At 39.4% G+C, this 72089-nt stretch overlaps 1 protein-coding gene across 1 annotated transcript; it reads left to right on the top strand.

Annotated features, from left to right (window-relative positions):
• The first annotated feature begins 18090 nt into the window (after positions 1 to 18090).
• On the top strand, positions 18091 to 33939 carry C2H12orf42 (chromosome 2 C12orf42 homolog). The gene is given in 6 exon segments (XM_059680876.1): positions 18091 to 18110; positions 23430 to 23497; positions 23852 to 23917; positions 24163 to 24190; positions 33634 to 33718; positions 33721 to 33939. Coding segments are annotated over 6 exon segments (486 nt in total).
• The last annotated feature ends 38150 nt before the right edge of the window (positions 33940 to 72089 follow it).

Consider the following 72089-nt stretch of genomic DNA (forward strand, 5'->3'; position numbering starts at 1 on the left):
CCCAGGGCTTAGTTCTTGGGAAATTCAGGAAGCGTCTTGCGGAGGCTGAGGGAGAAAGATCTTTGTCAATGTGCCCATGCTGCTGGTCCTCATATAAATGCTCTTTCTCTTTTGTTCCTACCAGACTCTGAAAAATACAACTCTGGCAAAAGCAAAGGAGGCGCTGGCAAATGAATGCAGCAGTGTTTTCTAATCCACGTGCATCAAAACCATGCAAGTTCCCCTTCTGTAAAGAATTTTCCTTAGCATGCTGGATTAATCACATGTATTAATAAAACACAGTCGCCTTCACTCACTGGTGCCTCCTAGCTTTTGTACTTGCCTCCCTCCCCCTTCTTAAATTCTATGGAACTCTCAGGGAACAAAAGGAGTGGCATATTCTATGAGTACCACAGCCATTGGTCCATTGGTCCAGCCCCTCCAGAAGGTAGGCTCCCTGACTTTCTCAGTGGTAAAACTTATTTCTGCCTATATGGTAATCTCTGTGCCTTGGGGGGAAACTCAGGGTGTCTTTTGGACCCTACATTCTGTATAGTTTGCTACTGAGTGGAAAGTAGCTCATTACAGTTTTTTTTTTTTAACATGTAAACAACCTCGAAGACTAAATTAAGGCAATTAGTACATATTGAAAGATACTATAATGATGAGGGTCATGGTTATATACATGTATCTTGACCTCAAATCTTTTTTGCCTGTTTAACTCTCACGAACTCACGCCTTCCTATTTTCTAGGATAAAAACCAATCGGCCTAGGTCTGATTTAACAGTAATAATAACAACAGCACCTCCTAATGTTCTTTGAACTTGATGATGTGCCAGGCATTGTTTTAACACTTTACCTGTAGTATCCATTTAATCCTCAGAAACCCACGAGGCTTTCCTATTATTGTTTCTATTTTCTGACAAGTAACTGGGACCAGGGATGTTTGGTATCTGACTGGTTCATAATACTGGTTCCATTATTCACTTGGAAGCTGAGATGAACAAGAATTCATTTTTGTTGTAGAGTGAGACAACTCAGATCCAGCACCCTCCGAAGTCTGTGATCCTAACCTTACCTATTCTTCTTCCTTGCCCACACTGGTTCCCTTAAGCCTTGTTTAATTGTGCCTTTAACAATTAGATATATATTTTCTAGCCTATGTTTGAGGTTTCTTTTTTTAAAAAATATATTTTATTGATTTTTTACAGAGAGGAAGGGAGAGAGATAGAGAGTTAGAAACATTGATGAGAGAGAAACACCGATCAGCTGCCTCCTGCACACTCCCTACTGGGGATGTGCCTGCAACCAAGGTATATGCCCTTGACCGGAATCAAACCTGGGACCCTTGAGTCCGCAGGCCGACGCTCTATCCACTGAGCCAAACCAGTTAGGGCTATGTTTGAGGTTTCTTAATGAAACATTCCTTCTTCAAAATGATAAAAATTAGAATGGCAGACAATTTCCTATTTTGGCCCAGCTCATAGTTGTTATCACTCATAAGTTGGAAAGCCCTACTTCTCTTCAGTGAGACTGTGTCTTCTGATATCTAGTAAGGAAAGCAAACTCTGACTTGTAAACTTCCCGAAATGACTAGCTGCAGGAGGTTTTCCTGAGCTTTCAGGATGATATGTTTTCTCCCCTATTTTGCTATTTATAACTACATATCCATTCATATACAGCATTAAATAAACTCACGTTTTTCATCTTTGCGTGAGCAAGTCTCTCTGGTCCTTGATGCCTTCTAGAAGACATGTGGGGTAGGTGTCATTTACCTCTGTTCATTATTCACTTGGAAGCTGAGATGAACAAGAATTCATTTTTCCATGTTATGTAGTTTGGAACTTGCCTCCATTTGTACTAGTAAATACCTCATAAACTAATCTTTGCTTCAGCCTGAAGTTCTATCAAGATGATACCTGACTGTATAACAGAATTCACAGGACCAGTGTTGCCCAACAATCTGGATATAGAAGATGTACTATAGTGAAACCATGTCAACCAACGGCTGAGGGATTCTGTACAGGATGGTCAAACTTTTGAAAATGGATGCCTTTGTGTGGACAAAAGGGAACCTTCATTCACTGCTGGTGGAAATGTAGACTGGTCCAACCACTGTGGAAAGCAGTCTGATGATTCCTCAAAAAATTAAGAATAGAGCTACCATATGACCCAGCAATCCCACTCCGGGGTATATACCCGAAAAACTCAAAATCATGTATTCACAAAGATTTTGCACCCTATGTTCATTGCAGCCTTATTCACAGTGGCCAAGACATGGAAACAACCAAAGTGTCCAACAATAGAGAACTGGAAAAAGGAGATGTGGTACATATACACAGTGGAATACTACTCAGCCATAAGAAAGGATGAAGTAGCACAATTTACAACAACATGGATGGACCTTGAGAACACTATGCTAAGTGAAATAAGTCAGACAGAAAAAGCTAAGAACCATATGATTTCACTCATATGTGGGATATAAAACTGAAACTTATGAACAAACAGCAGTGTGCTAGAGGGAAGGGATGGGGGGAAAAAGGGGCCTTAATATATGGTGACAGGAGAAGATTTGACTTTGGGTGGTAGGCACACAGTACAATATACAGATCTTGTAACAGAGAAACCCACACATGAAACCTATATGTTCATTCTGACCAATGTCACCCCAATCAATTTAATAAAAAATAAATGTGCCCTTATTCTTTATGTCCACTAGTTTTCCCAGCCAATCAATTTAGTCTGTGAGTCTGCATTTCAGATTTCTGAGAATTGAGAGTCTTATTTGTCTAATTTGGCCCAGGGTTTATCCAATTATGGTGTGTGTGTGTGTGTGTGTGTGTGTGTGTGTGTGTGTGTGTGTTCGCGCGAGCGCGCGCGCGCACGCGATGGTACAAGGCTGTGGGTGAGTCCGTTTCTTTAAGAAAGGTTTATGGATAGCAAAACAGGGATTGACACATTTATTACTGATTGGAATCAGTTTGGCAAAACCAGGGCTTTTCAAGTACAGGAAAGGGGCTGTGTGGTTCTTGCCATCTACTGACGCCTTTGCTGGTCAGCCTTTGCAGAGTTTTCAGGTGTAATTCTGCATGGAGGGAGGTTTCACGTCCATTGGCTAACCCTCTGACATCATCACGGCCATTTCAGCAGCTGCCCTCTTTGTCCATGAGAACAGCTTTGGAAAGTTGAAATTGGATTAATTTTCATCTTTGTGGATAAAGTCAAAAGGACTTCTTTATTTTGATCCAAGATCCAGCTGCCCTGCCCTCCCTCTTTATTGTAGAACAAAAACAAAAATGGCTGAAAACGACTTAATTTTACATGAACACAGGAGGGGAGAGCCTTCAGATGCACGAACATCTCCCCATTTGGGTCACATCAGCTGACATCTGGTAACATGCCTGAGCTTGACTGCGGCTTCTTGGCTGGATTCAAAGATGACAAAGATAAAAATCTTCCCTTCTGATGTGTCCGTTCAGGGCGCATGGATACACTAATTGGTAGTGCTCATTATGGGGCTGATTCAATGAATTTGTACCATTAAAACTAGCGGCCCTGGAGAAAAACTTTGGCCTTTCTCCTCGTGCTTCAATTCGAGCATTACTGACAATTCTGAAATGCCATTAAAATGCATGTCAGGAAGGATTCCTCGGCTGACTGTATTACTTCTTTTAAGATCATTCAACTACATAATGACTTTTATAAATATTCTTTTTGAAGTGGAGAACTTTGTCCACAGTTTAAATTAAGAAAAAAAGTTTGATTTCAGCATATTCCCCCCTTTAAAATAATGTTTTAATTTTGCTGCACTGAATTATTTTTATCAGGGTAAAAAAAAAAAGGCAAACTGAATTGAGTGTATGGTTTGAATGCCTAAATAGAAACAAATGGGCGAGGGAGGGGGGGAGAGGAAGATATTTGAGGAAATTATTTTGTGTGTGCTTGGGTATAGGAGAGTTTTATTTTTATCTGTGAACATTAGAATTTTTTGGTTAAATCACATTGGCAACAAACACTGATATTTTGAAAAGGAATCATTCCTTTGGATTTGTACTAAAGTTCTGATACTCACACATTTTCTTTCAACTTTAAAACATCTCTAACAGATTCTTAAAACTGTGTGCCCTGGATGCAGAGTTTGAGTTGAAAACGGGGAGAGGGTGAAGGGTTCTCGAGCAGCACCCTTGAATCTGCCCCAGCACTCATCTGGTTCTTTTCTTTCAGACATCTGGAAGGGCGGCAGAGACCTGGTGACAAGACAATGAGGTTTTCCTATCAATGCTGACCCTTGGAAACTGACGTCATCTTTCTAATTGAATGCAGTCCAGCCGTCTCTGCATTTTGTAGCTTCTATCATGGGTCTTTAAGAGTAGGTTTATGTTTATAGAAAGACAGGAAAAAGTGCATGTCATCTTTGAATCTGAGTTCCCATTTTCTTGAAACTTATAACAGCTAGGATGTTTTCTAATTTAAAAGCTTTCTGATTAATTTTGCGTAAGCTTCTTAAGGAATCTGCATTATGGGCTAATGATATTGCACTTGGGCATATCTGACCGGTAGAAATTCTGTATATAGAACACCTGTCACCGTGTCTCACACTCAGTAGGTGCTCAATGCACATTCATTTTTCTCCACCACCTCTCTTCCCTTGAGCACTGGTTATAATGGGATCCAATAAGGCGCCACCCCCTGTTTGGACCTATGGGTAGAATAACATATCCCAGACTAAACGGAATGAGAGATGAAGTCTTCACAACCTTTTTAGTCTTAAAAAAATTGGTTCTTTTGTTAAAAGGAAAAGATTGAGGAGGGCCATCAAGTGTTTTGAGTTTATGCTGAGTCTTTGAGATTCACCATGTGCCAGAGGTATCCACCCAGTACCCCTCTACCTGGAAGACCCATAAAAATGCTCACTTGCTTGCAAATTGGTCAACTTGGTGTGGGTATTTCTTCATCCATCCATCCATCCATCCATCCATCCATCCATCCATCCATCCATCCGTATCTATCTATCTCATCATAATCATCTACTTATTTATTTGAAATATTGTTTGTACATTCCCAACAAATACATGGCAGGTAGGTAATATTATAAGATAGGAAGAAACTGAAATGTTGTTGTACCTATAGCACCAAAGTGCTTTCCTTCTGCTCTAAGGAATTTTTTTCTTCCTTTCTTTTTTTTTAATGCAAAACAAACAAACCAGGTCATTTTTTTTTATTGAGGCATAGTTGGCATAAAATAAACTGCACATATTTAAGGTGCACAAATATACATTTCTGACATATGTGTACACATATGAAACCTTCACCGCACTCACGGCAGTGGACATATCCATCACTCCCCAAAGTTTCCTTATTTGCCTTTGTCATTCCTCCTTCTTGTCTAGGTTCACTGTCTTTTCAGATTTACATATTAATTATTTTTCTAGCAGCTCTTGTCTTTTTCACTTTCTGAGAAACACTGTTCAGTGGATTTTATGATATGGCAATAGTTTATTTTATTATAATTTTGAGTAAATTATTTGAGTGCAGGTGATCTTCTGAATATTACTTGAAGTTCCAAAATACCATGACCTAGCTAGAATACCATTAGCATATAAATTAAACATAAATTTAAATGTATATTTTAATTTACCCAATAATATATGCATCTTAATATGTCATCTTGCCTTAGAAATCCAAAATGCAAGTAATATTTATGTCTTGAATGTTTTTATTTTGAAGTTTTAAAAAAAGAAGCCTCTGACTCTAATCTATTTGAAGTTTAAAAATCAATAAAATGATGAAACATGAGCAAATATTGTTTATTATGAATGAATATTCAAGATGGTTTTTATAAAATATGCTTTTATTTTTTAAAAAAATACATTTTTATTGATTTCAGAGAGGAAGGGAGAAGGGGAGAGAGAAACATCAATGATGAGAGAGAATCATTGATCAGCTGCCTCCTGCATGCCCCCTACTGGGGACCAAGCTGCAACCCTGGGCATGTGCCCTTGACTGGAATGAAACCTGGGTCCTTTCTGTCCTCAGGCTGATGCTCTATCCATTGAGCCAAACCAGGTAGGGCCTTTTCTTTACTTTAAAAATATATTTTTTTAAATGCTCACCCAAGGGTATGTTTTTAGAGAGAGAGGGATGGAGAGAGAGAAACATCAATGTGAGAGAGAAACATCAATTGGTTGCCTCCTGTATGTGCCCTGAATGGGGATCAAATCTGCACCTAGGTATGTGCCCTGATCAGGAATCAACCCCCCAACCTTTTGATGTGCAGGATGATGCTCCAACCAACTGAACCACCTGGTCAGGGTTAAACAGTGCTTTTCTATGTATCTTTGTTACAAGAGAGAAATAGGTTTGTGCCTTTGAGGCTAGCTGGCTGATTCTTTTTTAAAAAAATATATTTTTATTGATTTCAGAGAGGAAGGGAGAGGAAGAGAGATAGAAACATCAATGATGAGAGAGAATCATTGACCAGTTGTCCCCTGCACATCCCCCACTAGGGATTAAGCCCACAAGTCAGGCATGTGCCCTGATTGGATTTAAACTGTGACCTCCTGGTTCATAGGCCAACACTCAACCACTGAGCCACACTAGCCAGGTCCTCTTTTCCCCCCACTTATATACATTTTTTTAAAAAATTAAATTCTTTATTATTTAAAGTATTGCTTAAGTCTCCTTTCTCCCTCATTGACCTCTCCCTAGCCACTCCCACCCCCAGCACATGCCCTCATCCCCCTACTGTTTTTGTCCATTGATTATGCTCATATGCTTGCATATAAGTCCTTTGGTTGATCTCTTACCCCTAACTGGCTGATTCTTAAAAGAATTGGATTCAGCTAATGATTTGGTAAAAGTGCTGACATCAGTCAAAGTGGCTCCTGTCTCCCTCCTCTTCTCCTGTTCCCACTCTTGTTGCACTACTTCCCACTCCAAACCCTTTCAGCAAATGCTCACATCAGCAGCCTCTGTGAACTGAGAATCAGCCAGAGAATCCCCAGAGCATCTCTTATTTGACGGGTGCTAAGGACCTAAGGATTGCCATCTACAGGATGAAGCTATGGTCTGATAACCAAAGAGGTGAAAATGTTGGGAAAACATACTAACACTTTAGGGAGCTCTTACCATGAGGAGGGATTTATGAAGAAATATAATATGGGAGGGGAGAATTGTAAAGAATAGATGCAACAGAAAGATTACCAGTGACCGGGAAACACTTGCTCTCAGAGCGCTTGCTGTACAGGAGCCAGGTGCTGCTGTGAGCCTTTTCAGGATGACATCAATTTCAAGTGCTTAAGTACAGCGGTAAAACACAGGATCTGAAATGTTGAATTCCAGGTGTTGGCTAGAGAGCTGGTGTAGATTTTTGAAAAGAACCTGGGTTTGTTTCTTAGTCTTCTTAGAGAGCTTTGGATATTCTCTGCATAGAAGAGAGAACAAGGTATGGGAGAGGCTGAGGTCCCTGAACAAGAATGCACAAAAGTTGGGGGATATCTGTAATAGTGTCAACAATAAAAAAAATGAATTGAAAATATAATATTGTAAAAAAAAAAAGAGAGAGACAGAATTCTGTGTCTGCACTACTTACTATACTAGCCACTGGTCACATGTAGCAATTAAAATATAAATTAATTAAAGTAAAATAACATTGAACATTTAGCTCTTTAGGTACATTAGTCAAATTGCAAACATTTTATTAGCCACATCTGATTGATAGCTACAGTATTGGATAGCACAGACATAGAACATGTCCCTATTGGCAGAAAGACTTTATGTGATGCTGCTTTAAGGAATGTTTAAGTTTCAGAGACCTGGATGATTGGACAGATATGGAAGGAGAAACAGTGGGCAGAAAATGAGAAAATCAGAAATATGGTAGAGAAATAGGGCAATATCTAAAGAGACAAAAAGAGTTACAAAAGTAACAAAATTGGGAAATACTGCCTAGTGGACAAGAAGGAAGAGGACATAGGAGTGGTCCCTGGATTCCATGATCAGGGTTCAGTGATGACCATCTGGAGAGCAGCTGCAGTAGGTGGAGGCTGAATTCCAATAGGAGGATTAAGGAATAAGTTAGGGGTGAGAAAATGGAGGCCATTGGAGTAGACTACAACCCCTCTTTTTAAAAGTTTGGTTGTGAAGGGAAAGAAAAAATAAGATAGTAATATTAGAGCTAAAAGATCTCAGCTATTAATAGGGATAGAATAATGATGGTGAACCTTTTGAGCTCGGCGTGTCAGCATTTTGAAAAGCTCTAACTTAACTCTGGTGCCATGTTACATATAGAAATTTTTTGATATTTGCAACCATAGTAAAACAAAGATTTATATTTTTCATATTTATTTTGTACATTTAAATGCCATTTAACAAAGAAAAATCAACCCCAAAAATGAGATCTGACACGCGTGTCATAGGTTCGCCATCACTGGTATAGAAGAAGAGCTCAAAATTTCCTTTAAGAGCCATTTCATTCATTGGTGAAGCCCTTCCCTTCTTCCTTAATTGCTCTACTTAGAACCAGGTTCGATGCCCACCAGCCAGGTGAAGGTCGGATGCCAGAGACTTGAGAATTCTTTGCTTGATCAAGTTAATTCCTCCAGGAGGAGAAGCAAAAGGAAACTAGTTTCTAATGTATTGTTTGACCATGATGAGAGCCACATCAAGCTGTGTATTTTTCCCAGTGATGCATTTTTGGTGTTTTGTGAGTTATGTATGGGGATACAAAAGGCTGTGTTTAAAATCAGAGGGTAGACCCATAATCAACTCCTCTCATGTTCCATGTTAGTGTTTATTAATGGTTCCTTCAATTCTGAAGTCCCAGGATTAAGTAGATTTGATGCTTTGATTGATTGTAACTCAAAAATAGCTGCATTTTATAGATGATCTACTATGTGTTCAGCATTATACGAGGCTTTTTGCACAACTTACTTTTTAATACACAAAATGCTGCAAAGGGAGATACTGTTTTCTCCCTTTCCTGCCTCCTTTTATAAACAGATGAGGAAACTGAGGAATTAAAAGAGAGCTGGTCAATGGTGATGTGTGGAGCAAGGCCAGGAGGTATGACTTTCAAATTTTGCTATTGCCCCTAGATGTTCTGGCCAAAAGTATATGAAAAACACCAGATCAGCTGCTTTTTGACCCAAAATGGAACATTGAAAACTACTAGAATTTTAGAGCAGAAACACATAAAGGCCATAATTGCAGGTCCATGGTAGTCAGAGGGACAGTGCTAATGAGGTGAAACTGAAAATGCCACTAGTTGCTGTGTTCAATATTAACTTATGATGCCTACTTGCAGAGCTTTTCAAATTGTGATCTCCAAAATGCTCATGGGTCTTTGACTGGTCATATGTAATATTCAAAATTATTTAAAATATCACTCGACAATCGCTTGTTGAAAATGTATACCTTATAGTCCTGACCACGCAGCTGGTACCAAGCTTTAGATACTGAGATACAATGATGAGCTCACAGAAGCAGTCCACATCTTCAATAAGTGTATAGCCTACACAGTGATGCAGGTATTATTCCAATCAATTACAAATATAAAAAGAAAGTGACAGTCATCACTGTGTCTAGTACTAATTTACGTTTTGCTTGTGAGGGCTCTAGACTGTCTCATTAAATCAGCACCCCTCTGCTGATTTATTCCTGCCAGGCATTTCCCTTTTTTAGCTGCAAATAGAAGGGAGGATCTTTAGGGACTTCGGCCATGGTAGGATGGTCTGCAAACTAAAGCTATTTGAGAACCACTGACCTATAGCAATTCTCTGAGAATTGCATTAGAGAACATTTCAATTCCCCATCTCTTTTTTCTCAGGGTTCGCATGTTTGTATGCAGAGAATGTGAAGGCCAAGGTCAGAAAGCAGTTAGATGCAAAACTTCTCAGGAACAAATCAGTGTTGCCTTGCCCTAGACAATGCAAAAATCTATGCACACTTAGGTATTTTTTATTTTGCACCATATATGTTGAAGAGATGTTTATTTTCTGACTGCACGTAGTTCTTTTTCCCTGGAGAGAGTTGATCTGCTTATCAAGGCTCCCACTCTTGGGAGAGTGAACTTGACATCTTAACTGGGTTCTTAAATCTTCAGGTTAAGATATCAAGTGTATTTTCTGTTGGAGTGAGGAGGAGGTAAGTGTTTCTTGAAAGAGGCCAAAAAGTGCACCCTACACGAGACAGCACTAATGACATTGATTATAAATTTATGTTCACTTACACGCATCAAGGGCAGAAAGCCTTTAGGTACTCAGCTTTGACATCCCAATCTTCATAAGGACCAAATGCATCATTTTGAGAAAATGAAGACTAAAGCCATTTTATTAAAAGAAAGACATTTGATTGTGAAAACTGGGCATCTCTCATTGGCTTGCAGCCTCTCATCTTAAAAAAAAAAAAAAAGAGTACATTTTGCCCCTCAATGTTATGGACTCTGACCATCACCTCCTTGAAAGGAGGCAAAGCAAAAGGGACAGAGCTTGAAGTGAGAAAAGAAAGACAAACCCCAACTTTTGTTAATGTATAGGCATTCAGCTCCCACTGTTCATTAACACACATATTGCTAAGGCTTGGCAATGAAGCGGACATTTTTCTTGAGTGGGGTCGAAAAACTAATTATTCGCCATATGGTGGTTGGCTCAGCAACAATGACCAAAGCCGTGGAAGCAAAGGGAAGTTGGCCGCGGGATTTCTTTGGGCGGTTTGCACAGCTCTGACTCTCTTGACATATGCCATTCATGTGGCCTCTGGAGAACAGATGGGCCAGGGCTGGGAACGGAGGGGAAATCGTGGCTGGGATCTGGTGGCAGCCCCTGTCTCTTTATCCTTCAGAATGACTTGGAGTCACATGGCATGTGAAAATAACAAGTAGGGGATTGTCCTCAGAGGATTTCCCTGCCTTCTTTTATAAAGCCACAGCGTAATTTTGACTGCCTTTTCGTATTTTGTTTATTAAAGGGATCAGGGTTTCAGATGAAAGAGATTCCTCGGTTGTGGGTAGGGACTATGCCAATGACACTTGCTCATTGTCAGCAGGAAAAATGCTGGCAGTTTGATAAGGGATAAGAAAATAGAGGGCTTTTTAAATTAAAATTTAAATTACTCCTTATTTGTTCTCTTCCCGTTTGTAAATCTCACATAGGAAAGTTAAGATAAGAGCTGGCTTAGATTCAGTAGACTCAACCTTTCTGCAACCAGACAGTGTGGGTTCGATTTTTCCCCTCTTCACGCAGCAAAGCTGAGGCCTATGGGCATGGAACAGGCACAATTTGGGGGCTTTCTGGATTTTACATTGTCCAAAAGAAGCAAGATAGAAGGAAAAGGAGAAAGTTACCCATTAGAGATTAGCTGGGCATTTGCATGCATGAAAACAGATTACGCTAAAGTAGTTCACTCAGCAACTTAAATTTTAATTAAGAAGCTCTTGCAGTTAGGGCTGGGAAGGCCCTGAGATGGCCATTCCTTCTTTTCGATTATAGCCACGGCACTCACTCTAAACGTGAGGCATTGTTCTTGGTCCTAATTCTGGCCACTGACTGCCGAAGTGGACACCTCACAGAGAGACACATCCTGAAAGCCAACTACACTGCATCACATTTTGTGAGCTTTTAAAAGCAAAGTCGCTTGGTGGTTGGATTTGAAACTGAAGAACCATAGGCCTTTTTTTCTTTTTACATCTGAAAATTCTGTCTTTGAAAGTTTGGTCTTCGTGCAACAAAGTAATATTGAAGGAAGACCCTGGGAGATTTTCAACTCATCTTGGGTGAGATGCTCTAAAATTTTAGAGCCAGGGCACAATTTACTGGCTGGAGCTGAAAAAAAATTTTTTTTCATTCTTCTTTATATTTCTTCCCTATTTCTAAAATTTAGTGTTAACTTTTAAGTTAGGCAAAAGCACAGCACTCTGTTCTTAAATTTGTGTAGATTTTCTCAATGCCCCTATGAGACAGGCACAGTCAGCATTTTATACTTTCATTCCTGACCACCTGAAATTCCCCACGTGTAATAAGTCTCCGGCCTCTGTGTTTAGCATTTGGAGTGGCTTTCTAAATATTTGTTTGAGTCTCAAAGCAGAGAGGCAGCTCTGTTAATCCTAGATCGGCCAACTTTTTCTGTAAAAGGCGAGATGGTAAATATTTTAAGTTTTGCAGGATGTAGGTGGGCTGGATTTGGTCGGTGGGCTGTAGATTGCTGACTTATAGAACATTGCGGGTGATTAATATGCCATTGTACATACATACCACATTTTCATTATTCATTCATTCATTGATGAACACATACGTTGTTTCCATACCTTGGCTATTGTAAACAATGCTGCAGTGAACATGAGAATACAGATAGCTCTTAACGATAGTGATTTTGTCTACTTTTAATATATAACCAGAAGTGGGATCACTGGATGATATGGTAGTTCTATTTTTAATTTTTTGAGGAACCTCTATTTTTTTTCCACAATGACTGTACCAATTTATATCCCCACCTACAGTGAACAAAGATACCCCTTTCTCTACTCTCTTGCCGACGCTTATTATCTTTTGACTTTTTGATAATAGCCATCCTAATAGGTATGAGGTGATATCTCACTGTGGCTTTGATTTGCATTTCCCTGATGATTAATGATGTTGAGCACCCTTTCATATACCTTCTGGCCATCTGTAGGTCCTGTGCCCAGTTTTTAATCAGTTTTTTTGTTGTTATTGAGTTATATGCATTTCTTATATATTTTAGATATTAGCCCTTTATCAGATATGTGGTTTTCAAATATTTTCTACCATTCCATAGGTTATCTTTTTATTTTGTTGATGCAGAACCTTTGCTATGCGGAACATTTTTAGTTTGATGTAGCCCCTCTTGTTTCTGCTTTCGTTGCCTGCGCTTGTGACGTCATATCCAAAAAATAATCACCAAGGCCAATGTCAAGGAGCTTTTCCTACATTTTCTTCTAGGAGTTTTACTGCTCTAGAACTCAACATTTAAGTCTTTAATCCCTACTGAGCAATGTGTTCTGTGATTTACAAGAGACTTTCTTACCTTGTCACTTGAATATCATGCCAAGCTCCTGAGTTAGATGGAGATAGTTATCCTTATTTTGCAGGTAATATTACTAAGATTCAGAGAGTTTTATTTCAGGTTACCTATCATGAATGAGCTAGTTTTCATCTCCAGGTCTTATCTCTGCATTTAGTTACACCTCTTCACTCATGAATAGAGATAGTGGGCTATTATTCAAACATTTACTGCCCTGAATTGTGGGGAGATTACACTTCTCTGCCTCACTGACATCAGGGTTGACCATATGGCTTGTTTTGGCCAGCAATGTGTGTACAGATATGTGTCGCTTCTGAGCAGAAGAGAGCCATGTCCTCTTTTCCCTCTGCTATGACATAAGCAATGTCCTACCTAGGGACTACTCTTTCTACACGAGACCCAGAGTGTAAATGATGTGGAGCAGAGCTGCAGCCAACTTGCTGATGAACATGAATTTTGAATGAGAATAATTCATTGTTTCTGTTAACCATTGTGATTTGGGGATTTTTTTTGTTATTGCAGCATAACCTAGTCTTAAATTGACTGATAAGTATAGTTTGAAATCAGGTGCCAATGATTTCTGATCAACAATGAAATCTAAAAGTGTGGCTCAGGGAATTATAATATCTATATGAGCTGTAGCAATCTGGAATAAACTAAGATAATAATGGATGACTTCCTTAATCATCTTAGCTTCCTCTGCCTTCTAGGAGAAATGACGTCCTATAATTCTGCAGAAGTGCCATACTGTAGTGGAAATGCAATGGACCAGGACCATCTTTGGTTCTGTCTAACTATCTTGTGCCAATTAATCTTGGGAAGCTTAGTGTTTCCGAGCCTCAGTTATCTCATCTGTAAAATGGGAATATTAATGCCTGCTGACTCCATATCCCAGGACTACTGTGAGATGTTCCCCTGCTCCCATCCCATCAGTGCAGACTTCCATGACAGATTTGGTCAGACTACATGGTGATTGTCTTTTTACTTGCTCCCTCTAGGCTGGAACTTCTGGAAGGCAGAGATTAGGCTTCGTTTATTCATTGATGTAAGACCAATGTTTAGCACAATGCTTTGCTCCTAGTAAATAGTAACAGATGAATTGTTAGGTGAACTTTGTGAGTCCTCTTTGAGGATGAATAATGCATGGAGTGAATAATAATTATAAGGCAGGTGGTGGGTATTTCTGGTACAGGAAGCTGACTACAGTCTCACCGAAGCATACCCAGTCAGGTATGCCTTTGTGTGTGCCCTCGGAATGGAAGCACTAGAGGTTTAGAGGAGGACAGTCATTAATTCCTCCCCATCCAATTGAGAGTAGACACAAGGAGCCTGAATAGGATCCAAGTCTCAGTTTTACCAAATAATGGTAAGCTGGGTGGGAGGAAGTGTCAGTTGTGCCTGGTGTGCCTACAGCATGGACATTGGACACTTCGGTGGGCCTGCCTTGCATGAGAGCAGGCATATAAGAAAACAGAAGTGCTATGAACTACACAAATCCTATGTTCCAGCTTTGGGGTACAATGATCTCTGTAACTGATAATCTTGCCAGTCCCATACTGGGGAGAGGAGTAAGCTTGGGGTAGGAGGCAGACTGGTGAGAACTTGATATTGAGTACCTCTAATATTTAAGTGTAGACACATGAAAGCAAACTAGATGAGGAAGGCAGGTAATCCTTGCAAACAAAGGAATTAGGTAAGAATACATATGACTATAATTCAAGGTGATAGAGGTAGTGAGGAATAAAGCCCTATGGGGAGTAAGAGCATGAAAAATAATACAACTGGAAAGCAAAAGATGAGAATTTAGGAACAGTTGTGATAGCAAATAGCCCTCATTTCTCCCCATGGAATCATGCTTGTTCTGGTTTGCTATCTGAAATAAATTCAGTGCCATATAGTGCCTTTACGTTGTGGGCCTGTGCAGCCAAGCACTTCAGTTTAAAGTTAATGGTTACAGATTATCCAGACTTCAACACAAGGGATTTATTGAGGCTAATGGGTCTAATCCTATTAGAACTCGCTGTACACTCCTGGGAGCAATTTCTTTACCTCCAATGGCACTACCTCCTCATTCTTGAATTTACAAAGTAAGATAAGGCAATCTGAAAATCATTAGTGGTGTTTAACAGAGATGCATGTCTGTAAAGATAATAGCCACATCTTCTATATTATAGAGGTCCATCCAGAATAGGATTGACTCCTTAAATTCTTTTAAACCTAGTATTAAAAGTAACTGATATTCACCTCAACCCAACACTATAAAAAAAAACAAAATGTTTTGATGTTCGTCTGAATGTAAAGGAAGATATTATAAAATCACATGATAGTTATTTATTAATTCTATTTCATAATTGCTTCTGTAATAGGAAAGACAAGTGACCAAAGGAAGCCCAATAACATTTTTCTATTCCTTAAAGCTTATGTTACTTTAATTTTCTTAAATTTTTGGAATTGTCTGTCTGTTTTGAAATTTGATAGTTTTGCCTGCCAAAATGAGTCATTTCACTTGACAAGTTCTTTTTGTTGCCTGTCAAAAATAGTGGTCAATAAAACAGTGATAGTATTGTACAGCAATATTATAGAATTCTAAGAAAGTCTTCAAAAATAGTTATTGGCATGGGAAATATCTAATGATGGAAAGTTACGTTAAAAATAGAATAATAGAATACAAAATCATCTATATTACTAAAGGTGTGATATAGAGAGATCTTAATGGATAACATGTGTATTTATATATATTATGTTAACATATATATTTATATATATTATGTAAATATATATTATAATGCTTTATTTGTATATTTATAGAGGAAGGAGAAGGACCAATGAAAATGTTAATAGCATTTATGCATTTTTTCCTTTTCCCACATCTTTTCTTTATTTGCCAAATTTTGTACCTTGAATACGTAATAATCTTATTATTAAGCAACCAAACAAGTATGTGTGCTTTGTAAAGAGCAATAGCATTTTGTTTGGCCCTTCTCTGCTTGCTCTATAGAGAATAGTCTGAGGAAAATGAGAATGCACATGGGACCCTGGTTGTGATGTTACTGCAAAAGTCTTGATTCCTGCCAGTGACATTCTGTTCCTGTCTTGATCTTATTCCAGTTTTTTTCAAGAGCACCATAGCATAACGGTGAAAGAATATGGGTTCTGGGGCCAACTAGATTTGGATTTGAGTCCCATTTCTGCCAATTACTGTCTCTGGGATATTGGCCAAGATTCTTAATTACCCTGAGCCATGTTTTCTTTCCCAAAGATTTATTTATGTATTTATTTATTTTAACCCTCACTCTGGGACATTTTTCCATTGATTTTTATAGAGAGTGGAAGAGAGAGGCAAAGACAGAGAGAAACATTGATGTGCGAGAAACACTTCGAATGGTTGCCTCCTACATGCGTCCTGACTAGGGCCTTGGCCGGGGAGGAGTCTGCAACCAAGACACATGCCCTTGACTGAAATCAAACCCAGAACCCTTCAGTCCACAGGCTGGCGCTCTATCCATTGAGCTTAACTGGGTAGGGCTGAGCCATATTTTCTTAATTTGAAAAAAGAAAATAAAGGTGTGATATAGAGAGGGATCTCTATATCATTATACTTATCTCATTAGGGTGTTATGGGGAATTAAATTAGTTAATACAAGTAAAATACTTTGAAAACTACCCAGTAAATATTAGATCCTATTACTATTGAGCATAACGTGCTCTTTCTTGCCTTAGGACATGATTTTCCACTTACCCCTACTCCTCATACTTTCTAATTTCTGCTCATACTTCATGTTGTCATAGGAAGCCCTCCCCATCCCTTTCACCACATTCTATTAGGCAAAATGAGTCACAAGGCCAGCCCAGATTAAGAGGTAAGGAAACACACTCTATCTCAGATGGGGCAAAGTCACATTGCAAAGGAAGGGTACAGAATTGAGGCCATATTTGCAATCTACCAGCATAGACTCCAAGAGAACTACTGCCAGTGCTGCTAAAACACACCCACTTTGAGTCATTAAAATACCCAAGGGGCCCTTTTCCAAGATGGCTTCAGCATCATCTCGTGACCTTCAACCTTGGTATTACAAAACCCAGCTTTCCTATCATCCAGAATGCTGGTGGTTCTCTTGGCTGTATTCACTGCCTTGTAAATGGAAAGGTTGCAAGAAGCAGTGTCAGTAGATGAGCATGTGATGAGGGATGTGAGAGAGGACGTGTGCCTGAGCAGACACATACACTGAGCCACATTATGATTTCTCAGTGGAGACAACTCCAGTTGGTTGGCAGATCTAAGCAGCTTGGGGCCATAGGGCTTGAGGCCTGTAAGCATTGGACGCTTCTCATGCTGCCATTCTTGCTTTGCACAAGAGTGCTGCTCCAAAAGGGAGTCCCTCCCTCTGCCCATGAATAAGGCCTGCCTGCCAACACCAGTTCCAGCTGTGAACATGCAATCAGCTCTTCTATGGCCCCAAAAGGGGAGTCCCAGAGGCCTAAATTTAATTTTCATGCATATTTGTCTTCTCCCTCTACTTTTATGCAAATACTATTTTTTTTTCACCAACACAAGCGCCAACTGTTTTGTTTGGATAATTGCTTGAAGTCAACCCCAAACTACGGGGAGCTGCCTTTCTCAGAAAGTGCCTTTTGGTTAATTTTCAGTTAACCAAATTATATCTTCCTTCAGCACTTCCTCCAGGGTTTCTGGGATGATTTCTGTAAACAGTAGATTCAGTTTGAAGCAGTTCCACACCGATGTCAGGTTTATTACCGTCTGCACTGGGTCGGCTGGAATGAGCAAAGGAAACACAAGGCTTGCAGCCCCGCGTATCATCTGTGGCTGCGGTTTTTTCCCAAGCAATTCTCTATTCATCTGGCCACCATCAGCTGGTCCTAGAGTGGCTCTAACATCCCAAGTAGAGGTTTGTGGCCATAATAGGGAAAAGGGGAGAGAGCAAAATGAACTCTTGTAAAACAAAGATCTTATTTTTATGGAAATGAATAGGAACTCTGAAGTAAGGATGAGACACGGAAAAGCATCAAATACGAACAGAACGTTTTAAAATAGCAGCTCCTCAGAAATGCTCCATATGGCCCAGCAGCACGTAAGGTAACAGAAAACAGTCTATGTTGCAGCTGCAAGTGTTCATTCCTGGGCTTCAGGACTCAGTTCACAAAACTGTACTTTGCAATTTGTCTTGGAGAATGCTTCCTTTGTTCAGCTCCTGGGGCTGATTCTTTCAGGGTGAGGGGGAGAGTTAAATTAATACATTATTAATTAAGATATGCAATTTTAATTAGTTGTGTTTTGTTCTTAATGAAGTGATAAATTACTTTTAAGTTATCATCATCTCTTCTACCCTACTTAAGAGTTATAAAATAGTTATAAGTCAGTGCAGTTTTAGAGCCTATTTAGAGTACGTATGCCTATTTACAGCATGGTAATATTGCAGTGCTTAGCACTGAAACATCAATCTAAAAATGATACAGGACATCAAAATGACACCCTTAAAACACATGTAGTTCATTAATGCTAGTCAACAACAACTATCTAAAAGTCAACCAAAAAGTTACACATTTTACAGAGGATTTACCTTCTAATTTTTGCCATAATATTAAAAATGACTTGGGAAAACCAGTGTGGGCATCAAATGAATTTTGTTATTTATAAAATGAAGTTATTTAATTCATCATCTAAAACTAAGTTGTGTTGCATGATTGCATCATAATATGTCATATGCCAGACTTATCCAAGGATAGCACCTCTTTTTAATATCCTGGGCTGAGGCAGAATTCAGATCTTTGGATAGTGTTCTTTGTGTGTGTGTGTGTTTTTATTTCTGTCTTGTATTTGAATTCTTAACATGAAATAGAAATAACAGAGGAAAGAGAGGCAGCCTTGTAAACTCTGCCAGGACTTTTACCAGGGTATTGTATTCATGTTTTTATTTTATTTTGTCTGTACAACCCCAATCAACTAACTTCATTTTTCCTGTTGCTAAACTGTATTTTTTTGTTTTGGCTGAATTGACTGGATGTTTGGCTTTGTGTAGACACAGGCTCACTGTAAGTTGGCCCCCTAATTCAATAATTCACCATGAAGACTGGTTTTCATCCTCAGTGTGTTGAACAGGCATCTAATCAACCATTAATTTCCTTTTTGTTGGATGAATATAATAACTATTTCTGTCTTTCTTTCTGATGGGAAACAGAGGCAGGGAGGATTGGGGGCTACCCTAAGTCAGAAAGGGAGGTTATAGAATTCGGCTTCAGGAATCCTTATAGTATTCAGGAGTGATGTGATAGGAAAATGCCAGAATTTTGGGGGAAAAGAGATGGAGGTGATCTAGTGGCTATGTGTACCTGTGAAGTTCTAGACCTTGTAGTAGGCACTTAAGTCAAGCCTACAAGATTGCTTCTTCCAATGAAGAGCTGGGAAAACTTGGATAAGTCTCTCAACTTCTCTAAGCTATTTCTTCATTATCTGTAGAGTGAAACTGATAAAGCGGAACTAAGCAATATTTTCTAATATTTCCAGTGGGAAATATGCAATTATTCATTATTGTTACCTAGAGCCTTGTTGCTATGACTCTTGTCTTTTTAATTCATTAAAATATGGTAATAAATTTTACCATATTTGTGAGTATAAAAAAAATCTTCATAAGTTACTATTCTTTTTTTTATGAGCATTCCATTTATTTAAGAGAAATAGCAGATGAGCCTAATATCATCCTATGAATTTAGACATTTATGGCAGAGAGACCAGTTTTAACATGTAAAGAAGTGCAGTTTCAGTTAATGTAATACAATAGTGGATAGTTTTATTAAAGCTGTCTTAAGCAGACATCATGGAGACATTTTGAATTACTTTGGTCAAAAAGAGAGGTGTCTTATATATCTAAAGTAAATGGAAAATGGAGCCAAGCTTCAGGGAGATCTGAACCAGGGATTATGAGAACCCTGAGGACCCTGCATCTTGTGGGTCTCATTCTTCCTTCATGTCATCTTTATTTTCTCAGAGTAGGTTCTTCAGCGGAGACTGAAAATGTGGCATCCAGTAACTCACCACTCCCATTTCCCAGCATCTCCCTCCAGAAAGGAATTGAGATATGGTCTCTTAGGTCCTGAAAACAAAAATCCATTGAAAGAGTCCAAGCTTAGGTCAGTTGCACAAACCTGGACCCATCAACTATGGACAGGGAGTACGGTGCTATTTTGGATTATATTCCCATTGTAGTGGAAGAAGGGAAGAATCTACCCTAATAAAAGGGAAACATGCAAATTGGTGTCACTCTGCTACGCCCATCAGCCAATGAGGATGATTATGCAAATTAACCCAACAAAAATGGCGGTTAATTTGCATATGCAGGTGTGAGCAAAGACTGAAGATGACTGAAGACTGAAGAGGCCTGGCTTCTCTGCTGTAGCCAGAGCAGAGAAGCCAAGCCTCACTGCTGTGGCCCAAGTGGAGATGCCAAGCCTCGAGGCCAGACCAAAGGCCTGGGTCCTGGGTGCCGGAGGAAAACCGGTACCGGCAACCAGGGGAAGGAAGGCCTATTGCGTGAATCTTCGTGCAATGGGCCTCTAGTCTAATAGAATAAGGAAGCTCTCACTTAAACCACTTAGAATCCAGTAAGAAAGCTTGATATCTGTTCTTAGGTTTAGTATTAAATTCATATGAGACTTTTAGTTCCATTTAATTCTTCCATCATGCTTGACTTTGTATAACCCTTAACCAAGACACAGGGCTGTCAATAAACAGAGTTATTTTATGCCAATTGTATTAGTCTAACTCTTATGGATGGAATTTTCATGGACTTGTTTTTCCACTCACTAAGAAGGTCATTCAAGACTCTGAGATGTTAAAATATGTGATTTCTCTTTTCACTGCAAAAAATTATGTCTGTTAGAGGGAGATGGCATTTGGCCTAATGATTACATGTTACAAAATTAATATTTTAATTGGGTTGCTTGGTTATTCTAACCCACTGTGGCCTCAAAGTATATTCCTTAAGCATGACCTCTCACCATAATGCCTGCTGCTGCTTCAAAGGAGTGAAAAGATGTTTGTTAAAAGAGGAGATCATCACTCAAGATCATTTGCCTTGTTGGTGTCAGCTGTCAGCCTAATACATTTATTTGGACAACAGTAGGTTCTGACAGAACTTATAAAGTTCTCCTTCTCAGTTGTGAAATATGATGGATGTGCCATCCCGGTGACCTTTACACAAGGCCACATGTTAATATTCAGGACCTCCCTTTTGTTGGCCTTGAACAATGGCTGTCATTAAGAAAGCTTGGTTTGCCAATATGCCCTCAGTTAGGATGCTGGACCACTCCTGATTGGTCACCAGGAAGTATCATGTGCCTTTGATGGAAATGACATGGAAGATGTATGGTCAAAGTGCTGTGCTCAGCACCACTGCTGTGCAGGGGAGAAAACCACTATGACCCAAATAGCCCTGCACTCAAACAATGTCGCACCAACCAAAGACAACATATTGGGAAGAAAAATGCTTGTAAACTGCATGTGTTAGAAGATGTATTGGCCAGACGGCCATAGGGCAATCTTTGAACTATTGAAATCTTTAGAAATATTGTTTGGTTCTGAAACAATACTTACAAACCTAATTAATCAAGCATAGATGGTTTATTTTCAGGCTTTCCCCAGTGTGTAGCTTAAAGAATAGGGTCTGTGTGGCTCTCTTTGCTGTTTCACAGAGGCACGCAAAAACTCAGCGTGGGCATTTATGTTCATACAAGTTGAAGCTCTAAATTTCAAAATAATATCTACATAGATCTCTGGTGATCCCTTCAACAAAGGCCGGGGTTGGGGGTAGCCTGGATTCCCTTTTCAATTGTTCCTGACTCTGTATGACTCCCCCCTCCCATTCTCCTTCATTTCATTCATCAGGATCATTTATTCACAGAATCATTTAAGAAAGATATCATTCCTCTTGTGTTCTCTGGCTTGAGGGGAAAACAGTCTCACTTTTTTCTTACAGAATAAATACAATGAAGGGTTGTTTTCCTGAATATATGTGATTGAATGATGTGATTTAAGATGTTTTCCAATCTCAGTATCACATGTAAAAAGGGTCATTGAGAAACTGCACATCCTTAAGGGGGAAAGGTGACGAACATAAAACCATGTCATGTAAGAAGGCTAAGGTGCCATCTGGAGTGTTAACATGGGCAGGTAGCACAAGCCTTTTGTGTCTCAAGCAAGCTGTGGTTGAAATAAGCTAACCAGATGAAAGAATTGTCTAAGTTGCATGCAAAATAGTGCTTGGCTTGAGTTCTAGCAAGACATGAAATATTACACTGGGTCATGGCAGTTGAATTTCACGAATACAATCCCTGAGGGTCAACTCCCGGTTATTTATTTAGGGCCAGATTATTGACTTTGTGGATTAGCCAAGTGCTCCCCACTGTGTCCTCTAGGGCTATGTCACTATTCACCAGCTGGTTAGAATCTGAAGGGCAGGAGAAAGGAAAAGGGCTGGAATTCAACCCACAATTATATAGCTAGAAAGCAATTCAGATTAAAGTTTTGGTGTGAGGGGAGGTGCTTAACTTTATTATTTACCAGGAAAATACAAATTAAAACCACAATATAGTACTCTTTTATACCCACCAGAATGCTAAAAATTGAAAAACAAAGGTAATAATAGTTGCTGTCAAGGATGAGGACCAACAGGAAGCCTTAGATACTGCTGGTTGTATGCATAGTGAAATTATTGCTGTAGTTAAACTACTAATTAATGTTTCATCTCCTCTCAGAGTTGTCATTTTTGTTTGTGTGTGATGAGAGCACCTGAAATTTACTGTTAGCATATTTGCGCATTAAATACAGTATTATTAACTTTAGTCATCATGCTGTACATGATATCTCTAGACTTACTCATCCTACATAGCTGCAACTTTGTACCCTTTGATCAACATACCTCCCCATTTCACCTACCACCCACCCATGATATTTCCTGTTCTTCTTCAACTTTTTTGAATTCTACTTATAAGTGAGATCATGTAGCATTTTAAAAATTATTTCTTAGAGTTTTCATCTCTTTATTTACTTTACTTGTATGTTCTAATTTCTCTGTTAGAAACCTTAGCATTTTTTAAACCCTCACCAGAAGTTATTTTCCCATTGATTTTTTTAGAAAGAGGGGTTAGGGAAACAGAGAGAGAGAAAAGGGGAGAGAGAGAGAGAGAGAGAGAGAGAGAGAGAGAGAGAGAGAGAGAGAGAGAGAGAGAAAGAGAGAGAGAGAGAGAGAGAGAGAGAGAGAGAGAAAGAGAGAGAGAGAGAGAGAGAGATCAATTGGTTGTCTCCTACACATGCCGAGACTGGGGCAGGGATTGAATCTGCAACCCAGGCATGGCTGTGTCATAGCTGATTTAGGCTCTTATGCTTTCTTTGTCTCTTCAGATTATATTTTTCTTGCCTTTTTGGCATGCCTCATAAATTTTTGTTGAAAGCCAAGCATGGTGTATCAGGTAATGGGAAGTGAGGCAGACAATGTTGGGGCCTTACGTTTATCTGGCTAGGTGTTGGGCTGTGTTTAATGTTTGTTGCAGCTGTAGATACCAGAGTCTTCACATTTCTCCAGTTTTCTCCCTTTCATCTTCCCTCTGGACTTTGAGCTTCCATGACTACTCTTCCAGAGAAAGAGTCTGCATCTTGCAGTTCTTTATTCTGAAATCTATTGTTTTTAACCTAGAGACCTGTTTGTGTGATGATAAGGTGTGGGGGAAGGGACAATTTGTAATCTTATGATTAAATCTCAGCCTTTTAGAGCTCCATGTCCTTCACAAGTGTTTTTTAGCTTTTTTTTTTTTTCCTCCCCCTAGGTGAGACAAGAAGGCTAAAGGGGAATGGAGTGGAAAAAATGCGTACCCCTCAGCTGGGGGACTCAGGTATGTCTTTGTGATGGAGAATGCTCTGAGTGTATTTTATAACTATTGTCCTTCCCTGTAATAGAGCGATGAAAGGATCTTTGTCAGATTGTTACCTTGAGAAACTGGTGGGGTTGTTTTAAGCAAACCCACAGAAGTGTAGGGACCCCCTAAAACGGCAGTCCTCTGGGGTTTCTCACTCTCAAGCTAGTCTACACCCAGACTCCAGCAAGTCACCAAAATTACCATTTAAATTTTCGGTCCAGTGTATGGCCCCAGAGACTTCTACTCCAGGTAAACAGATCTTGATTCAACTCTCCAGATTTTGGAGTGGCCTTTTGCCCTGCAAACTCAGTTCTGTGATGAATCCAGGAAAAGTTGTTGATTTTCAGTTTGCTCAGCTCTTTCTTATTGTAAGAATAAGTGTGTCGGTTTCCAAGCTGTTTCCGTGTTAGAACTGATGCCAGAAATCCATTTCATGTATTTTCCCCATCAACTTTATTATCATTATCCCCCTTTTACAGATGAAGAAAATCAAGCCCAGACTGTTCAGCTCTGAAGCACTATGCAAAAAGTTACCATCCCTGCACACTTGGCTGACTGTCTTCTACTCTTGTCCCCTTCTGGCTACTTTTCCTTAGAGCAGTGGTTCTCAACCTTCCTAATGCCGCGACCCTTTAATACAGTTCCTCATGTTGTGGTGACCCCCAACCATACAATTATTTTCATTGCTACTTCATAACTGTAATTTTGCTACTGTTATGAATCGTAATGTAAATATCTGATATGCAGGATTTTCATTGTTACAAGTTGAACATAATTAAAGCATAGTGATTAATTAAAAAAAATGTAATTATATATGTGTTTTCCAATAGTCTTAGGCAACCCCTGTGAAAGGGGTCGCCTAAGACCATTCGATCCTAAAGGGGTCATGACCCACAGGTTGAGAACCACTGCCTTAGAGAGTTTATTCAAAGGTAAGTGTTGCTGTGGCCACTCATCTTTGTGAAGCCTTTAGCAGCTTTCCATGGCCCACTGTGTAACCTCCAGACCTTGCCTGCCCCTTCCCTCCTGCTCATTCTATTCACCACCAGGGCTAACTGTCCTGGGAACACATCTCAGTCCTTGCCAGGCTGATGCTTTCTCCCCACTCCTACATGACAAAGTCCTTTTCAGCCTTTGGGTCAGTTTCAGATTAAATGTTACCTTCACAGGTCTCTATTCCTGTTTCTCTGTCTCAGCCCCTTATTTTCCCCTTGGTATCACTCTCTACAATTTGTAACCTCTGAGTTGTGACCTATTTTTGCCATCTTCTCCAGTAGATTGTAAACTCCATGAGGGTGGGGCCTTGTTTGCCTTATTCTGTTGTATCCCCAGGGCCAAATATAGAGCAAGGCACAACGTAGGCATTTTTGAATGAAGGAATGAGCAAACTAAATAGATGGGAATTATATTATTTTTCCACATGGGTCCTAATTGCTGAAAGAAACCTTTCAGGAGCAATAGAGGGAAAGAGAAGAAACATTTTCAATAACAGTAATAACAATAGCCAAGGCTCGCTGAGTACTTCCTATGTGCCAGGTATTGCTAAAAGCCCTTGTTTATTAATTCAATCTGCATCTCGGTCCTGTGTGGTAGGTATTAACATTATTGCCATTTTATGAATGGGGAACCTGAGGCAAATAGCATGTAAGTACCTTGGCATAGGTAACGTATCCAGGAAGGGATAAAACATAGGTTTGACCCAAGGGCTCAAAGCCTATGCCCTTGGCCTCTAAGCTCACCACTGCTTAGGGCTTGATACATCCCAGACTCCTCCCATGGACTCAACCCCATTAGCTTAAAAATGACTCTCACTCCACAGCCAGAAGAAACGGTGACTGTGAGGTGGTGGATTCCATCAAACTCCATTAAGTGGTCTAAGGATCCTTTGAAGAGTGTATCATTGGAGTTCTTATCATGAAGACCTAGTTAAGGTTTATGCTTGATTGTAGCTGAGCAGGAGATGAAGTCAATTAGCTTTATCCCGTATTTGTGCCCACAAGAAAGGGCAAATTGAACTTTGGGGAATTAATTGTCTTTGGGTTTAATTCTCCTCCTAGGAGAATTGTCTCTAGTCTTTTTATAACACAAACATATTGGAGTTAGAAGCCCGATAGAGTAGGAGAGGTAGAGCTATATATTGAGGGACAGCTGCCAGGAGTGAGTTCCAAGGGGAGCAGCCTCATGCTCGCTGGGATCTCAGAGGGGCTGAATGTGCAGGAGGTACCATCGCTGTGTTTTTCTAATGAATAGAAATGAACAAATCAGCCTCTGTCAGGATTTATCATGAGCTATTTTGCAGCTCAAGAGGAAGATAAATTGTGTCTGTGAAATGCATTTAGCTCCAAGGTTTATTTTATTGTACCTTGCAGTCTTCCATCTGCCACAATATTATTTCAAATGAAATTAGCAATGAGTGGAAGACCTGCACTGCAACATAATAGGCAGAGTTGCCTGCACATTAAAAGAACATGCAAAACTTGACTATGGGGAAGAATTTTTTAAAAATAAAATACCGGAAAATAAGTGCCTCAGTAGCTGGGAAAAGTTGAGCCCTTACCTGAGTGAGTGAACACAAGGAAAGGTAGCCTGGAGGAATGGTAAGTATATGGGCTTCATGGGAGCTAATGTCAGTCATTGGGCCATGGGCAGAGTACTCAACGAGCCCTTTCTTCTTCTGTACATTAGGAGAAACCCTGATAGCATTTACTACGGACGAAGGCATGGACAGTAGGGGAGTATCTGGCTGGTAGTCAGTGCCCACTCCGTTAGCTGTCATTATGGATACTTGCATCCTTCTTCATCAATCTCAGGTCACAGTAGCCACATTTAACTACTATGTAGTAGAAAAATTAAAACCCCTAACAATCTAAAACCTGCGTCCAACGCTGGCTTCTCTGATGCTTGACTAGTCATGTGGACAAAACGCATACTCTCTGACCTCAGTTTTCACCTCAGTTAAATGAAAAAGCTGAAGTATCTCTCTCAAGCTCATGTAGGATACCTAGTGTGAAAGCAAATAAAATGTAAAGGAATATATAAGTTTTAACGTGTAAGTAATACTGGTGTCTGAAGTGAAGGCTGCCTACAGAGCAGTAATACTCTGAGGCTCTAGCGTGTTCATGATTGTTTGGATTGAATGAAGCTTTTAAGAAATAGTACCAAAATCTCTGATGAGTGAATTCGACCAGTGGCTCCCTCATTGCACATTATAATCTCTGAGGGGTATACAAAGTACAGATACTATAGAGCCCTTGACTTCATATCTGTATTGTTCCGAGCATGCTAGATACTGGATAATGTGTAGCCAGGATTGGGAAATACTGAATTAGACTTAAGTGCTGTGTAATCTAACAAAGAGCATTAGACTTTAAATCATGAGCAATGCATTTTGGCTCAAGTTCTGTCACTATCTTGGTGGATACATTTGCTGAAAAAAAAAAAAAGACTGGAAGCCATTGGGGATTGCAAACGACCATTCCATTTTCATAGGTCTCTGTTTAAAGCCAGAACCACTGGTGGTTCTAGTCAATTCAGGCAGCCTGGTCATGGTACCATACAGGAAGCCTGAAATCATTCAGGGGTCTATGAAACTGGAGAGGCTCTGGGTTTCTGAGTTGAAGTCCATCTCGTTATAAATCAGCTGATCAATTTAGTCTCAAAATGATCAAGTCTGTTGGTGCGAGTAGCATTTTGTCATTGGAGTGGTACCTAGTATATGGCATAAGCTCAAAAATTATTGACCAAATAACTAAATAAATAACCACAGTCATCACTCTCTCAATATCAGATAAGGTAGTTTTGGTAGTTATTCCTATAGATAACATTATATCTATCTATCTATCTATCTATCTATCTATCTATCTATCTATCTACCAATCATCTATCAAAATAGAGCCTTTTCTATTTGTAAATACAAAATTACTTATTTGCTGTTCTCATAAGCCGTGAACTTCCTGGTGAAAAGGTAGTGAGAGGCCCTTGGAGGTATTTAAACAGAAATGGTGATGAGGGTGATAAGTTCTCTTTCAATCTAAAACTTCTAGGATGTAAAGGTGTGTAAAGTGTTATCAGGCCTTCCATCCTGTGCTTGATATTTGAGGAACAGAATAAGGGCAAATCAAAAAACTTTGGTTTTTGTGTTGTAGATTTTCCTTTGGGGTTAAGAGTCCCAGAGCTATAGTTCTGAAAGATTCCCGATGTTTCTCAGCATTTCGGAAAGCCTGATAAATTTGTCTCCCATTTCCAATATTTGGCTTCATGATGGTGTGGGGAAACCAATAAAAAAAAAAAAAAAGAAGAAGAAAAGAGAAAAGCTCAGTCTTCCTAAAGTGTTGAAGGTAGATGAGACTTTTATAGCTCTAAAATCTGCTCACACACAGACTAGCGAGTGCATCCCATGGTTCCAAGCTGAATATGTATAAAATTATGTCCTGAGATGAAGATGGTATGAAAGGAGGTAAATGACAGTGTGCCATTTATAGGACTGTCCATAGGCCAATGATGCAAACTGGTGGCCCGTGTTGATTCGGAGAGCAGGTATGTTTTGTGTAGCTCACACTGTATTTTTTAAAAAATTGAATGAGTTACCAAAATTTAAAAATCAGGAGTCTTTACATATATTTTAAAAAACATTATTTCCATTTCTGAAAATTCAGAAAGATCTGTCTACACTGGGCCCACTTTCCCTCATGATAATAATAGACAAAATCTGAAAAGTGGCTGATCCCTGTTGATGAGATATGTTCACAGGGTATCCCCACTTGGCCCATCTCTCATTTTTACTAACTTCAAGGCCTCTGGAGGAATTTGCATTGATTCTCCCTCCTGGAGACAGGGATGTAGGTTAGGCAATGTGTGTCCTAGAACCTACCATGGCCAGCATCCTCTTTGCTACTTGAGCACAGGAAATATGAATCTTGTTAAGAGCCATTGAACTCTGGCACAGATTTTGCAACATAGTAGAACTCAAGAAATCAACTTCCTTCATCCTCTCATTCCGTACCTTTGCACCTCCTGATTTTTTCTCTTTTCTATACCCTGAATCTGAACACTGTTTTTGTTGTTTTGTTTTGAGTGAAAGGGCTGCTGTTAATAATTACTCTGGGGCAACATGTGTAAGTTGGAACTATATATTAGTGGGTATATTAGTTTCCTAGAACTGCTGCAACAAAGAACCACAAACTGGAGGGCTTAAAATACAATCATTTCCTCACAATCTGGAGGCCAGGTATTAGCACAATTGATGTTTTCTGGAAGTTCTCGGGGAGAAGCCATTCCATGTCTTTCTCTTCGCTGCTGGTGGTTACTGTAATCCTTGGTATACCTTGGCTAGTAGATACATCACTCCAGTCTCTGCCTCCATCATCACATGACATTCTTCCTGTGTGCCTGTGTCTGTTTTCTTTTTTTTCCTTTTTTTTCTTATTAGTTAAGGTATTACAAATGTGTCCTCATCCCCCCCATTAACTCCCAACCTCCCCCCCCCGCCGCCCCGCACACTCATGCTCCCATCCCCCTGTTGTCCATGTCCATTGGTTTGGCTTATATACATGTATACAAGTCCTTCGGTTGATCTCTTCCCCTTATCCCCGCCCTCCCCTACTTTCCTTCTGGGGATTGATAGCCTGATTGCTGTTTCTCAGTCTTTGGGTCTGTCCCTTTTCATCAGCCTATGTTGTTCTCTATAATCCACAAATGAGTGAGATCATGTGGTATTTATCTTTCTCTGACTGGCTTATTTCACTTAGCATAATGCTCTCCAGTTCGATCCATACTGTTGCAAAAGGCAAGAGTTCCTTTTTTTTTTTTTACCGCAGCATAGTATTCCATTGTGTATATGTACCACAGTTTTCTAATCCATTCATCTGCTGATGGGCACTTAGGCTGTTTCCAGATCTTAGCTATGGTGAATTGTGCTGCTATGAACATAGGGGTGCATATATCCTTTCTGATTGGCGTTTCTGGTTTCTTGGGATATATTCCTAGTAGTGGGATCACTGGGTCCTATATAATAAAGAGGTAATATGCAAATTAACCCTCACACCCTCACAAGATGGCTGCCTATGACCAGGCTGACAGGGGGGTTAGTGAGGGACGACCAAATGACTGAACAAGCAGGCTGCATGGGTGACCAGGCCGGCAGGGGGGCCGTGAGGGGCGACCAGGCTGATGGCGGGGGGGGGCGGGCAGTTGAGGGTGACCAGGCCAGCAGAGGGGCAGTGAGGGGCAATCAGGCCGGTGGCAGAGGGGGGGGGGGGCAGTTAGGGACGACCAGGCAGGCAGGTGAGTGATTAGGAGCCAGCAGTCCAGGATTGTGAGAGGGATGTCTGACTGACAGTTTAGGCTTGATCTCCAGGATTAGGCCTAAACCGGCAGTTGGACATCCCCCAAGGGGTCCCAGATTGGAGAGGATGCAGGCTGGGCTGAGGGGATACCCCACCCCCTGTGCACAAATTTTGTGCACTGGGCCTCTAGTTATATATAAGGCAATGTGCTAAAATCTGAACATACATCTTCAGCTTTGATTCCTATGGTCACCCTCTGAAATAGAAACTCTTATTTTCTGATGGTTTAGAGACAGATTTGGAGGCCCACAGAGATTCTATAATTTTAGGGCTGGGGCCAGGTTGCAACCCTTCAATTTGACTCCAGGTCAGAGCATTCCTATATTATGATTCTAAATATGACAGTTACAGTTCTTGGGTACTGAGCACTCACTAAGTACTAGATGCTTTTCATTTTATCACCCTCTTTCCTCAGATACTTAATTAGTTTGGTTTTTAAATTCCTTCAGGTCTTCACTGAAATATCACATACACTGAGTAGCCAGATTATTATGACTGGCCAGATTATTATGACCACCTCATCAGTACAATGAAGTGAATTAGTTATGCAAGTAATCCTATCTAATAAAAGAGTAATATGCAAATTAACCATCACTCCATCACTCCGTCACAAAGATGGTGGTGGCCACGGAGCTGGAGCGAGAAGGAGGCTTGGGTTGCCCCTGGCGATGGAGGAAGCCAAGCTTTCCCCTGTCCTGGCTGGCCCTAGGCTCTGCTCAAGGCTACAAAGTTTCAATTATAGAAGATAAATAAATCCCAGATACCTGCTAAAAAAGAAAAAGAAAAAAAGGACAGGCTGGGAACTTGGGTCACCGGGGGGGGGGGGGGCATGGCCAGCCTGAAAATGGCCACACCCCCATGGGGTGAGGGTCCCCATTGAGGGGCTTGACCAGCCTGCAAACAGCCCTCAGCCCCTCACCCAGGCTGGCCAGGCACCCCAGCGGGACCCCCACCCTGATCTGAGACACCCTTCAGGGCAAACCAGCCGGCCCCCACCCGTGCACCAGGCCTCTATCCTATATAATAAAAGGGTAATATGCAAATTGACCCTGGGAATGACTGGTCACTATGACACACACTGACCACCAGGGGCAGACGTTCAATGCAGGAGCTGCCCCCTGGTGGTCAGTGTGATCCCACAGGGGCAGCTCTGCTTAGCCACAAGCCAGGCTGATGGCCACCAGCACAGTGGTGGTGGTGGGAGCCTCTCCCGCCTCCTCAGCAGCGCTAAGGATGTCCAACTGCAGCTTAGGCCTGCTCCCCACTGGCAAGTGGACATCCCCCAAGGGCTCCTGGGCTGCCAGAGGGATGTCTGACTGCCAGCTTAGGCCCGATCCCCCCAGGGATGGGGCCTAAGCCAGCAGGTGGACATCCCCTGAGGGGTCCCAGACTGCCAGAGGTTACAGGCCGGGCTGAGGGACCCCCCCAAGTGCACAAATTTTTGTGCACTGGGCCTCTAGTAATAATAATAAAACCTTGAGAGTATTTTCTTAGGAAGTTTTCAATATTCAGTATTTTTGGAATGTCAATGAAGTACTGATGGGGTGGTCATAATAATCTGGCCACTCAGTGTATTGGGGTCTATCCTAATCTTTCCCGCTTTATTTTTCTCCTATTGACACCCACTATTATGAAGATAATGTACACTTTAAATCTTTTACATATTTTTTGAATTTGTAAATGACCCTGTAGATTGTCCCAAATATTCTAGGCATCTATATGCTTTTCAAAGCTCTCTAAAAACTTGAAGAAAGGGATTTAAAGCATGTAAATTATCTTAACTACTTTAAAATTAGACTTTAATTTGTGTAGGTCAATGGGCAGAATTTCTCTGGTAAAAATTTCCAGATTGTGTGTGTGTGTGTGTGTGTGTGTGTGTGTGTATATATATATATATGAAAGTGCAGGTGGAATGTATATATTTATATATTATATATGTATATAGATATGGAAATGCAGTGAGAAAATATATATTTCTTTTACAGTTTTGGCTGTATTGTTGTAAAAATATATCTCATCTTTTACATGAAAAAAAAATGATTTGGTTGCACAAAGAAAGAAAAAGTTAAATCTATTATTATTAGTGCATATGTATGTGTTGTGTAGACCCAGCATCAGATTCATTCACTAATTGCTTTCATTTTCAGCTGGCTTGAAATTTCTAATAAAAGAGACAGATCCAAAGACTGAGAAACAGAGATCAGGCTATCAATCCCCAGAAGGAAAGTAGGGGAGGGCAGGGGTAAGGGGAGGAGATCAACCGAAGGACTTGTATACACGTATATAAGCCAAACCAATGGACATGGACAACAGGGGGATGGGAGCATGAGTGTGCGGGGGGGGGGGGGGGGGAGGTTGGGGGTTAATGGGGAGGATGAGGACACATTTGTAATACCTTAACTAATAAAAACAAAACAAAACAAAACAAAAAACCAAAAACAAAACAAAACAAAACAAAAAACACAAAAAACAAAAAAAACAAATTCCTGAAGTAATTGGCTCTTGGATTTTTACATTATCAGTTGAAAGTCGAAATGGGCTATGGATCATTTCTTTTGCATGAGCTCTAACTCCAGTTAATAATTATCCACTCACAAATTTTCCCCAAATTTAGAATTTGAGGCCCTATTTTCATCACCAGTTCTTCTCGTTCCCTCTCTGTAGTAGTTTTCAACAGTTTTTCTTGAAATAAAATGTTTTATGAGAATTCTGTGAAAATTATTTGGAGGGGCTGCTTTCAAACAACAGGAAAGGGACAGGTTGCATTTCATGTCCTTAAAGAAGTGGAGGGAGCTTGTGAGGATAATAATGTCAGGGGATTTTTTTTCTTTTCTTTCTCAGCACATTGCAAATGTTGATTTCTCAAACATTCAGTTATGAAGGAGAGACTTTTAAAAAAGTCCTGGTGGTGGCCCAGCTGGCCTGCCTCAGTGGTTGAGCATCAACCTATGAACCAAGAGGTCACGATTGGATTCCCAGTCAGGGCACATGCCCGGGTTGGGAGCTCGATCCCCAGTGAGGGACATGAAGGAGGCAGCTGATCAATGATTCTCTCTCAACATTGATGTTTCTATCTCTCTCTCTCCCTCTCCCTTCCTCTCTGAAATCAAAAATATATTTTTTAAAAATAAAATAAAAAGTCCTGGCAGGGATAGGTTTATTCAGCGCCCTTGAGGGCCATTCCTACCCTTGTTTGCCTCCCAGGTCCTTCTGTGGGACCTTCCACTGCCATCGGGTTCTGCAGGACCCCTTTGGCCCCTTAGAGGGTCTCCTCAAGTTCCTCAGAGACCCAGCTGAAGGAATGGATGGCAGCCATTGAAGGCACTCTGGTCAACCCAGATTCTATAGCGGACTCCAGGGCAAGCCCAGAAATCCATTTGGAGGAGGCCCAGTTGCCATGGCACCGGAGATGCTCCCCAAGCATCCTCATCCCTGGGGGAGGGGGTGCGGGAAAAGGGGCTCAGGGCAGATGCCCCCCTCCATGGCAATCTGGCAGGAGCGCCCCTTCCTCACTTTGCCGGGGCTCCCACCCATTTCCCCTGAAAGAGGTTAATCAAGGCTTGCTCGTCTCCCCCCTCCCGCCCACCCTAGCGTTTCCATAAGGCTTGTTCACAGGCCCCTCCTAGGCCGGGGGTGAATGCTCACTTACACTGACCGCTGCGAGGGAATTGTTCAGCGCGGGCTGCCCATCTTCAAGTCAATGCCTGCCCAGAACAACAGAAAGGGCCTCAGATGTACTGGTTTCCACAGAACCATTGTTAGCCTTTTGTGAAACCGTTTTGAACCTAATAAATAATGTCAAAAGTCTCTATCGCAGCCAAAAAATGTTCCTTTTGAAGCATTTCTAATAGTATTTTTGTTCCGCGGTGTCTCCCGGTGTCACAAAGAATTTGTGCCTCACAAAGGGAATGGGGGACATCGCGTGCCACTTCGCCATGCGCCTGCGGCGACTGCGGGGACCCTCTTTGTTCAGCTCCCGCAGGTAAACGGTTTCACTTGCCAACGTGGGCTTTGGTTGAAGGCTGTTTTCTAAAGGGCCTTTTGAATTTCTAAGCAGAGGTTTGGAAAACCTAAGTGCATGTTTGTAACTTAATAGTTAACATGAAATTTGATTACTCCTGAAGTGTGGAGGAGAATTCTCCGGCCATGTTAAGGTTTTGATGTCAGAAACCTGAAGCTGGATCCTCCTTCGAGGCCCTGAAACACTTGGAACGAAGTTTAATGCAAAAGAGATACGGAATGTTCTGATTGTAATAAAAAACAACAACATTGGAGCAGCTTAGGGAACGTGATTTCTTGTTTTTTGTTTTTTTAAATCAAACCGGCTACTTTAGCCACTTGCTTTTAAATTTAATTAAATTAAACATAGTAGAAATTGACTTTATCAGATGATTTTATGGGTTTAATTTTTTCTTGTTAATGTACTATATTTTTCAACATTGAGAAACACAAATCAGTGTAGGCAATACACCCATATACACTCAAAGTTCCATGAAAATTTCCCATTGACTTGAATATGTAGAAGTTGTAAAATCCTACTGCATTTCCCCCCTTGAGTTCAAATTAATATATATGTATAATAATAATAATATACACACACACACACATAATGCCTACATTTAAGACTTATCATCAAGTCTAAAATCCAAATTTAAGTCTCAGAGTCCCAATAATAATGAAATGTTATAACCAGAAATTAAGAATTAGGAGTCTGTTTGGTCCCCTGAGAATGATTTGATTTCTTTGAATAGTAAGCATTTCCTAGGAGTAAGGCACTTAAAAAAAGGTATCCCTAAATTTTAGAGCTTTGCTTGTTTCATAATAATATGATTTTATAATTGATAGGTTTTGACTTTTATTTACTTATTGGTATCATTTATATATAACATGATTTTATTGTACGAGAGTGTACAGGTTATCAGTGGTGGTTGCTACGGTTTCCTGAGGGTCGGATGGCCTCTGCTTACCAGAGTCATATGACAACCATGAGCTCAACTTCATGTCATTTGGTTGAAAACCAGTGTATGACCAAATTCGGGGATTTTAATTTGCTATTTATGAGTTTGTGCAACTGTTTTTTTTTTTTTCCAGATAAGAAATCATTGCTTTAAGTGATTTTAAAACAAGCAAAAATTTGTAGTGGTCAATTTCAAGAGTAGAAACTGTTTTTGATATAGTAAGGATTCCCTTATCTGAAGTGGAAAATAGCAGATTTACTAAAAATTCAATATGGAAGAAGCAATTCTGCTCAGAATTGAGAAAAGGGATATAAGCAAAAGATGTAGACTTTGTGATAGAACATATTCTAAAGCAGTTTCCCAAAGTGTGTTCCATGGAACACTAAAATTAGAAAGATGCTTTGTGAGATGGAGAGCTTACAGATAAATATGTCTGAGAGATGTGGCCCAGTCTGCTCCCTAGAGAGTCTCAGTAACATATTATGGATCCTGAGGATTTCCACAATAAAAAAAATCTGGTAAATTCTGCTTCACCCAGTGTTTCCCAATTTCCTCTGATCAGCGAATCCTGAAATGAGTGTGTGTGTGTGTGTGTGTGTGTGTGTATACATATATGTACTTAAAAATAACACCTATTAATATTTTTTAGCATTAGTATCTTGTGAAACACATTGCTCAAAACTCTATTCTAAATGTACCAAAAGTCATGTAAACTGGTAGGATTCAAAGTAAGGATTTCTTTTCAAAGAAATGAAGAAAGAATCAGAGCTAAAGAAAACAGCCCTTAATAAATAGTTCTGGGAACCCATTCTTCCTTGTAGTACTGTAGTGACCTGTCTCTGGTGCTTTTTCTTATTTTGGGTGTATGTGGTGGGGAGGATGTTCATTGGTTCAGCCCTGACCATCCTTACTAATAAAAGCCTAAGTGGTCGTCACACTGTGATGCCCTCATGCTGTCACAAGATGGCTGCGCACACAGTGGAGCGCAGATGGGCGGGGCTGGGCTTGACACTGCATGCACAGCACGGAGCCTGCCTGGAAGTCCTGCCTCCTCCTGGCTTTGCGTGGCGAGGCCTGCCTGGGGGTCCTGGGGGTCCTGCCTCCATGTGAGGAGGCCTGCCTGCGGGTCCTGGGAGTCCTGCCTCCATGTGGGGAGGCCTACCTGCGGGTCCTGGGGTTCCCATCTCCCAGCTCCATGTGGTGCAGAGGCGGGACCCCTGGCTCTGGCCTACCTCTTTGGGGCAATCTACCGAGGAGCCCCAGAGGGTGGGTGGGGCCTACCTCTTTGGGGCGATCGATCATGGGGCTCCTGCACTGTGACAGGGCACAGGCCAGGCTGGGGGACCCACCCCCCAGTGCATGAATTGTGTGCACCAGGTCTCTAATGCTTAGATAATGATGGGTGGGGCACATTGCCAACTTTGTCTCAGAAATGAGGGAAGAGAATGTGGTTTTGAGGTTTACTAAAGATGGTAGCATTTTTCAAGTTTAATTGGAGCTGACTGACATCAGACTTGTGGAAGGGATGGGATGCTGTAAGGGAGAATTAAGAAAGAGCTAAGGCGCTGGAATCAACCTGGATCTGAAGAACTTGTTCCTGTAAATGTGACCTGAACTTAGTGTCACTCTGTCATTTGGCTGGAGTTTCTTCACTGGTAAATTGGGATAGCATGTTCTGTTTACTGCAAGGATAATTTGGGGGTCAAGTTTCCTAACTAACGAAGCATTTTATAAAGCAAGAGCACTATGCAAATGCAAGTCATTACTAATTAGCATAAATATTGTCATTGGATATGCAGGGCTAGTTTAAGGGCTTATAAATCCAGTTGCCTTACAGTGACAGTGAGTATTATATCTGGTGACCTGTGATAATGTCCCTTTCTGAGAAGATTTTATATACCATATATTTTTTTACCTTCATCACAGCACTATGAGGTAAATAATAGTGTCTCATTTATTGACAAGGAAACTGAAACAGAGAGACAAAGCAATTTGCCCAAACAATAATTACCTCCTGCACCCATGCTCAAAGACATTCTATATTAAAAAACAATGTATGCAGTTGAAAAACTAATACACTATTACATTCAAAATCTCTACTTTAGAAAAATTCAGTTTAGAATATAGCATGCCAGTTGGCAGTATCTACTACCATGTGACCTCTTAGCCCAACTCTCCATAAAAGTCTGAAACTACGCAGATAAGGGGAGGAATAAGGCAATGTGTTCATAAGTACAAATGCGATGTTGAGGATTCTAAGTCATGCAGGGACCCAGAAAAGGGGGTGTTGTCAGGAGAAGACTTGACATTAAGATAAACGCTCCAGAATTCTTCAGGTATGTGGAAGACTTCTCGAGCAGCCCAAAGCCTCTGTTACATACTCTTCCATGCATCATTAGTTTTCCAGAGCAAGTTTTTGCCATGTCTAGGCTTCTTCTCCTACTGATCGCTCCCTATCCTCCAACCCATGTTTTTTCTCACCTACGGGAATCAGTCTAATTTTGTAAGTCAGTGATATTGGGATGAATTGTGAAGTGTTTATGAGGTACTTATGACCCTAGGTTAGTTATTGTGAGAGATTTGAGAAATGTGATTCCACTCAATCAGCATTTTTTAGCATTTGCAAAGTGCCAGGCACTGGCCTTGATGCTGAGGATGTTGACTAGAAATAATACAATCTTGCCCAGCTGGCATGGCTCAGTGGTTGAGTGTCTACCTATGAACCAGGGGGTTGAGGTTCCATTCCCGGTCAGGGCACATGCTTGGGTTGCAGGCTCGATCCCCAGTGTGGGCCGTGCAGGAGGCAGTCAGTCAATGATTCTTTCTCATCATTGATGTTTCTATCTCTCTCTCCCTCTCCCTTCATCTCTGAAATCAATAAAAATATATTTAAAGACAAAAAGAACACAATCTTTTTGCTTGTCAAACTCAATCTAGTGTAAGACTTAGTTCTTTAATTCATTCAATCATCAAATTTATTGAACACCCATGTATATGCCAGACACTTTTCCCTGGGGATCCAGTGGTGAATAGCCATTTTGGTCAAGTAAAACCTAGCTGGTGAGACATAAAATAATGACACAATAATGTTCACAATAATGACACTGTAATCCTTTAGCCATAATTCTGAAACCCTAAATCTCCAAAAATTGAAAGTTCTTTTATAACTCATTGGGTGTTAGTTATCACCCAAACTGAAGTGAAGTTAACTTATAACCATTATTTATCTCAGTGTGAAAATTCATGTATTTTGATGAAGATGTATTAATATATTTGATTATGGGGTGTTACCTGAGATCCTGATGGATAATACATGATTTATGCACCACTATATAAGATATCGCTTATGCACCATAATATGCAAACAAATTTAAAGTTCCAAATCTCAAATATATGAGGTGTTTTGGAAAAATATTTTGAAGTTGTTTAGTGAATAAATATAATGGAAATTTAGAGAAGGGAAGGTCAATTTGGGTTGGAATAATAATAGAAGGCCTTACATGGCAGGATTTAAATACATTTTTATTGTTTTCAGAGAGAAAGGGAGAAGGAGAGAGACATAGAAACATCAATGGTGAGAGAATCATTGATTGGCTGCCTCCTGCACACCCCCCACTGGGGATCAAGTCCACAGCCCAGGCATATGCCCTGACCGGGAATCGAACTGTGACCTCCTAGTTCATAGGTCAATGTTCAACCACTGAGCCATGCCGGCCGGGCTCACGTGGCAGTATTTAAACTTGATTTTGGAAAGTGTAGGATTTGAGAGTAATGGGTAGTACAGGAAGTAGCAACCAGGGACAGATCAACATTTGTGTGACTTAAACTTGTATATTTTGAGGGGCCTCTTTAAGGGAAAAAATCCTGACTACAGTTAGGTAGAGGGCCTTTGCAAATGAAGGGCTCTGAAACTTAAATTTTATTAGTTTCCTAATAAATTTATCTTTGAGCAAGATCAAAAGCATAAATAATGTACCCATAGATCTATAAGTAAATACATATCTTGATGCTGAGGGGAGAGAAAGAGGAGAAAAGGATTGGGTTCTTGTGGGGGAGGAGAATAAATCTTACCATTTTTATCTTTTTGAATTGTTTAAGTTTTTGAAAATTGATAACCAAAATAAGCTTCTTTTTTTAAAATGTAGGCATAACATGTATGGCTTTTGGAAAACAATCCAAAGACTAAAAATAATCCAATTGTGAGTATATTTCAGAATGAATGACCTTTCTCCATTTTCTCCTGTTTATAGCTAGTCAATTTCTAAAGCTTAAAGAAGATTTGACAATTATAAATAATTTAATATACTTAAATTGCAAGGTCATCCAAGAAGAGGAAAAAGCTGCATTTTATTTTTAAATAGACTCTGTAGGCATAGCTTTTCTTTAGATTTCAGGGGATAAGCTTGAATTTAAAAAAAAAATATAAAGATGAATACTTTAAGGTTAAAATGAAAAATTCAGTCTATTAGACTACATAGCAATACTCTTTTCTCAAACTATATACAATGATTTATATTTACTCATATAAACAATGCCAATAGTCAGTGTATATTGCATATTTACTATATGCCATGTAGTGTTCTGATTCCTTTATTACAACATATCTCCACTCTCCTTTAAAATTTTTGTTTTGTTATTGCCACAAAGATTTGACCTTCATTCTTGGTTTCTTTTTAATTTATTTTTAATAGCTTTATTAAGGTCTAATTCACATACCATATAAGTCATCCATTTAAAGTACACATCTCACTGGTTTTTAGTATAATTCACAGATATGTGCAACCATCACCATAGTAAATTTTACATTTTCATCCACTCAAATAGAAACCCTGTACCCTTTGGCTATCATCTTCCTTTCCCCCCATCCCCCCCGAGTCCTAAACAATCGCTAACTTACTTTCTGTAGCTAAAGATTTCCCTATTCTGGGCATTTAATATGAATGGAATTATATAATATGTAGTATTTTGTGACTGGCTTTCCACAATTAACATAATTTTTCAAGAATCATCTATGTTGCAGTATGTATCAGAGTTTCATTCCTTTTCATGGCTGAATAATATTCCATTTCATGGCTATACCACATTTTGTTTATCCATTCTTCAGTTGATGGACACTTGGTTATTTCCACTTTTTGGCTGTTATGAATAATGCTGCTGTAAATATTACTGTACAAGTTTTTGTGTGGACATATGTTTTCATTTCTCCTGGATGTAGGCTCTCCTTTAATCCTCCCAATACTTCTGTAGCCTGTTGCCATCCCCTTAGGTGGAAACTGAGAATAGTAAGGTAAAGTTGCCTGTCCAAAGTCATGTGACCTGTACAAGAGCCAGGCCATAAACCTAGGCAGGCCAGCTGGAATTTGCTATCCTGCTTCTCTCTACATCAGCTCTTCTCAGACATGTTTCTAAGCTTTCCTTTTAAGGATAGCTAAAAAAAATTGTGCAAAAGTAATAACTGCTATTTAAATGTACCTATGTATCTCCCCAGCCATTTACCTATCATCTGACTAAATGCTAGACATATTTTCTAAAGTGCATCCAGAAAATATGTCTTACAAATGTGACAGTCTGCATGTAATTAGCACCACTTGCATATTTTACATCATTAAAAAAAATCAAAATTTTCTCACTTTGCCCTAAATTATACCTAGCTTTCTCATACACAGTGTGAGTAGATGTTTAGAATGGCAAAGACCATCCCCAAGCTGTCTATTAATTAATGCTGTAGGGGTAGGTCGCCTCCCCCTTAATTCTTTGGTAAGAAATCAGTATTGCATGTTGGTTCCTTCCTTCCCACACCTCCTCTAGGTTAAAGTTGAATTCTTTGAGATCGAGATGTTTTTGTGCGCGACTTTAACAATGTTCTCTTCACATGTCCTCGCATAAGCCCAACAATTGCTTGTTGACCCATTTTAACCCCTTTTGAGCGTCATCTTCAAAGTGTAACTGTCCTTGACAATGAAAGAGACCTTCCTATTGTCTGCTCCTTCCAGGCAATCTTTAGCATGAAGCTAAATGGCTTTCAGATGGAGGAGTTGGCCAGAGGAAGGAGACAAAGTAAGCTGTTGTTCCTGAGTGACTTGGCTAAAGTTTCCCTTTTCTCTCTTAGAATTGTGCAGTTCTATAGAAGATGACAGACGTTTTGACAGGTGCAATATGCTTTGAACTGTTGTGTCCAGATAATTCTTTTGTCTTGGGTTTTCCCAGCAGAGTGGTACATCTTAGGATGCTGATATGCATATTGTTTGCTTTTTATTTCATGGGATGAAGCCTTCCTTCTCGCTTACCCTCCACCTCTCTCTTTAGGCCCTTTGCACACATGTCACCGACCCACATGGGAAGGCAGCAGTTGGTGCAGAAAACTCTCCCCCAACCTCCCCCACCCTTTCTTTCCCCTTAAAATGCAAATTACTCCTTGCATAGTTTTCTCATTATTGTTTAAAAAAAAAACAGAAAGAAAAGAGAAAGAAATTACTTAGAGACCTACAAAACACAGTGGCACATCAGAGGCAATGGCTGGCAGAGCTAAAACCCTAATAACAATAATACCTAATATATAGTAAGACCCAGCATGTGTCAGATACTATGCTATGACCTTGACATGCATTGTCTATTGTTAAAAAAGTGAAAATTACTTATGGCCTAGTAGCCCCATGATAATCACTTTACATTTTGGAGCATATTCTTTCATACATTTTTCTTAGCATATTACATTTTAGTACTATTTAGGGGGGAAATGAGCTCATATTGCCTAAATCGTTCTCTAAGTTTATTTTTTTTCCTATCACAATGAACTGTGGATATTTTTGCAATATCAACAAACGGTGATCTTCATTTATCTATAGTAAATTTCACTATATCATAATTTAGTTATCCAAGTTATTATTTTGGGACATTTTAGAGACTTCCACATTTCAGTAAGGCAAATGTTTTTGTGATGTAGATGATGAATGTACTTCACATGTCCTTAGATGTGCTCTTCTGAGTATTTTTATAAAGTAAATCCTAAAAGTGGAATTGCTGGTCAAAATGCATGCAAGGTTTAACTTTTGATTATCTTCTGGCTCTGTCTGGAAGAATTCCTAAGAATTTCATCTGACCTGCTCTTCGACTTCCAGAATTAAAAAAATAATGATAATATTAGTTAGGAAAGTTTTAGCCTAAACCAATAGACACCAGAGATCCTAAATTAAATCATTTTTTCTTTTCCACCTTTTGTCATGGTGACTTAGATCCACATAGATTGTTCTGCTTTGGTAAAAACGTGGGAAAGTTTTTGGTTGACAAAAAACCACACAGGACTTTAACTAAAACTGGGGGCTTCCATGTGTGTAATGGAACAGCACATCCTGTTTCATATTTAAATTGGTATGAAAACAGAACCTGAATATCGCCCAGCTATTTTTCTGGATGCCTTTCTGTGTATTTCTACTAAATGTAGTCCTTCCTGAGCGCCTTGTTACAAGTATGACTGACAATGACATGTTGAACCAAGATAGGAGGGAATTGTTTTTAAAATAAAATAAAAATTGCCCTGTTCTCTGTAATAGGCGATTCTACTTTTTTGTGTTTTAATTTCTATTTTTCCTTAATATTAAACTTCTAGAATGAATGAGCAGAGAGGTAATTTGGGATTTGGGGTTTTGCTCACATAAGAAATAGTTAAAGGAGATGTTGAGATGTTTATGTATCTACTTTCAAAACCATCTGAAGATGCTCTCACTTAGAAATAAAATGCCTTACCACGTAAGCAGGATCAAACAGAAGTCATTTAAGAGCAGGACCTGTCACAAGTGTGACACAATGACACCTAGTTTAAGGGGCATCTGAAAAATCAAAATTCTCTGCTCAGTAGAAACTGATGAAATGCAGCAACTGTGGTTTGGATTGAAAAAATAAAGGACAAGATTAAATTGAAATGTTGATTGAAAATAATGAGTAAAAGCCCTCGCCATTTTCCAATAAGGACGCATTAAATTAAAGTTCATAAAGTGCTCAATGTAATTTTTATTTCCAGTTTGTTTTCCTTGTAAATTGCACAACGTATGCTGTTTACTTAGGGACAGCCCCTAACCCCTTACTGCCCACCGCTAGCTTTTCTGCTTTGTTTTCCTGAGTGACTCGCCACAGTCTGAACTGAACCCTGGTTATGAAAAATCAGCTTAGGTTGTGAATTCTGCTAAGTGGGGCTACTTAGAAAGTCACTCTGCTCGAGTGTAAGCAGCAGGACATTGGCAGTCTGGCATGCCGTGGGTCATGTGATCTGCTGACCTCTCTCTGGGTTCCGTGACTCTGCCTAGTAACAGTTGATTAATGGTGTATGGTAACTCGGAGAGCCGATCTCATCAGTACCCTGAGTTTGAAGACTTCCTCATTATCTTAGGCCTTTCACCGCTGCCCTTAGGAAATTTTACTCACAAATTAGGTTGAACAAAGTCTTTTCAAAGAAAATTATTTTCGGTGTTTGGTCATCAGGGAGCAGAAGGCTTGATGGTCATTTACTTCATTGAAAAGGGAGTGGGCGGCCAGTGGCGATTAGAGAGCCTGGACACCATTAGGGCTTCTTCCTTCCTTGTTGCTGCAGGGCTCGGTTTTCAGAAGAAGCAATATAATAAAACTATCACTCTGGCGACAAGTTGGCCTCAAACTTTACTTTTTTGGAGGAGGGGGTCGAATTTCTGATTTTTCTGTTGGGGCAGAGGTTATGAACACATTTATTTATAGAGATTTAGCATCCAGTGGCCATCTGGATTCACAATTGGCCCTGTGGTTGTCTATCAAATAATAATATTGTGCTTCGTAGTAACAGAGCTGAAGTTTTATTCAGAGCAACAATATGCTAGTTTAAAAATATGCTCATCTCCACATTTCCTCGTAGCCAGTGTAGCTGCGTTCACCTGTTCTGGTCATCTAGTTGTAAATGGAATTCTCCAGGAAAAGCTACCATTTTCTTGATCGAAAGGAACAGATTCAGCTGGCATGTCCTTTGTCCTGTTTTTCCCCTTTTTCCTGTTTCATGACAGATGCAATGCCTGGAGGTGGAGTAGCCATCCCCTGACCATGAGGATAACAGCCACGTGCTAAGGATGATACAGCTGGGAGCTGGAAGAAAACTGGCTCTTTGATGACTCCCTGAGCTAATGTACAAGCTCTAATATTTCTACTCTTGGATTTCTTGTTAGATAGTAAAAGCTAAACCTTTATTTGGTTAAATGACTAATGTCTGGTTTCTGTTACATGTAGTTGAATGTAGCTCTGATCGAGACTGTTCAAATTTTGGCTTCATCATTTTCCACTTGGGTGATGCTCTCTGAACCTCGGTTTCTTCATCTACCGAATGGGGTTGATAATACTTATCTCTGCTTCAAAGGTTTGTTGTGAGGATTAAATTCAATATGCCTGTAAAAAATCTTAGCATATATCTGATACATAGAAGGTGTCAATATATTATTATTATTATTACTAGAGGCCCAATGCATGAAATTCATGCAAGGGGCTCAGCCCTTGCAGCCCCGACTGCCTCAGCTGCCCTCATGGCCTTGGCCAGCCTTCGCAGCCCCTCGCAGCCCCTCACAGCCTTGGCCAGCCCTCGCAGCCCCAGCTTTGTCTAGAACATCATCTGAATGGTTATCTGGAATGTCGTCCAGATGGTAGTTTGGCTGTTTGGTCTAATTAGCATATTAGCTCTTTATTATATAGGATTATTATTATTATTATTATTAATTTAGCTCTGGCTGCCATTGCCTCTGATGTGCCATTGTATTTTCAATGTGTGATATTAAAGTTAATTCCATATTTTTAGGATCCAAATGATGATCAAATATTTACACATTTATGTTGAGATAGCATTTGACACATCATTTATTTCCCACCTATTACCATATGTACCTCCTCCATGGACAAATCACTAAATCAATAAACAAAGTCAAATATAAACCATTAAGTATCACTGGACTATCATCTGAGTGACTGTTTCTATTTCGAGAGGGATGAAGAAACTGGACTTGATTTCAAGGAGAAACAAGCATAATTTGAATCCAGATCCTCTTCGGCCTCCTCTAGATTGTGTCAGGTTCTCAGACTTTCCTTATTTTTTTATAACATTGACCATTTTGAGGAGCATTGGACAGGTATTTTGTAGAATGTCCCTCAGTTGGGATTTGTGTGAAGTTTTTTTTTTTTATGGTTAGGCTGGGCTTATGGGTTTTAGAGAAGAAGATCACAGAGGGAAAGTCCCATTCTCATTGCATTCTTTCAAGGGTAGGTGCTATCACCATGTCTCAGTGTTGGTCCTTGCTCACTCAGCTGAGGTAGTCTCTGTCATATTTCTCCACTGTGAAGTTCTTTTTATCCCCCTTTCCATACTGTACTCTTTGGAAGGAAGTCTCTATGGGCCGCCTACACATAAGAGATGGAAAGTGACGGTCCGCCTCTTTGAAGCTTGAGTATCACTTGTTTGGTTTTTTCTGGTGCAAGTTGTTAATGTTTTGGTTGATTTTGTATTCAGCAACCTCCTTGAATGTTATTAGTTCTTTTAGCTTTTTGCATTTCTTGGGTTTTTATTGTAAATCATTAGATCACCTAATTATGATGATAATGCCTTTTCTCTTTCAGTCTTTATGTCTAATAAATATATTTTTTTTTATGTTGGAAAGGACTTTCAGGACTGTAATGGTCAGTTTTCATTAGGTTATGATACGATGTGAAACACTTCCAAATCTCAGGGGTTTACAAAATCAAAGATTTATATCTTGATCATATTTACCTGTCAGTAGCAGGTTGGTTGTAGTTGGCTGCAACTCTATCTCCTTTCTATTGGGATCCAAGTGGAAGGAGAAGTCCCATCTGAGAAATAGCCTCTTTATGGCAGAGGAAAAAGATCATGGCAGAACCATGTTGTAACTCCGAAAGTTTCATGTTGGATGTGGCACGGCCAAATTGGTATTAATGGGGCGGGAAGTCTGCTACATAGAGGATCCCAGGGAATAGCTCACTTGAGATGGGCCTGGGAGAGAGGAAAGGAAATAATAGGAAGGGTGTTTTAATCTTCCATAAATACTATGAGTAATGATAATGATGAGAGTAGTTATTCCTGTCTTTTTCCAACAATAGAGGAAATGAGTGGAAAGTTTTCTCATGAAGTATAATGCTTGCTATAGGTTTTTGATAGGTAACTTGTTATCAGGTTACAGAAGTTCTCTCTTATTTGTAGATTTAACTTTTTAAACTATTACCTTGGTATTGAAATTTATTAATTTCCCCTCAATATTTACTGAGGTGAACATGTAGTTTTTCTCATTTAGTCCATTAAGGTGAATTAAATGGCTCTTAAATATGTTTGTCTATCTAGCTTTTGGGAAGGAAAAAATCCTACTTGATCATAATATATTTTAAAAATATTCTGTTGGATTCAGCTAGCTAATAAATTATGTGGTATTTTCACATCTATTTTTAAAATAAAATTAATATATATGTTTCCTCTTCTCATATGTTCTTAGCTAGTTTTCTGATATAAACTCAGAGCCTCCTAAATGAATTGGTCTGCTTTTCTTATTTGTCTTTTCTGGCACAATTGATCTAAGTCAGAATTATTGGTTCCTTTGAAATTTGGCATAAAACTATCTGAGCCTAGAACTTTAATTTGAAGGGGAGAGAAAGGATCTTATGCATACAATTTTGATATCTTTAGTTGGTTGGTTCATTCAAGTTCTCTGTTTCTCCTTGTGTCAATATTGGCATTTTACACCCCCCCCCATTAATGTGTTTAATATAGATTTCAAATTTATTGGTTATTCATGATATTTTTTATTATTTAACAGATATCTGTTATTTCTATTTTCCTAAGTCTACCAATTTGTTTTCTTTAGTTTTTGTCAGATTTTCCGTAACAATTATTATTCCTTATGCTTCTATATGAACTAGAGGCCCAGTACATGAAATGCGTGCATGGGTAGGGACCCTAGCGGCTGTCAGCTGCCGGCTGGGACCTCCCTTCCCCCAGCTGCCTGCCGCCGCCACTGCCACTGCCACCAGTTGTGGCCTCCCTTCCTGCAGTTGGCAGGCGGCCCTGCACCCTGGTCGAACTCCCGGTCAAGGGGACAATTTTCATATTAGGCTTTTATTATGTAGGATTACCCACAGAAATAAGGCTTATTTTCAAGTTATCAGCCATAAGAAATGAAGATCTGAGAGATGTCAATAAAAATATACAGCTGTATTTATAGATTAACATTCAACTGAAGTTAGGTAAGGCATTTACTATAAATCTTTTAAATGAACTGTAGATGGGAAAAAGAGTGTTGCTTTTTTTTCCCTCCAAAAAATGGCTGTTTTCTCTTGAAAGAAAACTCTAAAATGTGCTAAATGTGGGTAGAACCAAACAAGATATCAGGAGGAAAGAGTTCAATCCTGGCATATCAATTAGGACCTTGCAAACTAAAGGGAACCAATTTCAAACTGAGCATAAAGTGTTTGGCTAGATTGAAAGAATAACAGCTGGAAATTTCTGTTTATCAAATTTGAACATGCTGTACTTCTATGTTGTTGTTGTTGTTGGTGTGTGTGTGTGTGTGTGTGTGTGTGTGTGTGTGTGTTTGTGTGTTTTCAGGCAGCCAGTGCTAAACCTTGAGAATGATTCATTTATTCAGTATATATGAAAATGTCCAAAACAAGTGAATTCGCACACATACACACACCCATACACCAGAGAAACAGACACCTTTTTCTACACCCAGATGAACCAATGTATGATAAATCAAGTTCTCCAAATCAGCCCTGTTGAGAAAGGGTAGCAAAAGAGAAATAGAAGAGTTACAGCTCCGTAGGCTGTGCAACACAGAGAGATAACCTGAGACCTTTAAGGGGAAAAGAAAAAAAAATTAAGCCCTCATTTTTACAAAGTATTATGTATATTAAATACTCGTTGCAGCCCAGAGAGATAGGTTTTATTGTTCACAGTTTAAAGATGAGGCTCAGTTTTAAGATGTGCCAAGGTTAGCCATCTCATATGCGAAGGATACAGGGCCATCTGATTCCACACAATTGAGCATACATTTAAGACTACAGACAATACAGCGAGACTGTCTGAGTTTGAATTCTGCTCTGCCACTTGACAGGGGTGTGGCCTTGGGTATATTATTTAACCTCTCTGTGTCTCAAATTCCTTATCTGTAAAATAGAATTACTAACAGTAACTACCTCCTAGGGTTGTGATTATTAAATGAATGAATACATAATAAAGCACTTAGAATGGTTTCTGGCCCTGAGGAAGGCCTCAATAATATCTTAGTGGGAGCCTAGAGAGGAGAGACTGCTGGGGAAGTGGGGAAGTGGGGGTGGGCCAGGGATGCTCTTGGGAGGAATTTTCTTGACCCGGGACAGCGTACTGAATACTCTGCATAGGGTGTAAAAGTACCATTTCTTTCTGCTGTCCCTTCTTGGACTTTAACTTTCTAGTTAAAATAGCCAACATACGGAGACATCCCGCAAGTGTGTCAGTCTGAATATGTAGAAATATTAATGCTGCTGCAGACCCATGAAATAATCAAGTAAGAAATGAGGGCTTCTCTTTTGCTCCCCATTCCCTTCCTTTCTTGCTCTCCCTGTTCCCTTCCCTCCTCCTCTTCCCTTTCTTCTTTTCTCCTATTTATGGTTTCTTAAGGTAATTGAATTACCTTATTCCCATACCACCTCCTTATTGACCTCTTAGACCTTTAGACACAGCACCCTGTATATTAATCAACTTGACAGGTTTTCAGTCATGAAGTTGAGAATGAAAGAGTACAGATCTTTTCATTTTTTAGATGAGAAAACATGCCAGGAGGGTTCAATGATGTGCTTGAGGTCACAGAGTTGGCAATGGAGCTAAAGTCACATAGTCAGGATGTGTCCTCTGCAGTTAGAGCAGCGCCTCTCTATTATATAGCAGAGTATGGCCAATGTCAATGCTGTGTTTATTTTAAAATAATTACTAAGAAGCAATCATTATGTCTATTAAAATTGTATTTATAGTTACAATTATTCTGTTAATAATATTCAATTAATATTTTACATATCAATTAGTATATTATTTTACATGCAAGGCATTCTTATTCTCCTGTTATTACCTTTTTTTGTTGTTTAACTTTATCTGTAAAAAGGGGCCATGCTCTTTCCTGTATCAAACTAAACCTGGGCAAAGACTTCCCAGCGGCCCCCCAAAGATGGTGGATGCAGGCTGGAAACTGAAATCCAGCTCCCAGATGGTCTGATACTGAGTCGTGTCAGCACAGAAAGAATGACTAATATCCTGACAATTAAACATCTCAAGTGTTGAAGATGTGGGGTGGAAAACAGCCTGGATTAAAAATACTCTTTCACTTAGTGTCTGCTAGGGAACACACAGGTAGCATAAAAATAAATTGGAACAAATGAGCAAACTAGACTTTAAATGTGAATAGAATGAGCTTGTGATTTATTGGAAGCAGAGAGCCTGGCAAAGTCCTGAGATGAAAGCACGCTTGGATGACATTCTAGAGACAGAGAAAGGCAGGTCACACACCAGTCAAGCGGCCCAAGCTGGCTTCACCATGGCCTCTAGCCAACTGTGTGACCCACTGTTAGGGACCTACGTTACTTACCTTCCCTGGGCCTCAGTTTTCTCCTGGGTATAAGGAAGGGTTCAGAGTCAGTCTCTAAATTCTTTTTAGGGAAAGAAACGTTCAAATATTCAAAGCCTACAATTCTATCTTATCTTGATCTTGCTTTATTGCTTATTTTCTGTGCGGAAAAGAACCCCATACAGCCTCTATTTCAGGTGTCAGAGGTAGTGTATTCGAAAATAAGGGTGCTCTTTATTAGAAATGTATAATTTGTATAACCAATAATCAAAATCTAAAATGATGTCTTCTTTAGCTTTTCATAGCTCTTGTTACAATTTTTCCTCTCTCTTTTTCTTCTCCCCCACTTCACCTTTTCTCTCTCTCAATCTCTCCTCCCCTTCACCCTCCACCTCATCTAGTATGGATGCTCTCCATTCCCTTTGTGCCTGGTGAATGCCTACTCATCCTCTAAAACCCATCTTAAGTGTAACCCCCTCTGGAAAGCACAACCTTACCTCTCTTCATTCCCAGAGAAAGTAGCTCCCTTTCTGTGTTCACATAGTATTAGGTCCTGTTTCAATTACAGTGCCAACCATGTTATATTTGCTGCTAAATGCTAATTGAGTCCATGGCTCCCCTGCTCAAAATCCTTTAGTGATTTCTCATTAATTCCAGAATAAAGTCCACACTCCTTAGTTAGAAATCCAGAATCCTCTGTGGTACAAACCCTGAGAACCTCTCATTTAGTGTCTCACCTCCATACCTTCATCCTGAGTTCTGGGCATACAGCTGGCATGTTGAAATAGCTATGTTACTCTCATCTTTGCCATTTCAGATGTCACCACTCCTAGGAGCTCTTTCCTGAGCCTGCCAAGCTCCCCAGGTGTACCCTCCATCCTCTCATGACACTCCATGTACCATGACTACAGTGCTGATCACATGGCCTTGGATTTAACTCCCCGCACTGAACCTTGATTTCAGGTGAGGGTCTGCATCTTCTATCTGTATATCCCAGCACTCAGCTGAATTCCAGGTACTTCTTAGATGAGCACTAAATCCTGGTTGGATTGAATAAATTAAGAAGAGCCCTGGTGATTCTGATAGAGACATTGCCTGAATATTAAAGAAAACTAATTTATAGCCCAGCTGGCATGGCTCGGCTTTTGAGTGTCAACCTGTGAACCAGGAGATCGCAGTTTGATTCCTGGTCAGGGCACATGCCCGGGTTGCGCACTCAATTCCTGGTGTGGGGTGTGCGGGAGGCAGCTGATCTGTGATTCTCTCTCATCAATTGATCTCTCTCTCTTTTTCTCTCTCTCCTCTCTTTCCCTCTCTCTCCCTCTTCCTCTCTGAAATCGATAAAAATACAAAAACAAAAATCTGATGTATAGACTTGTAAGAAGATAACAGAAAAGGTAACCTGTAGACAGGAGAAGTTAACAAAACGGGCTGATTCTAAATGCAGTGATTATGCTTATTGCTATTGTTATTATTTTTATGTTTTGTGCCTTGGAGGGTGAAACACAATACGAGCGAGCGTGTTCAATGCACTTGGCTTGGGCCAGAGCATGTCCTCCCAGCTCAGCCTAGGAGCTCCCTCCACACCAAGCTGCAGCCACCCTTCGCCTCTGCTTCACCCCATCACTTCACTGCTGAGGCCATTTATTTACTTCCACTGACCAGTCCTCTCTCAACTCTGATTTTTTATTTGATCTCGGCAGGTGTAATACAATATTTGGAGGTAGTGTCTTAATTGTTTTAAAGCAGCACTTCATGTTGAAGGTTACAAAACTAACAGAGGCCCTTAAAATACCACAGAGATAATGAAGACCAAAAGTAAACAGCTCTCAAGTCCTAGTCAGAAGTCATTTCCCCCTCGTTTCTGGTTACTCTCCTCTTAATTCCTGGCAGCCCTGCCTTCCTAGTGCTCTGGTAGCCAGCACCAAATGCTAATTTATCATCTTTCTTGGCAGGCTTCCTGCTTCATCCTGCACCTGCCTTCCTGAAAGAAAACAAGACATCAGATACTTAGTCAAATAATGGAATAGCCGATCAACTAGGTCTCCGCACAATGGTGAGTTATCCGTGATAAAAGAAGAACTTTTTCATGCATTATATGTGGCATATGCAGCCTTTCTCTTAAGATTTATGAACCCATGACTATTAGTATTGTTAATATAATCAAACCTTTTACCGCCTCCCTCCAAAGCTTAAACTTATTATCACTTGTCTGCTAGAGGGGAGTCAATCAATTTCATAAATGCTTAAACACCTGCACGCTCTTTGAATCAGGGGAAAAAATCAATACAAGTCCTCACTTTTCTCCATGTATAATGCAACCAAATCTTGCTCATAAGTTCAGGAGGACTTGTCACCCAGGCAGCCATCCTTAACAGGCATCGTGAGCTTGATCCGGAGTGGTGGGTTGTTTTCTAAACCATTCTTCCTTTTTTTATTTTTATTCCTGAATTCTAGTAAAAGAACATGTCCAGTTCATGTCTTTATATGTTTACCCCACTCCTTGCATGTCTCGCCTGTAAAAATAAATGAAACAGGCTCTGCTAAGTCCCCAGTTTGTGACGTGTGTGTGTGTGTGTGTGTGTGTGTGTGTGTGTGTGTGTGTGTGTTGCAACAAACTTTTCTTAGGTACCTATTAACTAGGCGTGATGTCAGTCCCTGAATATATAAGGGTGACTGAGATAGGACTCCTGCCTTCAGGATGCTCAAATCTATGACTGCATAAAGACAAATAAACAACTTGCTTCAATTGTTATGTAAATCAGAATGACATAATTGCTGAGTGTGGGGAAAGGAAAGGAAAGCTAAGGAAAATAAAAGAAAAAAGAACGGACAGTTTATGAAATGCGGTTGCTCTTAGCCAGGCTAGAACCTCCACTTCTATAATCACAATTAATTTTTACAATACATACAGGAGGGCATGTATTTAAAGAATATTCTTCAAGTGCTTTTAATTCCTTTTTTGTTGTATATTATGCACTTGTCATTTTGAAAAGGTTTTTGAAAAACAGAGTTTCATAGAGGAACAATTGTTTACTCATCGCAAAAAGTGAACTAAGCTGCACTTTTTATTCCCCCTCCCTTCCCCCTCACCCACATGCATCGAATTTTACTTAAATAAAAGAACTAAAAGAAATGCAATGTTACAGGCAAACTTGGAGTCACCTTTGCTCTCCTCACTCCTCCCTCTTCGCTGTCTCTGTCCAGTTCATGTCTCTATATGTTTACCCCACTCCTTGCATGTCTCACCTGTAAAATGAAATCTTTCACACTAGCTGTTCCTCCTATCCCAGGGGCTCTCCAGAGCATCCTAGCAGATCCTGATGTGAGCATGCTCCGTGCGCTGTAAATTACTATTAAAATGTCATTATCTTTGAGTCATCCTAATTATGCACAACTGTGGTACGGCTTGTGTGCTTAGAAGTTTTGTAAATTCACACACACATACACATTTCACAAGAGCCTTTTGTGTTTCCTCAGTATGGGATCTTGATGTTAATGTGTGTTGCTTCGAATAATGCCTGACCCGCAGTGGGCGCTGGCTCACTTGGTGTTTGTCGAGTCCCTGGAGTCTCTTTCTATCAGACCCTCAGCCATTGGAGGCTGCGGTCTGTTTTCACTGGTGCTGACCCCTGGTCTTAGTGAATTGACTTGAACTAGAAGACATTTCCTGGGAACGATGGCAATTTATCTGGGACCGGATGAATATGCAGGGTTTCCACGGGTGAGTGAGGAAGGATGAGCGTGGGAGGTGGAGGAACAACCTGAGAAAAAGCTGGTGAAGCCTTTATTACTTATCAATTTTTTAAATTTAAAATCAATTTTTATTTATCCAGGTTGGTTCTCTGTGCGACAGGGCATGTTTTCTTTGTAGTCAAGTTGCAAAGCAAAATGGCTGCCAGGGGTTAGCATCGTCATGGTCTGGCCTTTCGTGGAATTTTCCCCAGATCCTCTCCAAGGTTATTTTTCCACTTTTACACCTGGCGTGCTGTTTGATAGTGTGACACCTGGTGAAAGGATTTTTTTTTTTCTAGCTCTCCACCTGCTCACAAAATATGTTATTTCTTTAATCTAAAAATACTCTACTTATTTTTACAAGATGTAGAACAGTCAAGAATCAAATTAAAATGTTTAAATAGTCAAATGAAGCAAGAAACATTGAAGATTAACCCGGGCTCTATCTGACGACTGTTTTTTCCACCCCTAGATCTAGAGGGGAAATAGTGAGATAGCCCCCGCCTTTGGACATGCTTATCTTGACTGAGTTAACACTCCCTTGCTTTGATTTTTGTTATTTAATTTCTTCAGAATTTAAAAACCTTTGCAAACCAACGTCACCCCAACAAATTCAATGAAATGAAAAAAAAAAAAAACCATGAAGGGATACAAAGATAGCTATCTTAACTGTAGAGAGAAAAAAAATTTTTTGCAAAAGGGGCTGGTCAAATAAGATAATATGATAGTAATTTCCTATCCCTAACTTCTCTGGTAACATAATACATACACCTTTTCCTAAATGATAGCTGTCAGCTGGACAGTCCAGAACTGGGCCATCTGCCTTATAACATAAAGATGCGAACACAACTCCAAGCAGTTCTGCAGATTTTGTTCCATGGGATTTTTTTTCTTCTATTTTGGATATCTAGTTTTCAGAACTTTGGTATCATTTCAAAAATATACTATATATTTTTCTATGTAATTATCTTCTTTTGAGCTGAAAGAGACTTCTTCAATGATACACTTTTCCTCTAGTGCTTTTAGAAGCTTTTTATAGAAGTGAATAGAAGAAAGACACAGAGCCTGTCCTCAAGGAATGTAAACCCTACCACACTGATGTTAGTAACCATGTCTGGCCAGAGATCCCGTTCTTTGCTGTGAGGCTGGCAGATGACATGTTGAGAGGGGTCTTCCCAACAAATGCCAGTGAGAAGGATATCTGTTTAAGATGCACATCAAAGGGAGCCTTGGCCAACAGACCTCCCAGGGCAAGAGGTTCAGGCACTGTGGTAAATAGAGTTGCCACAGCAGCATGCCAAAAATCAAACAAGCCGGCCTAAGAAATTTCCAAACGATGATGGTGGGCAGTGTGTATGGAATGGATTATCTTCACCAGATGCTCGCTCCTGCCCTCTCCCCGTTCCACTTCCCAGGGATCCCATTCCATGTCATTCTCAGTCTCTACATATTGTTGGAACAAATCCTGCAAATTAATCTCCTGGGTATTTTCATTTGGGATCTGAGTGGTATTATTATTATTATTATTATTAATTTTTAATTTCCTAGGTCACCTTGTACTCCCTGCCACTGGTTACCATATCTTAATTTTCCCAAGGAACACTCAAGTTCAAAAACACTTACTTAAGACAGCCTTAATTCCCATGACTTAGAAGGTTCCCTCAGGAGCCAAAAGAGCAGAACTAATAGACAAAGCTTGGTGTATCTGGTTGCCTGGGCAAGTCGACTTGCCTTGCATATGTGAAGATATTAAATTCCTGCCCAGTTAATTAAAAGAGCTTCTTCATGTGTCAATGCAAGACCTAGTTCATAAACAGGGCATTAGGAGTTTACTCTGGTTTCAGGAAACAGCATCCTCTCCAGGTTTCTCACACTTTTAAACTTCGTTTTTTAGATGATCCTTCTGGTCACCTGAGCATTTCTGGTCAGCGTTTTATTAAAAAGAAAAGTCAATTTAGTTCTCTGAAGATGTTTTTGAGAGAGAGTAATGGGTGGGTTTTAATTAATTCAGGTTAATTAAATAATAAATTATATATATATATTGACTTTGATTTTAAGGCTAAAAATATGCCAGTTCAATTTCAAACAATATTTTATAGAAAGACTGTGGAGTAGTAACTAAGAGACCAAATACTGCTATTCAACAGACACAGATATGAGTCCTAGCTCCATTACTTACTATCTAATTAACTTTGATGTTGGAAAAGTTATTTAATTCCTCCTAACCTCAATGTGCCAACCATAAGATGAGAATGATAATTGAATCTTTTTTATGAGGTTGGTTGTTCTAGGATTAACACCTATCTATATAATAAAAGCCTAAGCGACCCTTACGGTGGAATGTCCAGAATGACCGGTTGCTATGATGCGCACTGACCACCAGGGGCAGATGCTCAACGCAGGAGCTGCCCGCTGGTGGTCAGTGAGCTCCCACAGGGGGAGCGCCGCTCAGGTAGAAGCTGGGCTCAGGGCTGGCAAGCACAGCGGCAGTGGCGGGAGCCTCTCCTGCCTCCATAGCAGCACTAAGGAGCAGCGAGCTGAGCAGTAAGGAGCAGCGAACAGGCAGGTGGTAAGGAGCGAGGGGTCCCGGATTGCGAGAGGGCACAGGCTGGGCTGAGGGCCCCCCCCCCCCCGCACTGCACAAATTTTGTGCACTAGGCCTGTAGTACTTTATGTAATGTATACAGTACAGTGTCTGGATCATGATAAAGGCTCCAACAGCCATTATTATTATTATTTTTACTTTTGGCCATGAGACAAAGGGATACCTGAGAATTTTGAAAGCGCTTTTGTGAATTTTATTGCATTTTATCCTCAAATGAGAAAAGAAGGGTGGAATCCCTTATCATCAGCCATTGACAAAAGGCAACAAAGCAATTACCATCTCCTGCTTTCCATGCCCAAGTTTTCCCACTCTACCTTAAGAGATAGGCCAAGAAAAGCGGTAGGAGAACTGAACATCCTAAAACTTAAAGTTATTGTATATATAATGAGGTAAGACAACAAAATTGACTCTAGGAGAATGAGTCTTGTTATAATCCAATTCCATATCCAGGTCCTGGAAAAGTGCAATCTGAGCCCCAACAAAACACTGATTCCAGGCCCTACAACAGAATCAACTAAAACAACTATACTTGGGATTTAAAATGTCATTGACATGTTTCTATTTCTGGATTTTTCAGCCTAATCAATTGGTCTGTTGGTCTATCCTCATACCTAAACCACACTATATCAATTACTACAACTTTCTAATGAATCTTGATGTCTGGTAGGATGAGGACATGATCTTGTTTTTTTTAAATTGCTTGGCTATTTGATTGCTCATATAAATTTTAAGATCAGCTTGTTGGTAAGGTTAGAATTGTAGTTATGTCAAATTTATAGATTAATTTGAGGAGACGTGATATCGTTATGATGTCTAATCTTCCCAGGCATGATCATAGTATAATTCTCCTTTTATTTCAACCACTTTTTGTGTTTTTGAATAAAGTTTTATGATTTTTTTCTCCCTTTAAGTCTTTTACATATTTATTTATAGCTGTTCTTAGGCATCATATAGATTTTGCTGCTATTTCCAAAGGTACCTTAAAAAATACATATGCCCACACCTGCCAGCCTGGTCATCCCTTACTGCCCCCTCACCAGCCTGGTTGCCCCCAACTGCCCTCTCAGCCAGCCTGGTCACCCCATACTTCCCCCCTGAATACTTTTGTTGATGTATAAAAACAAATTTTTTGTATATTGATCATATATCCAGGGTTTTTTGTATCCTATTAGTTCTAATAGTTTGTATTATTCATTGAACTATCATGTGTGAATTATGACATGTTTTCTTACTTTTTAATTAATATTTTTTCCATTACACTTTTGAAATGGCTTAGAGCACTGATACAATGTTGAATAGAAGTGATAATGGGCATCTTTGACTTGTTCATGACTTTACATTGAATGCTTCATCATGAAATACACATTTGCTTCAGGTTTTTGGTAAATGACATTTCTCTCACCAGTCAGATTTCATTTTAGAAGCAGTACAAGGTATCTACATTATAAGAGCATTCACCTATTACATATTATACTCTCTCCCTCAAGCTCTTAGTTGGTCCCAGTCCTCTATTTATTTTGGTTGTTTAAAACTTATCATCCAGTGAATTCCTCAGGAAGGGCTCATTAGGTTAGCATTCCATTAGTTCTTGCATGTTGATAACAGTTCATCTGTTTCTTGTATTCTTTAAAGCCAGTTTTAATGAATATGAAAATCTTGGTTTATGCTTTCCTCCCTTAAATAGCTTAATGATACTATTCTATGTTCTTTGTGAATAGAATGTTGTTGTTAAAAGTCTGGTATAATTTTATTTCCTTTTATAGTGCCCTGGTGCATGGATCTGTGCACATTGAAAGGAAATTAATTAAAAGGTGGCCGGAGGGGTGGGACTGGGCGAGATGGGTTGGACACGCCTGGAGCCAACTTCCCATGGTCCCTCCCTGGCTAGCTGCACCTGGGGCAGTGCTGTAGCTCGAAGGGTGTCTGCAGAGTGAGCAGGGTCCCTCCAGCAGGTGGGGTCCTGCAACATGGCCTATGGGGATCAGGCTGAAATTGGCTCTCCGACATCTGCTGAGAGGTCCCAGATTGCGAGAGGGTGGTTCTTGGGAGATGTAACCTGGAATCGGGGGGCTCCCTCCTGTATGGTTCTGGGGTGCATCACCCGAGAACCACTGCTGCCAAGTCACTGCAGCTCAGCAGCTCCTGCATTGAACATTTGCCCCCTGGTGGTCATTGTATGTCATAGCTACTGGTCGGACAGTCAGAAGGTTGTTTAGCCTTTTATATATATAAATAGGTTACATGATATTTTTTTCTACATGCCCAAAGGTTTTTTTTTTAATTTAAAATTTATTGATTTTACTAGAATTTTTCTTGGTATTGATCATTCTAAGTCTTAAGTATAATGTTTTAAAATGTAGTTATAAATCTTTTTATTTTACTTTCAGAAAGGTTTATTTAATTAAAAAATTATTTATTTATTTCCCCCCCTTGCTTTGGTTTTATTCTACAGGACTCCTAGTATCTGTATGTTAGATCTTCTTTGCATTTGTCACCTTGTCCTGCACTCTTATTATATCTTTAATCCTTTGATTTAAAAATATCTTCTCACCATCTATTTCCCTTTTGTATCCTTCTATTTTAATCTTCATTTTTGCAAGGATAATTTTTTTATTTCTAATTCTTTCTTGTGTTCTGTTATTTCAGTTGTAAAAATTCTGATTTGTGTAGTTTTTCATGCCTTGTATAACTTTCTTAATGTCTTTTAGCTAATTTTGAAATAAGTTGCATTTTGGTCTGCTTGTGGACATGCTTTTCTGGCATGCTTTCATCATCTCTAGAAATGTTATTATGCCCTTTATTTTCTCATTTCTTATTATAACTTTGTGTGGAATTTGACCTCAAGAATTCTCTGTTGCTCATTTTTACATGAAATTAGTTTCCTGACTGTCTTCCTCATCCCACTTGGGTCTGAATCTTCTTTCTTTTAATATCTTAACTAGAGGCCCAGTGCATGAAATTCTTGCGGGGGGGGGGTCCCCCTCAGCCCAGCCTGCACCCTCTCCAATCCAGGACCCCTCAGGGGATGTCCAACTTCCAGTTTAGGACATCCCTCTCACAATCCAGGACTGCTGGCTCCTAACTGCTCACCTGCCTGCCTGTCTGATCACCCCTAACCACCTCTGCCTGCCAACCTGATTGCCCCTAACTGCCACCACTGCTGGCCTGGTCACCCCCAACTGCCCACACCTGCAAGCCTGGTCATTCCTTACTGCCCCCTCACCAGTCTGGTTGCCCCCAACTGCCCTCTCTGCCAGCCTGGTCACCCCTTACTGCCCCCCTTCTGACCTAGTTGCCCCACGCAGCCTGCTGTTCAGTTGTTTGGTCGTCCCTCACTAACCCTCCTGCCGGCCTTGTCTCACCATGCAACCCACTGTTTGGTCATTACTGTTACTGTGATGGTGTCCCGGGCAATTTGCATATTCCTTTATTATTAGTATAGTTTTTCCCTAAACTGATAAACTTTATTCTGCTTCTAGTATTTTCTCCACAGTGTGGTTCCTATATTAAAAAGAAGTAAGCCTATTTTAGTTTTGTGAGTTAATAGGGGTTAATCTGCTTTAACCCCTTCAGTCCTTACTTCATGTTCCTTGAACTCACTTGGTATTACAGAGAGAAAATTCATTCTGTTTTATCTGGTGTTCTCATATTGGTCCACTGTGCTTCACAGTAAATAACTGCTGGCCCTTCTGGGGTTCTGTTCACTATTAATCATGACCATCCATACATGCTTCTCTCTGCTTTCCTCTGCACAGATGCCAATTCCACCAGGGGCTTGTGGCTGTTGATGCTTTGTCCCCATCTGCTTATATTGGGAAATAGCTGGTTGGCTAGTTTTGTTATATATTTTGTCCATAGACCTTTGATTTTTTTAAATTTAATTTATCTGTCTGCTTTAATGGGAGGATTCAAAATATTGAAAACTATACTGTCTCTGTAATTACTATACATTCAGAATCTCTGGATTGGACTTTAAAGGTAAAAACTACAACAACAATAAGTTCAGTTATATGTTCTTTGTAATAGATATATCTAAGACATATTTAGGCAGAAATTTTTGAGATAAAGGATATAAAAATATATGACATGGAATTAGAAATCAAAATATAACTGGTATAACAATATTGATTTCACATTAAATAACCCTTAAAACAAAAACATTATTAATAAAAAATATATAATGTATAGAAAATGTTTGATTATGAATATATAATCATGGACTGTGTTACCCTAGAAAATAACACTTAAAAATATAGACAGCAAGCCCGAGCTGGCTTGGCTCAGTGGACAGAACATTGGCCTGCAGACCAAAAGGTCCTGGGTTCGATTCTGGTCAGGGGCATGTACCGCAGTTGCAGGCTCCTCCCCGGCCCGTGCCCTGGTTGGGGTGCATGTAGGAGGCAACCAATCAATGTGTTTCTCTCACATTGATGTCTCTCTCTGTCTTTCCTTCTCTCTTCCACTCTCTCTAAGAGATCAGTGGAAAAGTATCCTTGTGTGAGGATAAAAAAATACATACAGATAGCAAAACTGAATGAATTGCAAGAAGAAACTGACAAATATGTAATTTAAACTTTTTTTGAAAAATGTTTTTCTTGATTTCAGAGAGGAAGGGAGAAGGAGAGAGAGAGAGAGAGAATAAAAGAGAATCACTGATCAGCTGCCCCCCATTGAGGATCGAGACCCCAACCCAGGCATGTGTCTTGGCCAGGAAATGAACCATGGTTCATGGGTCAGTGTTCAACCACTGAGCCATACCAGCCAGGCACAATTTGTAATTCAAATGGGCAATTTTAGCATATCAGTTTCATATGTAATACAACCATCTGACTGTCTGACTGGTAGCTATGAATGCAATGACCATATATATATATCCTACATAAAACTATTACAGAACACATATTTTTTTCCAAAGATACATGGAGATTTATAAAACATGAACCTTTAAAAGGTCACAAATGAAAATTTAATAAATGCCTGAATTGATATTACACTGACTATAGTCTTCAACCACAAATGCAATAATTAAACAAAAAGATTAATCCCTTTCCCCAAATCCACATGCTTAAAAGTTAAAAAACAAATACTCATAATACATTGTAAAACAAAGAAATACAGTGAAAGTTTAAAATACTTACAACTTGCAAAGGAAAACACAGCAAAACTACTGGATGCAGCTAAAGCTGTGGTCTAACATGCATATATTCAAAAGAAAGACTGAACATGAATGAGCTAAGTGTTCAACTCAAGAAGCTAAAAAAAAAAACACAGAACCGCAAAAGGAACTCAAGGAAGAAAAAAAGAATTACATTTTGGAAACAACACAAACTAACAAAATCAAAAAAAAGAGTCAGGAGCTTTTGAAAGATAATTATTCTCTCCGAGCATGGATTTTGAAATTAGATCTGATTCACCCTACTGGCTGCGTGGCCTCTGACAAGTTACTTCTCCCCCTTCATTCCTCATTTATGGAATCGGTATGATAGTGTTACCTACCTTGTAGATGTATCAAGAGGGTTTAATGACATAACACTTGAAAGACCCGAGCAAAGCGCCTGGCATCTAGGAAGAACCTTTTGTTAATTATGGCTGTTTTATTTCCCCAAGCATAGGTTCATACATCAGGGGATGACAGACATGCCAGGCACTTGAGGGCGATGCTGAGTTCAGTCTTTGATCCAGCCAAAGAGGTTTCCCACGGTGTTCCTATGAGTTCTCAGCAGTGAATAAAATCATAGGATGCTCCCCTTGGGGACACAGCAGTATTCATTTATTCCTATAGGCTGAGGTTTCTCGGTGGTTCCCCCCCCCCCCCCCCCGACACTCCTGTGGCTGGAAAAGGCAGTGGACCCACGCATGACCTGTTTCTCTCCAAGAGTCTCCAGGACCTTTCCAAGCATCCCTTACATTCCGGAAATATTTCTAAGAAACCCTTCTATGTCTCAACATCTCAGCACTATTCATTAACCTTGGAGCAGGGACGATCAGGCATTGTGGTTAGTCCCATAGACTCCTTCAGCGTTTTCCTCTCTCTTTCCTGGGTTATCCACATAGTGCATTCATGTGGCTATGATGAGAGGTCTCTGCAGTGGCCACAGTCCAAGGCTATACTCATCTGATTGCATTTTAGAATCTTGTGTAGGTGCTATTGAGGAAAATGCTTGCCTTTCCTTCTGGATAGCAGGTGAGATGTGAGGTTCAGGGCTGCTAAAGCCATCTTGCAACCACAAGAGGAGAAGGAAGCAAACAAAAAAAGTGAGAAAAATCAAAAGACAGGAAAACCAAGGTGCACTGACATCGTTTGAGCTCCCAACTGAGCCAAGCCCCAGGAGCAAGCTCTACCTTTGTTATATGAGCTGATAAACCTCTTGGCATTTTTTTTTTATCTCAACCTAAAGAGTCTCCACTGACATTTTAAGAAATAAAATATACTACCGTCTTTTATAAAATTAAATACACATCGATATTTTTGATTTCTTAAAAGCAAAAAATAATTTTCATTTACCTAAACCCAGATCATGATTCTAACTATGCAGAAACTGATGTTCTACAGAGAATATTGTCCTGCCTTGAACAAAAAGCTTAGTGGGTGTAACGTGACTTTTTAAATAGCAACCAGCCTTGCTGAGTCAATGTTGACATATGTAACTCTTTCCTGGAAGGCAAGAAAATCTAAGGGTTGACTGATTTACTCACTCACCCCAGCTTTTGTTTCCTAACGAAGGGGTAATATTAGTCTTTCAGTATGATAACATAAAGCCGACCCATTTGCATCGCTCTATGTGTTTGACTTTGTTCTTATTTAATATGAGCTGCCCTGAAACTGGGTAGTCTCTATTTGTTCAGCAGCCTCTTATGAGGGCCTGCCTTCTCTCCTGGATTGGATTGGACCAGAGAAAAGAGAGATATGGGACAAGCGTAGGAAGTTTTCTGAGCTAAAACAGACTTCCCCAACTTTTCACCACTCCAAGGACTTCCAATAGGACCTTTGGTATCTTTAGAAACCTAGTCTCTGCAGCTTGGGAATACAGTTAATTATAGTCTCTTACTTCACTTATGTTGAGATTCTGGCCCAGCTGGTCTTAGTCACTACCCTCTTTTGCCGTGTCTTTGAATCGTGGTGCCATAATATTGCCATTCTTATTTATTCTCTGATATTTATACTTATAAAAATGCTGTGTGGTCCAGGTCCTGCTGTTTCATCATCAGAAAAGTGGGAGTAGTTATATGCAACTTGCAGGATTGCTGTGAGGTTTAAATGCTGAAGCATAAGTAAAGGATCTCACAATCTCCATGTGTACTCACAAGCCTCCCCAGACCCACCTCAGTCCTCCTCTGCTAAAACTCACCTTAAGCTCATCCTCTCCGAGAGAACCTCCACTCCAACCTGGGTTCCTGTCTGGTTTGTGCTCATTTCTATGCAACACAGGTCATGAGTTTTATTTGTTGGTTTTCTGATTATTCTTATCCACTAAGCTGTGGGCTCTTTCAGAGGCTCAATTCTGTCTTCACTCTGTATTCCCAGGGAATGAACTATGTCTAGAACATTAGTAGGGATTTAATAAATGCATGTAAAAGGTAAAAAGAAAGAGAAAAGAAACCAACTTCTTAAAAAGTCAACTATGTACCAAACATTGTCACATACATAATTATATTTAATTCTTTCAATAAACCATTTTAGCAGATGGAGAAATTAAGAGACAAAGAAGTTAAGAGCATGCATTCCCACAGCTAGAGGGTGTCAGAACAGAATCTCATTCTACTTCCATTTGGCTTCGAAGAAGTTGGCTCAAAGCAACTGAAAATTTACCTTCTTCGTGACTTCCTTGGTCTTTGGAATTGTCTAGATCACTCTTGTGTCTTTATGTTCCCCGAAGGGATAAGAAAATCTTTTATGTAATATATTAATGTAATACATATTATCTATCTATCTATCTATCTATCTATCTATCTATCTGGCCTTGACTTGAATTACCATTTAGCTATGAAATCTCTGCCAGAGAGTTTAAAGCAAATTATTTTGAGTACTTTATTGTTGAGTTATCCAAATATCAGCTCTTGAGGTTTGAATCAAACATCACCATGTTGATTTCCATATATGTAAATGTGTGATGGTAGTGTCTGCTAAACATTTAATAAGAAAAACCAATTCATTGTTTTAAGAAGACAGTGAAGCTGTTTCATTCTCTCACATGCCTTTTGTAAATCCTGAACCCACATCTCAAAGGAGTTTCAGGTCTTAAGCAGAATAAGGCCCTAAGGAAAGGAAATATACCCCTGTGATTAAGAGAAGAGATTTGGAAGTCAGAAAGAGATGAGCTGAAGGGCTCACTCACTGCAAATTACGTGGGCAGATTACTTATCTTTTTACAAGCCTCAGTTTCCTATCTGTAAGGTAGGGATAATAATAGTGCATAGTAGATAGGATTGTTGGGAGCTTGGGTTGATAATCCACACAAAGAGCTGAGCGCAGAGCCTGGCACCCAATGAACACACAAAAGTTATTAGCTATTTTTTTCTTCATGATTAAGTCTTGATTATTTCAGTTTGGGGCACATGATCATTTTAATACAAGCTTTTCATCCACAATCAGTATAGCCAAGTCCAGTCACTAGAGATATACTAGTATACAGAGTGGTCAAGAAGCTGGGCCCAGCTGGACTTGGGGCAATCAGGGAGGGTTCCCTAGAGAAGGTTATGTGTTAGATCAATCTTAAAGGGAAGAGAACTCACCAGAAAGGAGGAAATACTTGAGGTGGGTATAGGGAGACCAGACTGGCCTAGGAGTACTCAGGGGAACTGGAGAATCAGAGCTTTGCTTCTGCTTTCTCATTTCAACCTCTCAGCATTGAAACATTTTATCTCAGAATAGAATAATGAATAGCTACTTTTTAGAATTATACAAGAAATACTGTTTTAATAGATGATAAACTCATAATATAAACATTTATTTGACATAAAATGAATAGAATATCAGATTTCTTCATCAGGGCTTAAATTGATTTATGATGCCTGGAACAAATGAAATGTGCATTTTTGCTGTATTTTTCAACTTAGAATGAGTCTGAGAAACTGCAGGGTACTTAGCTGTTTTCTGTTGTGTTATAATATTTACATTTCTAGTATATTTTCTCAATATCACTTGATTAACCATTAACTCACAATATTAATATGATGAGACAATTGATAATTTTTTTAGCAATGGTACTTATGGCGGTGAGAAAGAGGCCTTCATTTGACCAAGTTAAGAATTCATGGGCTAGAAAGTTCTTCTTAAAAATTTATTTTATAGTTGGTTCTTTTTAAAGATTATAAAAGTTGTTTGTTTCTTACAAGGCATAGTTTACCCAGATAAAATACTAGCTAAAATATATTATTGAAAATAGAGAAATCATAATAAGATAATCTTAATTCAGTTTATATAAAATTAACTATAGTATTTTAAAAATCAAGCATACCTATTGAAGAATAAATAATATCGACCGAGAAATTTCAGAACCAGAGGATTTCATGTTTTCTTATATCTGGAATAATGGGCCTCTGGGCTCACAGTGAATAAGGAAGAAAGTTTGTTTTTTTTAAATATAGTCCAAATGGTCATTTTAATCTCTGCATTTTTATTCTTCTCTGCTTTCTCTCCTGAAGATTCAAAGCCTCCATCTGTTGGGCCCTAAAGTGAGTTGTTTACTCTGACCATCTGAACAGATAATCCCTTTCTCCCAGGTCTATGTCTTTAAAAAGATATGAAATCTTTGCATGGTTGAACTACTTTTACGATTTCACTTCTAATATTTGGAAAGTTTAGGTTCCAAAGGTTATATCCACATTGTAGGCAAACAGTGACATCTTTTTAAAAAAAATCAATTTAATTAAGTTTGATCACATATGGTACAGAGTCATACGGCATAAGATCATTTGAATAAATTCTGGTATTCTTCCAAATCCTTTAAATCCTGCTCTCTTAAAATGGAATTGCTAAAGAGGTAAATTAATATATGGCAAATGTTAACCCAGTGAAACATCCCTCAGTAAAAGTCACTTTGATTTCTAGTTATGAAAAGAAACTGATGAACCAATTTCATGCGGCATCAGAAGAGTTGATAGCCTCTGTCACATGACATCTTTCTGCCTTAGTATTCGTAAACAACTGCTTCTGAGAGTTACTTAGGATGTTTCCGTGTTTTGGCTTTTAAAATATCACTTTATTTTGGGTTTACGTTGTCTGAATCTGAAAGCTGGAATCAAATGGAAACTTTTAGAATGACTCACAGTAATTGGTTAGCAATCAAATTACTGCTGATCACTTCTGTTCTGTCAAAACTGTGGCCACCTTAAATAAACTGTGTTCATTATTTTGGCTGCTTTATTGGCTAATTCATATCTGTCCCACCTGGATGTCTTTCACTCACATTTTGGCCCATCCAACGTCTTCAACGTTCCACTCAAAGGCCACCTTTCCCTCTAGTCTTTGAATTACCTGAGCTGGAAACGCCTCTTCTACTATTTTGTTTATTTTTTAAGTGTGTGTGTTTTTTTTTAGTCCTCCCCTGAGGATATGTGGTTTTGTTTTAATTGATTTTAAAGAGTTAAGGAGAGAGAGAGAGAGAGAGAGAGAGAGAGAGAGAGAGAGACAGAGAGAAATGTTGATGTGAGAGAGAAACAGCAATTGGCTGCCTCCCATAACTGCCCCAACTGGAGACTGAGCCTGCAACCTGGGTATGTGCCCTGACAGGAATCACACTCAGCACCTTTCAGTGTCTGGGATGACACTCCAACCAAATGAGCCACACCAGCCAGGGCTCATCTACTGTTTTAAAGCACTTGCTCTGGGCAGGCATTAGGTACTTAGTTGACAACATACTGCCCAATCCAATAGCTCCATTATGTATGTGTCCCATGTGTCACCTAAATTACTACTGATTGAGGGCAAAGTAATATTGTGTACATTTATTTTTTAATTTCTCCACTGTGGCTTTTGAATGCCTCAAGGCTCAGTAAATATGTATGGAATAAATTAAGAACTGTCAGCCCAGTATTTGGCTTCCGACTTTATGAGAAATAATAATCAATATCAATTATAAAGTGCTTAGGATGCTCCCAGCATTTAACTAGACACTTTAGTTATCTCATTAATCTTTTACATAACCCTCTACATGAGGGATTATTTTCACATGAGAAATGTGAAGCTCAGAAAGGTTAATTAACATGCCTATGATTGCTCAGCTAGTATTTAACAGAAGTGGAATTCAATGACCCATTTTTTTTTTCCTGACTCCGTAGCTTGTGGTCCTCTGTGAAGCTATTATGTCCCTGGAGAATTATTATCATTGCACAGGTAAGAAAGCAAAACAAAACTGGAGCTAGGAGAGCTTAATAATCTTGCCAAAGGTTATATAGCAAAGGACCACTGCTGAAATTTCTTTACTAGGTGAGTTTTCCAATGTCTGCTTCCTATTAACGTTTCTTATCTCAAGATAATAGTATTAGATACTTTTAATGCTGTTGTAGTGGGGCTCAGGTTTAGAAAAGTACCCTCTTTGATCAGTCCTCTGGGAATACTTAATTCTATTCATTTTAGACATAGATTGCATTTGTTCCTGATACTTGGTGGAAATAGGATAATACAATATTATCCTTTTCCCTTTGCTTCTGCGTATTGCTTACCATTAAATGTGTTCCTTTAAGAGATGAACTAACATATTTGCTTCTGCAATCATCTCAAATAAAGACCCACAAGAGGTTTATGTATTTGGAGTCAACTTTGGTAATGTAGCAGGAATATTAGTTTACAGTTGGTGGATGGATTCCTGACACACTGGATAAATCTCTACAAGTAAATGGAGAGAACATTCCTGGCATGAAAGAGGGTGGGAAGTGAAGTGAGAAAAGAAAGTGAAAATACATCATGTCCAAGTAGAAAGTAAGTTAGATTTGTGGCCTTGGAGACAAGATAACAAAAAAAGGACATTTTCTGTGTAGTTATTTGGAGTATAGTTTTATATATCTCTAGCCCCATTGTTGATGAAAATTCTGCCTTGAAACTTAGGGATTTTTTTCATGTCTATTTTCTTCTTTCATAGAATGCTGGGCATTGCTCAAATAAACAGATAGACTTGACAGATGATTGTCAAACAGGTCATCAGGGGCCAAGACTAAAAATATGGGAAGATTCCTATAGTACTTGGAGTGGACACTATCACCACCCTTATCTATACATGAGCCAGGTGATGCATGGACCAAGCCACATTAAACAGATGACCTCCCAGGGGATGCCATGCTGCTGGTGTGGATGCTTGGAGCAGGTGGCCCTCATCTTCTCAAAGGACTTCAGTCCTTCACTGGAAAAGTCCTTCTTAGTTGACATCAGTTCAAGCCCCCAGCAGGCCAGGGACTGGGGGGTAGGACTTTCAAGACCAAAAGATCTAGGTGACTGAATGTTTTATTTGGTAACATCAGACAGGTGATCTATTGAAAATGAGACATGAAGGCAGTCAGAGATCAGATTCTTTCTTCCTCTTGTCTGCCCATAGACCCACCTCTGACCTTGGCTGCACATTGAAATCAACTTTGGGAGCTTAACAGATACTGATGCCTGGGGCGGCACACCCCGGAGACTCTGCCAGAGACTGATTTAATTGGAATGGATGCAGCATCTGTAATGGGATTTTTAAACGCTTCCCCAGGTAATTCTAATGTGTAGCTAGCATTGAAAGACACTGCCTTGAAATACCTGTGTTTTTTCTTTTCTTTCTTTCTTTTTTTTTTTTGTGTGTGTGTTAATCCACACCAGGGGATATTGTTTCCATTGATTTTTAGAGACAATGGAAGGAAGGGGAGAGACAGAGAGAAAGAAACATCGATGTGAGAGAGACACATCGATTGGTTGCCTCCTGCACATGCCCCAACCTTGAGCCTGCAACCTAAGTAAGTGCCCTCGACCTGAATCAAACCCACAACCCTTCAGTCTGCAGGCCTGCTCTAACCATGGAAGTAAACAGACTAGGGTATAAAGTACCTGTTTCTTGATGCTATAACACATTTATTTTGCTTTCTTCCCCTTCCGGCATTGGCAGAATATTATGCAATTTTCTAACAAAACATGAGTAACTTTACCTTGTCCTTTATAGACCTGGGAAAAGGGACTAGACCTAAGCATTTTCATAAAATTAAATCTAGTGACTAAGAATAATTATCAGTATATTATTAAGCTTATGGTGGATAGAGTTGTGCTAACAAAAAAAAACATTTTCTGCTTATGAGAAGGGCAAGATAAATAATTAAATGTGCAATTATAATATTAATATGCCTTTGAGGCAGATTTAAAAATGCAAATAGTAGGATACTGAATAAAATAGGGCATTATTTCTTCAGTATTTAATTGGAATTATTTTAGTGATTAAAATAAATATTGTGGGCATTTTTGCATAGATTGGGGCATGGGAACATTTGACAACTACTTGTCTTTACAAAGCTTTATTTTCCCATCTTTACTTAATTTCATATACATTATATAGTAGGATTTTTCATAGCCTTCAGATGGTCAGTGATTTCCCATAGAGATCTAGAGAGTTTAATTATGATTATATGACAGTAAATGACAAGTAGTAAAATGAGTATAATATAATGCTGGATATCATGTTTTTCATAATAGATAAGTGCCACTAAAATTGGATCTAAGTAGAATTTACATTAATAAACTTCCTTTCAATGTATTAGGAAAATTTAATATTACACATAATTTTTGTGAATCTTTTTGAAAAGTGAATCATCACAAATACATCTTTTGTATGAATTTGGATTTCCATATATTGCTTTTTTTCTCCAAAGTAGCTACTAAAACATTGTGTTGTTTTTTTTCATTTCTTAAAAAAGATGTTTAATCACCTAATCCAAATTGATTGCCATATATTTCTATTCCAAATATTAGGGTGGCAGTACCTTGTGAATACACATCTGATGCTTTTTTTTTTTTGCAGATGGTTAGTGGGATAAAATGACTTCTCAGTAATTAGAATTTTGGTGTTTAGTGACCTTTTAAGAATTTTTTTAGCAGAAAGAAGCAGTTCTTTAGAAATTGTTACAAACAACATTTTAAAAGACAGACTGAAGTAAAAATAATATTTCACAGGCTATTTGATGACCTTCTCTGTGCAAACTACTACTAGAAAAAAGAAAGATATTACCTTGATTGTGTAGGTGTAGAAGACTTAACTGAACTATTATCTAAGAGTTTCTGCTTTTAAAATGAAGACTGACATGAAGTATAGAGAAATGCTTTATACCACAACAGAAAGAAAATGATTTAAGGTTAATCATAAATGCAATTCATGGTGTCCGTGCATTTTCTCATCTGGGAATAGTCAGGTCTCAGAGCCGGGCTCCAGTGCTGAATCTGGAAAGCTCATGAGAAGAAGGCTCCCCATTAGTTCCTTTGTTGACACACTGGAGAGGCAAGAGGATGGAGAATCTGTGTGATTCATGTTCTCAGACAAGGAATAGTAGTTAAACTCCATGAGCCAAGTGAAGGAGAAGGAAGAGAAAAAGATGCACCCACCATGGGAAAATGTTTCCCTCACTGATAGCTTTCATTTTTAATGGTCCTTGGAAGGGCTTTCCAGATGACTTAGGACTCAGCAAATGTTTAATTAAATATGTGTATAGGTATACATCTATAGGACTTAATAATGCACACCCCTTTTTTGAAAAGGATTTATAACATAAGCTAAGTAGATAGCCTTAAAAACAAGTGAGTTTAACACATGTTTCAGACTTGGTTTTGATCCTATGTCAGTTCTCTGTTAGGTTCAAGCTCTGAGAAGGCAGAAGCCATGTTGCCAGCACTTTTGTGTCCCTTACAATGCCTTGCAGAGTGCCTTACTCAGAGTGGGTCTTGAATGAATATTTATTTGTGAACGATTGGAAAGACTTTCAGAGGTCATTTGGGCCAACCCTTTCTTTAAAGACCAGGAGAATGAGACTCAGAGAGGAAAGTGACTGGCCAGTGGTCACATTGCTCTTAAGATCAAAGAGCTCTGGCTGTGACCCAGATTTCCGAACTCATGTTCCAGTGCTCTTTCTGTTAAACCTTCAGAAGGTAAATAGAGAAACTGGCCAGATATTCTTCAAATTGCCCATGGAAAGTGGTCTGAATGGCAGGTGCAACCACCGGACGTGGTTCCTCGATCTGTTCAGTTGTATTTACTTTGCAATGTGTTTGCTTTCCAAACAAGAGAGGCCAGCTCCATTAGGTAAATGACTAATCCATTAAAGTGGAATCTCAATAAATGAAGTGGCATCTTAATGCTGTGTGCTGTTATGGGGTGGGGAAAAGGAAAGTCAGGGAGAAGGGAAAAAGGACTCAGGAAGAAACACCTAATATAGTGGTTTTCTGTTGTTGTTATTGTTAAACAAAACAGCTGTTTTTCACAGAGATTTTAAAACCATGCTAGGGTGTATCTTGAGGCCAAGTTATTTTTATAATCTTTCTTGTCAATAAATTTGATCATTTTTTGAACAACGTAACAAACTATAATAATACATAAATGAATAAATGATGCATGAATAATAAGTGTAGTAGAAATTTTATTAGACATTTGCTTTTATCTCAGTGACTTTATGTGACTATCTCTTTGCAATATTTGAATGATATAAGAACATGGTCTACCATGAGCAATCTGTTCTATCAGCCATTCATTCATTCTTTCATCCATTAAACAACATGTGTAGGGCACCTCCTATGGCCTAAATTTATATTAGATCAGCAATTTTCATTTTTTTTTTATTTCAGGGCACACCAAAAAATATATTTTTACCAATTTGACAAAAAAAATAGGTATAATTTTGATTTATTCACACCAATGGCTATTGTTGTGTTGGATGTTGCCATTTTTTTTATTTGACAATCTAAGG

The sequence above is a fragment of the Myotis daubentonii genome, chromosome 2, assembly GCF_963259705.1.
Source record: "Myotis daubentonii chromosome 2, mMyoDau2.1, whole genome shotgun sequence".
NCBI classification, from domain to species: domain Eukaryota; kingdom Metazoa; phylum Chordata; class Mammalia; order Chiroptera; family Vespertilionidae; genus Myotis; species Myotis daubentonii.